A 72,089-nucleotide genomic window follows, 5' to 3' on the forward strand; every position below is an offset into this window, starting at 1 on the left:
TATAAATTTCCAAAGTACAGCTTATGGGTTACAATGGCTTCCCCCTCCCAAAATTTCCCTCCCACCCACAACCCTCCCCTTTCCCGCTCCCTCTCCCCTTCCTATCACATCATGATTCATTTTCAATTCTCTTTATATACAAAAGATCAATTTAGTATATATTAGGTAAAGATTTCAACAGTTTGCCCCCATATAGCAACACAAAGTGAAAAAAAAAAATACTGTTGGAGTACTAGTTATAGCATTAAATAAGAGTGTACAGTACATTAAAGACAGAGATCCTACATAATATTTTTTAAATTAATTAATTTTCTATGCCATTTCCAATTTAGCACCAGGTTTTTTTTTTCATTTCCAATTATCTTTATATACAGAAGATCGATTCAGTATATAATTAGTAAAGATCACATCAGTTTGTACCCACCCAGAAACACGAAGTGTAAAAATACTGTTTCAGAACTAGTTATAGCATCACTGCACATTAGATAACACATTAAGGACAGATCCCACATGGGATGTAAGTACAAGTGACTTCTGTTGCTGACTTAACAATTTGACACTCCTGTTCATGGCGTCAGTAATCTCCCTAGGCTCTAGTCATGAGTTGTCTAGGCTATGGAAGCCTTTAGAGTTCGCTGACTTTGATCTTATTCCGATAGTGTCATAGTCAAAGTGGAAGTTCTCTCCTCCCTTCAGAGAAAGGTACCTCCTTCTTTGATGGCCCGTTCCTTCCACTGGGATCTCACTCAGAAAGATTTTTCATTTAGAACTTCTTCTTCTTTTTCTTTTCCATGGTGTCTTGGCTTTCCATTCCTACAATACTCTCATGGGCTCTTCGGCCAGATCCGAAAGCCTTAAGGGCTGATTCTGAGGCCAGAGTGTTGTTTAGGATGTCTGCCATTTTATGAGTCTGCTGTGTATCCCATTTCCCATGTTGGATCCTTCTCTCCCTTTTTGATTCTATCAGTTAGTATTAGCAGACACTTGTCTTATTTGTGTGATCCCTTTGATTTTTCGACCTATCAGAGCCATCGGTTGTGAACTGAAATTAATCACTTGGACTAGGGAGACGGCATTGGTACATGCCACCTTGATGGGATTGTATTGGAATCCCCTGGCACATTTATAACTCCACCATTTGGGGCAAGTCTGATTGAGCATGTCCCAAATTGTACATCTCCTCCCTCTCTTTTTCCACTCTGAAATTTAACAGGGATCACTTTTCAGTTACAACTTAAACACCTAAGAATAATTGTGTGTTAATTACAGAGTTCAACCACTAGTACTAGAACAACACAACAACAACAACAAGTACTAAAAAGGATAAAGTATTACATTGTATAACTAGAGTCAGGACAAGTGCTGATCAGGTCATTGTTTCTTATAGTGTCCATTTCACTTCAACAGGTTTCCCCTTTGGTGCTCAGTTGTCGCCGATGAGGCAAAACAAATGAAATTTATCTCTTTGGGACTGGCTTAATTTACTCAGCATTATGTTTTCCAGATTCCTCCATCTTGTTGCAAATGACCAGGTTTCATTGTTTCTTACTGCTGTATAGTATTCTATGGAGTACATGTACCATAATTTTTTTATCCAGTCTACTGTTGATGGGCATTTGGGTTGGTTCCAGGTCTTAGCTATTGTGAATTGAGCTGCAATAAACATAAATGAGCAGATGGCTTTTTTATTTGCCAAATTAATTTCCTTTGGATAAATTCCAAGGAGTGGGATGGCTGGGTTGTATGGTAGGGTTATGTTCAGGTTTCTGAGGAATCTCCAGACAGACTTCCATAGTGGCTGAACCAATTTACATACCCACCAACAGTGGGTTAGTGTCCCTTTTTCCCCACATCCTTTCCAGCATCTGTTGTTGGTAGATTTCTGAATGTGAGCCATTCTCACCGGGGTGAGGTGAAACCTCATTGTGGTTTTGATTTGCATTTCTCTGATGGCTAGTGATCTTGAACATTTTTTCATGTGTCTGTTGGCCATTTGGATTTCCTCTTTTGAAAAATGTCTATTGAGGTCCTTGGACCATCTCTTAAGTGGGTTGTTTGTTCTGTGTTGTGGATTTTCTTGATTTCTTTGTAGATTCTGGTTATCAATCCTTTATCTGTAGTATAGTTTGCAAATATTTTTTCCCATTCTATCGGTTGCCTCTTCATTTTCCTGACTGTTTATTTTGAAGTACAGAAACTTCTCAATTTGATGCAATCCCAATAGTTAATTTTGGCTTTGACTGCCTGAGCCTGCTGGGTCTTTTCCAAGAAGTCTTTGCCTGTACCTATATCTTGCAGGGTTTCTTCAATGCTCTCTAATAATTTGATGGTTTCAGGTCGTAGATTTAAGTCTTTAATCTATGTTGAGTGAATTTTTGTGTAAGGTGAAAGGCAGGGGTCTTGCTTCAAGCTTCTGCACGTGGAAATCCAATTTTCCCAGCACCATTTATTGAATAGGCTGTCCTTATTCCAGAGATTAGTTTTGGATCTTTGATCAAATATAAGTTGGCTGTAGATGTTAGAATTGATTTCTGGTGTTTCTATTCTGTTCCATTGGCCTAATCATGTGTTTCGGTACCACTACTATGCTGTTTTGATAACAACTGCCCTGCAGTATGTCCTGAAATCTGGTATTGTGATGCCTCCGGCTTTGTTTTTGTTGTACAGGATTGTATTGGCTATTCGAGGTCTTCTGTGTCTCTATATGAATTTCAGCATCATTTTTTCCACATCTGAGAAGAATGTCTTCGGTATCATGATTGGTATTTCATTGAATGTATAAATTGCTTTTGGGAGAATAGACATTTTGATGATATTGATTCTTCCAATCCATGAGCATGGAAGATTCCTCCATTTTTTGGTATCCTCTTCTATTTCTTTCTGTAATGTTTTGTAATTTTCATCATAGAGATCTTTAACATCCTTGGTTAAGTTTATTCCAAGGTATTTGATTGTTTTTGTAGCTATTGTGAATGGGATTCATCTTAGAAGTTCTTCCTCAGCCGTGGCATTGCCTGTGTATACAAAGGCTGTTGATTTTTGTGCATTGATTTTATATCCTGCTACTTTGCCAAACTCTTCGAGGAGTGTCAGTAGTCTCTTAGTAGAGTTTTTTGAGTCTCCTAAATAAAGAATCATATCATCTGCAAAGAGGGATAATTTGAGTTCTTCCTTCCCAATGTGCATCCCTTTAATTTTTTTTCTTGCCTAATAGCTCTGGCTAGAACTTCCAGAACTATATTAAAGAGCAGTGGTGAGAGTGGGCATCCCTGTCTGGTACCAGATTTCAGCGGAAATGCTTCCAACTTTTCCCCCATTCAATAGGATGTTGGCCGTGGGCTTTTCATATATTGCTTTGATTGTATTGAGGAATGTTCCTTCCATACCCAGTTTGTTTAGAGTTTTCATCATGAAAGCGTGTTGTATTTTATCAAATGCTTTCTCTGCGTCTATTGAGAGAATCATATGGTTTTTCTTCTGCAGTCTGTTAATGTAGTGTATTACATTTATTGTTTTGCAAACTTTGAACCATCCCTGCATACCAAGGATAAATCCCACTTGGTCTGGGTGGATGATATTTCTTGATGTGTTGTTGCATTCTATTGGCCAGAATTTTATTGAGTATATTTGCATCTATGTTCATCAGGGATATTGGTCTGTAATTCTTTCAATGCTGCATCTTTTTCCAGCTTAGGAATTAAGGTGATGCTGGTTTCATAGAAAGAATTTGGGAGGATTCCCTCTTTTTCGATTGTTTTGAATGGTTTGAGAAGAATTGGAGTTAGTTCTTCTCTAAATGTCTGGTAGAACTCAGCAGTGAATCCATCTGGTCCTGGGCTTTTCTTTGTTGGGAGGGCCTTTATTACTGTTTCAATTTCTGTGTCAGTTATGGGTCTGTTTAGGTTTTCTATGTCTTCCTGGCTCAATTTAGGGAGGTTGTATGTGTCCAGGAATCTGTCCATGTCTGATAGATTTCCCTGTTTGCTGGCATACAGGTCCTTGCAGTAATTTCTGATGATTCTTTTTATTTCTGTGGTGTCTGTTGTTACGTTTCCCTTTTCATCTCTGGTCCTATTGATTTGCGTCTTTTCTCTTCTTTTTTTAGTTAGTTGGACCAATGGGGGTGTCAATTTTGTTTATTTTTTCTAAAGCCAGCTCCTCATTTGGCTGATTTTTTGTAATGTTTATTTGCATTCAATCCTGTTGATTTCTTCTTTGATTTTAATTATTTCTCTTCTCCCTCTGGGTTTGGGTTTGGTTTGCTGCAGATTTTCTAGATTCTTGAGATGACTTGAAAGCTCATCTATTGGTGCCTTTCCAATTTCTTGATGTAGGCACCTATTGATATAAACGTTCCTCTTAACACTGCTTTTGTTGTATCCCATATGTTTGGTATGATGTGGTGTTATCCTCATTTACTCCCAGAAAATTTTTGATTTCTCTTTTAATTTCTTCTATGACCCATTGTTCATTCAGGAGCATGTTATTCAATCTCCATGTGTTTGCACGTGCTCTAGGGATTCCTGAGTTGCTAATTTCCAATTTCATTCCTTTGTGGTCTGAGAAGCTGCATGGTGTGTTTCCAATATTTTTGAATTTGCTGAGACTTGCTTTATGGCCTAGTATGTGGTCAATCCTAGAGAAGGTTCCATGTACTGCTGAGAAGAATGTGAAGTCCTTAGATGTAGGATGAAATGTTCTGTAGATGTCTGTTAGATCCATTTGGGCTATAGTGTCATTTAAATCTACTGTCTCCTTGTTGATCTTCTGTCCTGTTGATCTGTCTATCTCTGAGAGTGGAGTATTAAAGTCCCCCAGTACTATTGTTTTGGGGTCTAAGTCTCCCTTTAAGTTCCTTAACAAGTCTTTTAAATAAACTGGTGCCCTGTAATTAGGTGCATATACATGGATAATCATTATATCTTCCTGTTGAATGGATCCCTTAATCATTATATAGCGCCCCTCTTTGTCTCTCCTAACAGTTTTTGTGGTAAAGTTCATGTTGTCCGATATTAAGATGGCTACGACCGCTCTTTTTTCATTTCTGTTGGCATGGTATGTCTTTTTCCAGCCTTTCACTTTCAGCCTGTATGCATCATTGTTGGAAAGATGTGTTTCTTGTAAGCAGCAAAAACATGGGTTTTGTTCCTCAACCCAATCAGCCAATCGATGTCTTTTAACTGGACAGTTCAAGCCATTAACATTCAATGTGACTATTGAGAAGGAGTAACTTTGCCCTGCCATTTGCCAAAGATATTTTCTAATATATGGTTTGAGACTCCTGTGATCTTTAGCTGTGAGGTTTCCTTCCTTTACCTTCTTTCATATTGGTGACCGTGTTTCTGTGTTTCTGTATGTAACACATCTTTAAGCATTTTTTTTGCATGGCTGGACGAGTGGGGACAAATTCTTTCAATTTCTGTTTGCTGTGAAAGGTCTTTATTTCACTTTCATTCACAAATGAGAGCTTTGCAGGATATAATATTCTGGGTTGGCAGTTTTTCTCTCTTAGTATCTGTGCTATATCTCGCCATTCTCTCATAGCTTGTAGGGTTTCTGATGAGAAGTCAGCTGTGAGTCTAATTGGAGATCCTCTGAGAGTAATCTGACGTTTCTCTCTTGCACATTTTAGGATCTTTTCTTTGTGTTTCACTGTGGTGAGTTTGATTACAACATGTCGTGGTGAGGATCTCTTTTGGTCATGTTTATTAGGGGTTCTATGAGCTTCCTGTACTTGGATGTCTCTGTCCTTCTCCAAACCTGGGAAATTTTCTGCTAGTATCTCACTAAAAAGTCCTTCTAATATTTTCTCCCTCTCCATGCCTTCAGGAACTCCTAGATCCTGAATGTTGGGTTTCTTAATAGTATCCTGTAGATTCCTGACAGTATTTTTTAGGTTTCTGATTTCTTCTTCTTTTCTTTGATTTGACTGTTTCCTTTCCTGCTCTCTGTCTTCTAAGTCTGATATTCTCTCTTCTGCTTCACCCGTTTTGTTTTTAAGGCTCTCTAATGTGTTTGTCATTTGCTCTATTGAATTCATCATTTCATTGTGGTTTTTTGTCACTATCACTGTTTCCTGTTCTACTAGTTGTTTCATTTCATTTTGATTCCTCCTTAATATTTCATTTTCGCATGACAGATATTCTATCTTGTCCATTAAGGATTTCAGTAGTTCAAGAATTTGTGTTTGAGACTTCTTAATGTTCTTATCAATTTTTGAGATGTGCTTCTTGCATTTCCTCTATCTGTTCATCTTCATAATCTTGGATTAGGGTGTCTTGTTCATTTGGAGGCATCATAGTGTCTTCCTTGCTCTTGTTACCTCGGCTTCTACGTTTGTTGTTTGGCATGTTGGAGATAATTTATGTTTTTTTGTTGGTTTTTTTTCGCTGTGGTGTTTTTTTCTCATTATACTATGCCTCTAAGTTGGCTGTCTGCTTTGATGGATCCTTAGGGGCTGTGATGGGTGTGGCCACGGAGCTATTCTTGATTCTTCAGGTTTAAGGCTGTGCAAAAAGCGACTCACCCTAATTGTTCACTCCCTTGCTCCTTGCTGGATATCTCTCTCTCTCTCTCTCACTCTCTCTCTCTCTCTCTCTCTCTCTCTCTCTCTCTCTCTCCCTCTCTCTTTTGACTCAGTTTGGAAGTAATCCCGAATGGCTTAGTGAAATTGAGGGTAGTTGAAATCTGGCCTCTGTGAGTATTCGTTTGATCTACCCCTGGGACCACACAAAGAGTTTATGCAGCCCTCAATGTGTTCTCAAGTTTTACCAAATTCCGAAGTTACTGAGTTTGTTCCTGCGCTTTAGATATGTAAAATGGCTCCCGATCTTTGTTTTGCTCTGTGAGTGAATAGAGTCTTCTGCTTTCCCCCCACAATGTCTCGGGTTTCTGCTGTCTTTGTCTTACCTCCCTACCGTTCCCGCGCTGGCAAGATTCTGCGTCTCTTCTCCCACGGCTGGGCTTCCTGCTCTTTGTTTTGCTTAGCTTTGTTAAGTGAGTGGAGAGAGAGGCTAGTGTCCGTGCTGGTTCCCCTGATCTATTCGTGGCTTTTTTTTTTCTCTCTCCTCCAGTCAGCCTGGTGATCTTTGCCCAGTGGGGCCTCAGGCCTCTGGCTTTCCCCACCAATATCTCGGGTTTCTAAGGTTTTTGTCTTACCTCCCATTCCCCCACCGGTGAAATTCTGCGGCTCAGCTCCCGCAGCTGGGCTTCCACGCGGTGGGCTCCCTGTAGGTCCTCTGTGTCACATCCACTACTTCTGGAGCTGTTTCCTCTGCAGTTTTTTTCTTGAGTCTTTTCTTGAGGCTGCAGTAATTCCACTTTTATTAAACTAAATTTTTCCAGACTATCCGTGCACGTCCTCACTATCCGCCATCTTAACTCCACCCCCTACACCTTACATCTTACACCAAAATCCACTCAAATTAGGTCAAAAGGCTAAATCTATGACCTGATACCATCAAATAACTAGAAAAAAATGGGGAAACATGCAAGACATTGGCATCGGCAAAGAGTTCTTGGAAAAGACTCCAAGGAACAAGCAATCAAAGCCAGAACTGACAAATGGGGTTACATCATTTGAGAAGCTTCTACACTGCAGTAGATACATCAGCAAAGTGAAGATGCAACTGACAGAATGGGGAAAATTATTTGCAAGCTATGAACTGATAAAAGATTAAAATCCCAAATCTTTAAAGAGAACAAGAAACTCAAGAACAAAACAAAAAACTCAATTAAGAAATGGGAATATGGCCTGAACAGACATTTTTCAAAAAGAAGAAATCCAAATGCCCAAGAGACACATCAAAAATTGGTCAGGATCACTAGACAACAAGTAAATGCAAATCAAAACCACATTGCCTCATCCCAGTTCATGTTGCTCTCATACAGAAATCAACAAACAACAAATGCTGGTGAGGCTGTGGGGGAAAAGGCACCCTAATCCAATGGTTGGTGGGGATGTAAATGGCACAGCCACTGTGGAACACAATATGGAGATACCTCAGAAATCTGAGTTTATATCTACAATATGACTCAACCATGCCGCTCCTGGGAGTTTATCCAAGAATAATGAAATCAGCATATGAATTAAACATATCCCTATGTTTATTGCAGCTCAGTTCACAATGGCTAAGGTATGGAATCAACCCAAATGTCCATCAACTGAAGAGTATATAAACAAATTATGAGACATATACATCAGGAAACACTCCACAGTGGTAAAGAACAAAATAAAACCCTATCATTTACAGCAAAATGGATGCAACTTGAAACCATTATACTTAGTCAAATTAGGCCAGTACCAAAATGACAAATTCTGTATGTTCTCGTTGATGTGTGGTAATTAGTAGACTACCAAAAAATAAATAAGTGAAGTTGGCACTTTGCAATGTGATGACACTGGTCTCGACTGTTGAGGAACAGACTTTTTTTTGTTTCATACTATTTGTTTTACACTTTCCTTACTGTACGGTGATTCTTATATATTAAATGTTAACTGAAAATAGACATTAGTAAAAAATAATGGGAAAGGGAGAGGGAAGAGGAAGAAGGGTGGAATGGTGGGCAGAGTGTGAATAATCACTGTGTTCCTAAATTTGTATTTAAGAAATGCATGAAGTTCATATACCTTAAACAAAAGTTAAGTCTCCTTAAAAGCTTATCACAAAAAATCAAGCCCACTGATTTCACTGATATGTATTGTTTTTTTCATTCTATCTGTCTATCTATCTACATATGAGCTATCTCAATCTGCCAGAAATATGTACTTTAGACCCATTTCATATTTGCAAAGAATATGCAGAAACCTATGGGATACTAATGAGGCTGATGGTGGCAAAGGTGCTGCAAATGTTGTTGATTACCAAAATTGATGCAGAAATATACTTTTTCTCCCTGAGGAGAGGGTTGGCCCTGAAGCTTAGTAGCCTTTAGTATGGAGACATGTTTTGCAGCTTGTATACCTGTGTCTATGTTGCCATCTACTGATGGCTTTTGTAAGGTTTTTGTTGTTGTTGTTGTTGTTTTTAGGATTCAAATCTCTTTGTTTAGGTAAAAATTTCTGTTATTATCCCATTTTCTCCCTTATATATGTGTGCTAAACTTTTAGATAATAAAAAAGCAAAACAAAAAAAAGAAAAAAAATGCCTCCGTGTATCAGTTGCGACTTGGTATAAATCTGCAAATCAGATTGTTATGCACTGTATGCAAATCAAAGCCAAAATTGGCAAATGGTATTACATCAACCTGAGAAGCTTCCGCAACACAAAATTAACACTCAGCAAAGTGAAGAGACAAGTGACAGAATGGGAGAAAATTTTCCAAACTATGCAACTGATAAAGGGTTAGCTTATAGAATTTATAAAGAGCTGAAGAAATTCAACACCACAAAGCAAGCAATCCAGTTAAGTAATGGACAAAGGACTTGAGCAGGCATTTTTCAAGAGAGAAGCTCAAATGGCCAAGTAACATTTGAGAAAATGCTCAGGATCACTACTATCAAGGAATGCAAATCAAAACCAGAAAGAGGCTTCACTTCACTCCAATTAAAATGACTCACAAACAGAAATCAATAAACAATAAGTGCTGTTGAAGATGTTGGGAAAAAGGTACCCTGGTCCATGATGGGTGCCAATTTAAACTGGTGCAGCCACTGTGGAAGACAATATTAAGATCCAGCTATCCCACTCCCGTGACTTTACCCAAACCAAAAGAAATCAGCGTATGAAACAGTTATTTGGACTCCCATGTTCATTGCACCACAATTGACAATAGAGAAGATACGGAATCAACCCAGATGTCCACCGAGACTTGGCTGGATAAAGAAATCATGGTATATATACACCATGGAGTACTACTCAGCTATAAAAGAAATGTAATTCCAGTCTTTTACAACAGAATGGAAGTGACTAGCAATCATACTTAGTGAAATGAGCCTGTTGTAAAAGGAATGATATCATGTTTTCCCTGATCTGAGGTAATTACTGAGTAACTGAAATGTAATATGTTGGAGAGAAACAGACAATTTGGGATTTGGTGATCGTCTACAATACTTGTCTCTTCTGTTGTGAAACTATGTATTTTTTTCTTGATTTTTTATACCATTTGTCAAAATATTTTACTTAGCGTAGGGTAAATTATAAAACTGAAAAGAGATCTTTGCAAAAATTAAGAGTGGGAATGTGAGAGAGAGAGGAGGAAGTAACGTTGGAATGGTGGTGGGAGGGAGGGAAGGAGGGGAAATGCCACTATGTTCCTAAATCTGTATATATGAACTACATGGACCTTGTGAAGTAAGCAGCATACAGGTTAAAACAGATTAGGATTGTAGCTTGGAGACCAGTCCTTCACCACACCCCTGTGTGTCCTCATGCTCTACCTGATACCTTCACCACACCCCAGTGTGAACTCCTGTCTCTACCTGGCCATACCTGGGTGCCCACTGGCCAATCAGGTCAATTAATCACTCCCCTTAGCAAGTGAGTTAAAAGCCTGGAACACAGTGTGTCCTTTCTCTTCTTTTCCCTGGCCTGTTGCCAGGAAGGGGGTTGCTGTAGACGTGGTGTGTAGCCTTCAGGCCACCTGACCTAGGCTTCCTTCTACCTGCCCTAGATGTTCCTCCATGTGGCTGGTTCCTGTTGCTTGGTATGAACCCAGATTTACCCTTTCTCCTGTAGATAAGGTTCTCACTCTCCTATGATTTCTCCCACTGAATAAAAGCCTAAAAGGCCTTGTTTATTTTGGTATTTAGAATTCTCCCTTGAATATTAGGCAAGAACCCTATTTATTTTTTAAGATTTTATTTAGTAAATATAAATTTCCAAAGTACAGTTTATGGATTATAATGGCTTCCCCCGCCCCATAACATCACTCCCACCCACAATCCTCCCATCTCCTGCTCCCTCTCCCATTCCTTTCACATCAAGATTCATTTTCAATTCTCTTTTTTTTAATTAAAATAGAGTTTATTAGCTTTTCTTTTAATATAAACACAAGAAAAATCACATGAGTTGTAGCATTCTTTTCAAAATAAAATTGCAATCAACACTTGAATCTCTAAGCTCTGAACTCCATAAACGATGTTTTTTCTTTGAGGTGGTAGATTGTAATATTTATATACCATTATTTATGTCTGTCCTTTAAAAATGATGGAACCTGTAACACTCAATATCATGTAAAGTGTTGCTATATTTAGAGAAAATATTCCTGGCCCAGAAATGCTTTGTTTACAGGTCAGATTCCTGGGATTATACTTGAGAATAGGAGAAACAGATTTCATATACTTGAGAACACGCATTTTTTTCCCCAATATTTCAAATCTAGGGTGGTATTGCTACCAATCCCCTAACATTATCTATTCCTTGTCCTTTAAAGCCTGGAAGGTTCCTAAGATTTACATAAGTTTCTGCTTAAATAGCAGGACTTTAAATGGGACGCTTCCAGCCAGGTGAACATGTGGGATTAAACAACTGTTTTGTATCACCTACAGCTATTTAGTGTCCAGTTCTTTGTTGTTGATCACATGTGCATTAACACTGCTCTTCATAATCTTCCTTTACCAGATCTAGAGGAAAGAAAGGTGATCCAAGCAGAGAGAGTACAGCTCTGCAAAGAACTACTTCAAGAAGGGAGGTACTTCTAGGTGACAACAAGGTATTCCAAAACTCTTGGTGCTGCTGTGAGCTTTGATAGCTGTAGAAGTATAAATGCCACAGAGTTACATACAACACATTATCAGAAAGCTCAGTTATTTCTTTTGGACTTACTTAGGTTTGCAAATTTGGAATATTAAACTTTAATTCTATTTGGGGAAGTCAATGTGTACAATCTAAAATTGTACTGAAATAAAACATTAAAATTAAAAGCTTAACATTCCAAATTTACAAAAAAAAAAACAAGTTTAAAAGAAATATAACTAAACTTTCACATGATGTTCTAAGTTTGTAACATGTCTACTTCTGTTGCAGTGCCCTGGAGGGCCCACAAACACACAAATGCTTAAAACTGCACTAACTTTCTGGACACCTTGTATTTTACTACCTGTTTGTTATTCCTGGACCACCATGTTGGCTGACATTAGGAAAGTAACTTTTAATACAGTTATTTGATAAATAAGGAAAATTATCAGAAGATGAAAAGCACCATTACAGTTCATGAGAAATACAGCATGGCCTCAACAGAAGTAGATCATCAACAACTGATACTTTCTCTTTATGACCCCAAATGTGCTAAAATGCTAGAACGTAGTGCTTGCAAAGAACAGGAATGACAAGTGTTATCCAGCAGCTTTTTGGTTTAAATTGATTGCCAATGATGATGAGGAGCTTCAATGATGCAGGAAATACCCTCAATTCCTAACAATGCTACAGTCTGCTCCTACGTGGCTTTGTGAGCTGGTAAGATTCCCATGTTTCAAGGATAATACTGCATTGATTCTAAAGGCATATGCAGCAATACTGGAAGAGGGTAAGAAAAATAAGAAAAAGATAAGTTATAGGGTCAGTGTCTGTAATGTCTAAAAATTTTAACTATTAATTAAAAAAAATCTCATGTAGTTCACAGCTATTGACCTACATAGTAAAGAAATATCTGTGTGTGGGTTGGGAGCTTTCCCTTTCTGAAGTGTTTTTTTTTAAACTCTGTTTACATTAAAAAGGACAGAAGGGTGTGTTGTTGCATTAACAAGGTCCCATTCTTTCCTTTGGAGTGCAATCCTCCTCATTGTCCACAAGTCTCTTGAATACCATGTCTTTGTTTTTGGTGAAAATACTAACTTTGCTGGTTTTTGAGCCAGAGAGGTGACAGTTCTCCAGTCCTTGTAGATGAGGGATTGAGGATGTTAGAACCCTCTCATTACTCCCTTTAAGAGAGGATAGCATTAGAGCGCTGAATGCCAATGAAATTATCAGCGCTGAAAAATCGTCTCATAGCAGCTCTACACAAGTCTTTGTATTTGTCTTCACACAATCTGGAAATGGCCTCTAGGTTCTGTGCTCTTTCCTTGCTGAGAGGAGCAAACAGAAAATTCAGATTGTTGTCATCTGCTAAGGAGCGAAGGTCAAAGTAGTATTTGGCATAAACACTGGCAGGAACATTAATATTAAACTGAAGTAGCTCCAAAAAATGCCGTTCCATCTCATTCATGTCCTCAACCGTGATGTCCTTGAGGATCTGGCAGTAGTCCAATTCCACACAGCCTGATCGTCCCAAACCTTGGAGGCGAGAAGAATGGCTCCCAAGACAATTCTTTTCCAGTTAGTGGGACAAATGTCGATCTCAGCATAAGTTAAAATTCTTTCTAAGTAAACCAAAGTGACTATTGCACATTCAGCTGTAAGCTGTGCAGCACTGAAAAGCGTACGGACAAATCTGTAAATAAATTTGTGTTCAGGATCATGCTTAAAGTACTCCTCTGGAACCTTTTCTCGTGTGAGTGGATGTGATCTCTCATCAAAAATATCCAGGGATCTATTTGCATCTCTGTTCTTTATGTGGTAATATATTGCTAAGGTCACACATTTTATTGTGGTTGTAAGATTAGAACTGACTGTGCTGTCATCTAGAAATATTGTTGAGCATGAGCTGTACTTTTTAGTAAGCTGCCCCGGCGGAGCCCGGGGCTGCCGCGCCAAGAGACACGGCCTCGCCCGCCACTCAACCACCCAGCTCCAGGGCAGGGTTCCGGCCTCAGCTGCACCCCCTCCGCCACGACACCGCGGCCTCCCTTGAGTCAACTCGTCTGCCCATTTTCAATTCTCTTTATATACAGAAGATCGATTTAGTGTATATTAAGTAAAGATTTCATCAGTTTGCACCCACACAGAAACACAAAGTATAAAAAACTATTTGAGTACTACTTATACCGTTATTTCACATAGTACAACACATTAAGGACAAAATCCTACATGAGGAGTACGTGCACAGTGACTCCTGTTGTTGATTTAACAATTGTACACTCTTATTATGGCGTCAGTAATCTCCCTAGGCTCTAGTCATGAGTTGCCAAGGCTATGGAAGCCTCTTGAGTTCACCGATTTGACCTTATTTGGACAGGGTCATAGTCAAAGTGGAAGTTCTCTCCTCCCTTCAGAGAAAGGTACCTCCTTCTTTGATGGCCCTGTTTTTTCCACTGGGATCTCACTTGCAGAGATCTTTCATTTAGGTCTTCTTCTTTTTTTTCTTTTCCATTGTATCTTGGCTTTCCATGCCTACAATACTCTCATGGGCTCTTCAGCCAGATCCGAATGCCTTAAGGGCTGATTCTGAGGCCAGAGTGTTGTTTAGGACATCTACATTTCTATGAGTCTGCTGTGTCTCTCCCTTCCTATGTTGGATCATTCTCTCCCTTTTTTATTCTATCAGTTGGTATTAGCAGACACTAGTCTTGTTTCTATGATCTCTTTGACTAAGACCTATCAATATGATCAGTTGTGAGCAAAACTGATCACTTGGAATAGTGAGATGGCATTGTTACATTCAACCTTGATGGGATTGTATTGGAATCCCCTGGCGCATTTCTAATTCCACCACTTGGGGCAAATCCAATTGAGCATGTCCCAAATTATATTTCTCCTCCCTCTCTTATCCCAATCTTATATTTAACAGGGACCACTTTTCAGTTAAATTTAAACACATAAGAATAATTGTGCATTAGGTACAGAGTTCAACCAATAGTATTAATTAGAACAAAAAAGTACTTAAAGGAATAAAGTATTAAATTGTTCATCAGCAGTCAGCACAAGGGCTGATAAGTCACTGTTTCTCATAGTGTCCCTTACACTTTCACAGGTTTCCTTTTTGGTGCTTGGTTAGTTGTAACCGATCAGGGAGAACATATGATATATGTCCCTTTGGGACTGGCTTAATTCACTAGGCATGCTGTTTTCCAGATTCCTCCATTTTGTTGCAAATGACTGGGTTTCATTGTTTCTTACTGCTGTATAGTATTCTATGGAGTACATGTCCATTACTTCTTTATCCAGTCTAGTGTTGATGGGCATTTCGGTTGGTTCCAGGTCTTAGCTATTGTGAATTGAGCTGCAATAAACATTAATGTGCAGATGGCTTTTTTATTAGCCAAATTAATTTCCTTTGGGTAAATTCCAAGGAGTGGGATGGCTGGGTTGTATGGTAGGGTTATGTTCAGGTTTCTGAGGAATCTCCAGACTGACTTCCATAGTGGCATAATCAGTTTGCATTCCCATCAACAGTGGGTTAGTGTCCCTTTTTCCCCACATCCTCTCCAGCATCTACTGTTGGTAGATTTCTGAATGTGAGCCATTCTCACTGGGGTGAGGTGAAACCTCATTATGGTTTTGATTTGCATTTCCCAGATTGCTAGTGATCTTGAATATTTTTTCATGTGCCTGTTGGCCATTTGGATTTCCTCTTTTGAAAAATGTCTCTTGAGGTCCTTGGCCCATCTCTTAAGTGGGTTGTTTGTTTTGATATTGTGGAGTTTCTTTTTTTATTAAACTTTTATTTAACGAATATAAATTTCCAAAGCACTGCCCATGGGTTACAATGGATTCCCCCTCCCAAAACTTCCCTCCCACCCACAATCCTATTCCCCCCCGCTCCCTCTCCCCTTCCAATCACATCATGATTTATTTTCAATTCTCTTTATATACAGAAGATCAGTTTAGTATATATTAGGTAACGATTTCAACAGTTTGCCCCCATATAGCAACACAAAGTGAAAAAATTACTGTTGGAGTACTAGTTATAGCATGAAATCACAGTGTACAGCACATTAAAGACAGAGATCCTACATAATATTTTTTTAAAAATTAATTAATTATCTATGCCATTTCCAATTTAACACCAGGTTTTTTTTTCATTTCCAATTATCTTTATATACAGAAGATCGATTCAGAACATAATTAGTAAAGATCTCTTTTTTTAATTTTTTTGTTTTTATTTATTTTTTATTTTTTACAGGCAGAGTGGACAGTGAGAGAGAGAGAGACAGAGAGAAAGGTCTTCCTTTTGCCGTTGGTTCACCCTCCAATGGCTGCCGCGGTAGGCGCGCTGCGGCCAGCGCACCGCGCTGATCCGATGGCAGGAGCCAGGTGCTTCTCCTGGTCTCCCATGGGGTGCAGGGCCCAAGCACTTGGGCCATCCTCCACTGCACTCCCTGGCCACAGCAGAGAGCTGGCCTGGAAGAGGGGCAACCAGGACAGGATCGGTGCCCCGACCGGGACTAGAACCTGGTGTGCCGGCGCCACAAGGCAGAGGATTAGCCTAGTGAGCCGCGGCGCCGGCTAATTAGTAAAGATCTCATCAATTTGCACCCATGCAGAAACACAAAGTGCAAAAAACTGTTTCAGTACAAGTCATAGCATCACTGCACATTAGACAACACATTAAGGACAGATCCCACATGGGATGTAATTACACAGTGACTTCTGTTGCTGACTTAACTATTTGACACTCCTGTTCATGGCGTCAGTAATCTCCCTAGGCTCTAGTCATGAATTGCCAAGGCTATGGAAGCCTCTTGAGTTCACCGATTTGACCTTATTTGGACAGGGTCATAGTCAAAGTGGAAGTTCTCTCCTCCCTTCAGAGAAAGGTACCTCCTTCTTTGATGGCCCTGTTTTTTCCACTGGGATCTCACTTCAGGGATCTTTCATTTAGGTCTTCTTCTTTTTTTCTTTTCCATGGTATCTTGGCTTTCCATGCCTGCAATACTCTCATGGGCTCTTCAGCCAGATCCGAATGCCTTAAGGACTGATTCTGAGGCCAGAGTGTTGTTTAGGACATCTGCCATTTTATTAGTCTGCTGTGTATCCCACTTCCCATGTTGGATCTTTCTCTCTCTTTTTGATTCTATCAGTATTAGCAGACACTTGTCTGGTTTGTGTGATCCCTTTGATTCTTAGACCTATCAGAGCCATCGATGGTGAACTGAAATTGATCACTTGGACTAGTAAGACGGCATTGGTACATGCCACCTTGATGGGATTGTATTGGAATCCCCTGGCACATTTATAACTCCACCATTTGGGGCAAGTCTGATTGAGCATGTCCCAAATTGTACATCTCCTCCCTCTCTTTTTCCACTCTGAAATTTAACAGGGATCACGTTTCAGTTACAATTTAAATACCTAACAACAATTATGTGTTAATTACAGATTTCAACCACTAGTACTAGAACAACAACAACAAAAACAACAACAAGTACTAAAAGGGATAAAGTATTACATTGTACATCTAGAGTCAGGACAAGAGCTGATCAGGTCATTGTTTCTTATAGTGTCCATTTCACTTCAACAGGTTTCCCCTTTGGTGCTCAGTTGTCGATGATCAGGGAGAATATAAGATATTTGTCTCATTGGGACTGCCTTAATTCACTCAGCATGATGTTTTCCAGATTGCTCCATCTTGTTGCAAATGACTGGGTTTCATTATTTCTTACCGCTGTATAGTATTCTATAGAGTTCATGTCCTATAATTTCTTTATCCAGTCTACTGTTGATGGGCATTTGGGTTGGTTCCAGGTCTTAGCTATTGTGAATTGAGCTGCAATAAACATTAATGTGCAGATGGCTTTTTTATTTGCCAAATTAATTTCCTTTGGGTAAATTCCAAGGAGTGGGATGGCTGGGTTGTATGGTAGGGTTATGTTCAGGTTTCTGAGGAATCTCCAGACAGACTTCCATAGTGGCTGAACCAGTTTGCATTCCCACCAACAGTGGGTTAGTGTCCCTTTTTCCCCACATCCTCTCCAGCATCTGTTGTTGGTAAATTTCTGAATGTGAGCCATTCTCACTGGGGTGAGGTGAAACCTCATTGTGGTTTTGATTTGCATTTCTCTGATTGCTAGTGATTTGAACATTTTTTCATGTGTCTGTTGGCAATTTTGAAATTCCTCTTTTGAAAAATGTCTCTTGAGGTCCTTGGCCCATCTCTTAAGTGGGTTGTTTGTTTTGATGTTGTGGCATTTCTTGATTTCTTTGTAGATTCTGGTTATCAACCCTTTATCTGTAGTATAGTTTGCAAATATTTTTCCCATTAGTCGGTTGCCTATTCACTATCCTGACTGTTTCTTTTGAAGTACAGAAACTTCTCAGTTTGATGCAATCCCAATAGTTAATTTTGGCTTTGAATGCCTGTGCTCCTGGGGTCTTTTCCAAGAAGTCTTTGCTGGTACCTTTATCTTGCAGGGTTTCTCCAATGCTCTCTAATAATTTGATGGTTTCGGGTCATAGATTTAAGTCTTTAATACAAGTTGAGTGAATTTTTGTGTAAGGTGAAAGGTATGGGTCTTGCTTCAAGCTTCTGCATGTGGAAATCCAATTTTCCCAGCACCATTTATTGAATTGGCTGTCCTTATTCCAGGGATTAGATTTGGATCTTTGGTCAAATATAAGTTGGCTGTAGATGTTTGGATTGATTTCTGGTGTTTCTATTCTGTTCCATTGGTCTATCCATCTGTTTCTGTACCAGTGCCATGCTGTTTTGATAACAACTGCCCTGTAGTATGTCCTGAAATCTGGTATTGTGATGCCTCCGGCTTTATTTTTGTTGTACAGGATTGCTTTGGTTATTCGAGGTTTCCTATGTCTCTAAATGAATTTCAGCATCATTTTTTCCTGATCTGAGAAGAATGTCTTCGGTATCTTGATTGGTATTGCATTGAATGTATAAATTGCTTTTGGGAGAATAGACATTTTGATGATATTGATTCTTCCAATCCATGAGCATGGAAGATTTCTCCATTTTTTGGTATCCTCTTCTATTTCTTTCTATAAGGTTTTGTAATTTTCATCGTAGAGATCTTTAACGTCTTTGGTTAAGTTTATTCCAAGGTATTTGATTGTTTTTGTAGCTATTGTGAATGGGTTCATCTTAGCAGTTCTTCCTCAGCTGTGACATTGCCTGTGTATACAAAGGCTGTTGATTTTTGTGCATTGATTTTATATCCTGCTACTTTGCCAAACTCTTTGAGGAGTGTCAGCAGTCTCTTAGTAGAGTTCTTTGGGTCCCCTAAATAAAGAATCATATCATCTGCAAAGAGGGATAGTTTGAGTTTTGCGAGCGTTGAACCATCCCTGCATACCGGGGATAAATCCCACTTGGTCTGGGTGGATGATATTTCTGATGTTTTGTTGCATTCTATTGGCCAGAATCTTATTGAGTATTTTTGCATCTATGTTCATCAGGGATATTGGTCTGTAATTCTCTTTCAATGCTGCATCTTTTTCAGGCTTAGGAATTAAGGTGATGCTGGCTTCATAGAAAGAATTTGGGAGGATTCCCTCTTTTTCGATTGCTCTGAATAGTTTGAGAAGAATTGGAGTTAGTTCTTCCATAAATGTCTGGTAGAACTCAGCAGTGAATCCATCTGGCCCTGGGCTTGTCTTTGTTGGGAGGGCCTTTATTACTGTTTCAATTTCTGTGTCAGTTATGGGTCTGTTTAGGTTTTCTATGTCTTCCTGGCTCAATTTAGGGAGGTTGTATGTGTCCAGGAATCTGTCCATTTCTGATAGATTTCCCTGTTTGCTGGCATACAGGTCCTTGTAGTAATTTCTGATGATTCTTTTTATTTCTGTGGTGTCTGTTGTTACGTTTCCCTTTTCATCTCTGATCCTATTGATTTGGATCTTTTCTCTTGTTTTTTTAGTTAGTTGGGCCAATGGGGGTGTCAATTTTGTTTATTTTTTCAAAAGCCAGCTCCTCATTTGGCTGATTTTTTGTAATGTTATTTGCATTCAATCCTGTTGATTTCTTCTTTGATTTTAATTATTTCTATTCTCCTACTGGGTTTGGGTTTGGTTTGCTGCAGATTTTCTAGATTCTTGAGATGACTTGAAAGCTCATCTATTTGGTGCCTTCCCAATTTCTTGATGTAGGCATCTATTGATATAAACGTTCCTCTTAACACTGCTTTTGTTGTATCCCATATGTTTTGGTATGTTTTGCTTTTATCCTCATTTACTTCCAGAAAATTTTTGATTTCTCTTTTAATTTTTTCTATGACCCATTGTTCATTCAGGAGCATGTTGTTCAATTCCATGTGTTTGGATGTGCTCTAGGGATTCCCGAGTTGCTAATTTCCAATTTCATTCCTTTGTGATCTGAGAAGCTGCATGGTATGATTCTAATTCTTTTGAATTTGCTGAGACTTACTTTATGGCCTAGTATGTGGTCAATCCTAGAGAAGGTTCCATGTACTGCTGAGAAGAATGTAAAGTCCTTAGATGTAGGATGAAATGTTCTGTAGATGTCTGTTAGATCCATTTGGGCTATAGTGTCATTTAAATCTACTGTCCCCTTGTTGACATTCTGTCCTATTGATCTGTCTATCTCTGAGACTGGAGTATTGAAGTCCCCCAGTACTATTGTATTGGGGTCTAAGTCTCCCTTTAAGTTCCTTAACAAGTCTTTTAAATAAACTGGTGCCCTGTAATTAGGTGCATATACATGGATAATCATTATATCTTCCTGTTGAATGGATCCCTTAATCATTGAATAGTGCCCCTCTTTGTCTCTCCTGACAGTTTTTGTGGTAAAGTTTATGTTGTCCAATATTAATATGGCTACGACCGCTCTTTTTTCATTTCTGTTGGCATGCTATGTCTTTTTCCAGCCTTTCACTTTCAGTGTGTATGCATCATGTTGGAAAAATGAGTTTCTTGTAAGCAGCAAAAAGATGGGTTTTGTTCCTTAACCCAATCAGCCAATCGGTGTATTTTAACTGGACAGTTCAGTCATTAGCATTCAATGTGACTATTGAGAAGGAGTAACTTTGCCCTGTCATTTGCCAAAGATATTTTCTAATATCTGGTTTGAGATTCCTGTGATCTTTTGCTCTGAGGTTTCCTTCCTTTATCTTCTTTCATATTGGTGACCATGTTTCTGTGTTTCTGTATGTAACACATCTTTAAGCATCTTTTGCAGGGCTGGACAGGTGGCAACAAATTCTTTCAATTTCTGTTTGCTGTGAAAGGTCTTAATTTCACCTTCATTCACAAATGAGAGCTTTGCAGGATATAATATTCTGGGTTGGCAGTTTTTCTCTCTTAGTACCTGGGGTATGTCTCGCCATTCTCTCCTAGCTTGTAGGGTTTCTGACAAGAAATCAGCTGTGAGTCTAATTGGAGATCCTCTGAGAGTAATCTCACATTTCTCTCTTGTACATTTTAGGATCTTTTCTTTATATTTCACTGTGGTGAGTTTGATTACGACGTGTCGTGGTGAGGATCTCTTTTGGTCATTTTTATTAGGGGTTCTATGAGCTTCCTGTACTAGGATGTCTCTGTCCTTCTCCAAACCTGGGAAATTTTCTGCTAGTATATCACTGAAAATGCCTTCTAATCCTTTCTCCCTCTCCATGCCTTCAGGAACTCCTAGATCCTGAATGTTGGGTTTCTTAATAGTATCCTGTAGATTCCTGACAGTATTTTTAGATTTCTGATTTCTTCTTCTTTTCTTTGGTTTGCCTGTTTCCTTTCCTGTTCTCTGTCTTCTAAGTCTGATATTCTCTCTTCTGCTTCACCCATTCTGTTTTTAAGGCTCTCTAATGTGTTTGTCATTTGATCTATTGAGTTCTTCATTTCATTGTGGTTTTTTGTCACTATCACAGTTTCATGTTCTACTAGTTGTTTCATTTCATTTTGATTCCGCCTTAATATTTCACTTTCACGAGAGAGATTTTCTATCTTGTCCATTAAGGATTTCTGTAGTTCAAGAATTTGTTTTTGAGAAGTTCTTAATGTTCTTATCAATTTTTTGAGATGTGCTTCTTGCATTTCCTCTATCTCTTCATCTTCATAATCTTGGATTGGGGTGTCTTTTTCATTTGGGGCATCATAGTGTCTTCCTTGCTCTTGTTACCTCGCTTTCTACGTTTGTTGTTTGGCATGTTGGAGATAATTTAGTTTTTTTTTTGTTGTTGTGGTGGTGGTGGTGGTTTTTTCTCGTTATACTATGCCTCTAAGTGGGCTGTCTGCTTTGATGGATCTTTAGAGGCTGTGATGGGTGTGGCCAGAGAGCTCCGCTTGATTCTTCAGGTTTAAGGCTGTGCAAAAAGTGACTCACCCACATTGTTCTCTCCCTTTCTCCTTGCTGGATCACTCTCTCTCTCTCTCTCTCTCTCTCTTTTTGACTCAGTTGGGAAGTAATTTGGCACAGGTGAGTGGAATTGCGGATAGTTGAAATATTCGTTTGATCTACCCCTGGGACCACACTAAGAGATTATGCAGCCCTCAATGTGTTCTCAAGTTTCACCAAAGTTCCAAAGTTACTGAGTTTGTGAACTTGTTGGTGGCGCTTTACATACGTAAAATGGCACCTGCTCATTGTTTTGCTTGGTGAGTGAAGAGAGATGCCTCTGCTTTTCACCCCCAATATCTCGGGTTTCTGATGTCTTTGTCTTACCTTCCGTCCATTCCTGTGCTGGCGAGATCTGCGGCTCAGCTCCCACGGTTGGGTTACCATGTGGTGGGCTCCCAGTAGGTCCTCTCTGTCACATCCACTAGATCCGGAAGCGTTTCCTCTGCAGTTTTTCTCTTGAGTCTTTTCCTGAGGCTACAGTAATTCCACTTTTATGAAACTTTATTTTCCCAAACTACGGTGCATGTCCTCACTATCCGCCATCTTGGTTCTGCCTGAGTTTCTTGATCCCTTTGTAGATTCTTTTTATTAACCCTTTATCCGTGGCATAGTTTGCAAATATTTTTTCCCATTCTGTCAGTTGCCTATTCACTTTCCTTACTGTGTCATTTGTAGTACAGAAACTTCTCAATTTGATGCAATCCCAAGTGTTAATTTTGGCTGACTGCCTGTGCTTCTGGGTTCTTTTCCAAGAAGTCTTTGCTGGTGCCAATATCTTGCAGGGTTTCTCCAATGTTCTCTAATAACTTGATGGTGTCTGGTCATAGATTTAAGTCTTTAATCCATATTGAGTGGATTTTTTGTAAGGTGTAAGTTGTAAGTTAAGGGACTTGCTTCACGTTTCTGCACGTGGAAATCCAGTTTTCCCAGCACCATTTCTGGAATGGACTGTCCTTACTCCAGGGATTGGTTTTAGATCCTTGAACAAATTCAAATTGGCTGCAGATGTTTGGATTGATTTCTGGTGTGTCTATTCTTTTCCATTAATCTATCCACTTGTTTCTGTACCGGAACCATGCTGTTTTGATAACAACTGCTCTGTACAGTGTCCTGAAGTCTGGTATTGTGATGGTTCTGGCTTTGTTTCTGTTGTACAAGTTTGCAATAGCTATTTGAGGTCTCCGTGTCTCCATATGAATTTCAGGATCATTTTTTCCAGATCTTTTGGGAGTATGGACATTTTCATTATATTGATTCTTCCAATCCATGGGCATGGAAGATTTTTCCATTTTTTGGTATCCTCTTCTATTTCTTTTTTTTTAAAGATTTTGTAATTCTCATCATAGAGATCTTTAACATCCTTGGTTAAGTTTATTCCAATGGATCGAGAGCGGCAAGATGGTGGAATAGGCAGGGAGCACACTATTAGTCCGGGGGGAGAGAAAGTTTAATATAAGTGGAGATACTGCAGGGTCAAGGAAGAGTAGGGGATGAAACAGCAGAGGAAACTCTTCCGGAACTAGTGATTCACAGTGGACCTGCGTGGAGAGCATGGGAGCCCAAGTTCGGGACACCAGCGGCAGACTCAACACACCAGCACTGGAACGCAAGGTGAGCCGAACCTCAATAGCCTGAGACACCAGCGGGCAAGCAGAAAGAGGAGGCTAGAGGGAACGAGGCTTGAAACTCCGTGGGGAAAAGTTCACCAGGCTAACTAGAAGAGAGAGAGGAAAAAAATAAAAAAAGTGACTGATACGGACACAAGTCTCTCTCTCTCCGCTCACCTCTCAAAGGCAAGCAAGACAGAGCAGGCGCCAATTTGGACGTACGTCATAAGCAGGGCGACCTCGGGTCTGCACCGGCCCTGAGCCTAGCAGAAAGACCTGACTCTAGGGGGAGGGGTGAAATAACAGGAGATTGGCATCTAACTTGGCAACCCAGTGGGAGACTGCAGGAGAATTGGAGCCCACACTGAGGGCAGCGCAGATTCCCTGTGTGGTCCTTGGGAAAGAGCTTCCGATCTCTGGCTCCTGTGGGTATATCATTTGCCTGCTAACTACCTCCAATTACGTTCAGCTGTGCGGAATTACTTCCCTTTTGAATCAAAAAAGAGAGAGATTTACCACACCTAACCTGGGAGTGTCATCTTTGACACACCCTCAACCCTAAGGAACCAAACACAGCTCTCAGTCCACACTCATCTCAAGCCTCTAAGGCTCCACTGAAAGCAGACAGTCCACTTAATATAGAGCCATAGTGTAACAAGAAAAAACACCACAGTGAAGAAACCAAATATCTCCAACATGCCAAACAACAAATGCAAAAACCAAGCTAACAAGAACAAGGAAGACACTATGACGCCCCCAAATGAAAAAGACACCCCAACTCAAGATTATGAAGATGATGAGATTGAAGAAATGCAAGAAGAGGATCTCAAAAAATTGATAAGAACATTAAGAACTTCTCAAAAACAAATTCTTGAACTACAGAAATCCTTAATGGACAAGATAGAAAATCTCTCGTGAAAGTGAAATATTAAGGAGGAATCAAAATGAAATGAAACAACTAGTGGAACAAGAAACTCTGATAGTGATGAGAAATCATAATGAAATGAAGAACTCAATAGATCAAATGACAAACACATTAGAGAGCCTTAAAAACAGAATGGGCGAAGCAGAAGAGAGAATATCATACTTAGAAGACAGAGAAAAGGAAATGAAACAGTCAAATCAAAGAAAAGAAAAGGAAATTAGAAATCTAAAAAATATTGTCGGGAATCTACAGGATACTATTAAAAAACCCAACATTCGGGTTCTAGGAGTTCCTGAAGGCATAGAGAGGGAGAAAGGATTAGAAGGCATTTTCAGTGAGATACTAGCAGAAAATTTCCCAGGTTTGGAGAAGGACAGAGACATCTTAGTACAGGAAGCTCATAGAACCCCTAATAAACATGACCAAAAGAGATCCTCACCACGACATGTTGTAATCAAACTCACCACAGTGAAACATAAAGAAAAGATCCTAAAATGTGCAAGAGAGAAACGTCAGATTACTCTTAGAGGATCTCCAATTAGACTCACAGCAGACTTCTCATCAGAAACCCTACAAGCTAGAAGGGAATGGTGAGACATAGCCCAGGTACTAAGAGAGAAAAACTGCCAGCCCAGAATACTATATCCGGCAAAGCTCTCATTTGTGAATGAAGGTGAAATTAAGACTTTTCATAGCAAACAGAAACTGAAAGAATTTGTTGCCACTCATCCTGCCCTGCAAAAGATGCTTAAAGATGTCTTACGCACAGAAACACAGAAACATGGTCACCAATATGAAAGAAGGTAAAGGAAGGAAACCTCACAGCCAAAGATCACAGGAAGCTCAATTTCTCTTTGACATAGAATTAAACTCTGATGCTCTGGTAAAGCAATATGTTAAAGTAATCTATTATGTTCTCTTGATGTCTGTTAAATTCTAATTGTTCAAAAACAGCTGAATTTTTATTAAGAGCTATGGGTTATTTAAATATGTGCTTATTTTCAAAAATTTGAATAATCACCTTGTAACAATGATCAAATTTGGACTATGTTATGTCATGATTTTAAGAAATCTTATTTCACCTTTTATTCAGTTTTTAGCCATACTAGAGAAAATGAAACTTGTTAAATTTTCCAGAGGCAACTTTTCTACACCAGAAGGTCATGACTCTCATAGAACAATTGGATTTTTCTTGCCTTCAAAATGTTTATCAAATCCTGTTTCTCACAGGTTTCTGAAATATGTAGAAAATAAGAAATATTCCAATGAATGAAACATACCAAATGTCAGTAATAAGCAAGACACATTCCGTTGGGGAAATGGCTATTTTAAAAAGGTGTTAATAGAGTTAATTTGTTTTGGTATGTGATCACAATACAATTCTGAAACACTGTTTCTACCACTAAAGCTTAAATTGTGAGATAGGTTTTAAATGTGTAATATGCATCTGATGAGCTTTTCTTGAACTGTTAGAATTTTTTTGAAGTAGAATTTTTTTTCATGTTTAATTTGTATTTGTAAAAAAAAATAGAAAACAAAAACAAAAAAGTCCTGAAATCCAAATAACAAAAAACCAGAGCAAAACTGTTGTGCCTTCTCTTTGATTCCAGTCTTGACAATTGTTTAAACAAAAATAAATAAAAACAAATTCTAGATTTGTTTTTACCAGGTTAAGAGTATGTGGGAAATTGTAGAATCCCCTTATCATCACCTTGTTTGTTTGTCATCTGTTAACATTTGTTATGCCTTATTCTAAAATAGAGTCTCAAACTGGAATGCGTTTGAGAAAAGATATTTCTATAGAGGTCCTTTGACCTAAATAGTTCTGCATTTGTATTAAGTTTTATTTTGATATCTAACCGGATTCCTAATCATAGCCCATAAGAATGAATGTGACTTTAATATTGGACTTCACTGATATACTCGAGTGTCTGCAATTTTTTTTTCCTTTAAATCATAGCCATATGGTAAATTTTCTATTTTGTTAAGGTTCTCTTTTATTGATGGGCATGCAGTGGGTATTTCTTGGAAATGGCCAAATTTTTATTAAAATATTTCAGGAAGAAAAGTAAAAAAAAAGAAATCTTATTTCAAGCAGATATTTTGGATTTTGAGCCTTCTTGGCATTCTTGACAGGCATTCAAAAAATCAAAGTTTCAAACAATCTGGTCTCTAAAATTTCCAGTAAATCCTGGACTTTGGTTTTTCCAGTTTGGGCCCAACTGAAAAAATCGAAGGACCTATGTCTCTCATCTTATAGAGACACCAACTAATCAGTCTATTTGGATGATATTAGAAGGACAGTCAAGATGTGATGTGGTACCAGACTTTAAGTTTCTATAATGGAAAATGCTATTAATACAAATGTTTGAGAATTAAAAAGTCTAATGATCTTGTGTTATTAGACATGATAGTTATCTTAATGAGAAAGCCCCAGAAGCCTAAAGGGTTAAATACTTGTAAAATCCTACAGGTGCTTTCAAAAATACTGTGAAGTAAGCAAGTGCCTCTTGTTGGTTGATAAGTTTATAATTTTAAACATGGCGACTTAAAGTCTTTTGTCATCCACAGTTATATATGATGTGCTGCTCATAAAACTAAAGCGTTGTTGGTTCTGTGTTTAGCTGTCCTCCTATAGGTTCCTATGGACTTTTTCCAGCCACTTTTATTGTATTCAGTACTTTGGGATGGCTCTGTAAACAGATGAAGCCAATATGTATTAACAGTACCAATTGAGAGAAAGTATGGTTAACTGAGGTTACTAAAAAGAAAAAGCAATTCAAATCAATTGGCAATCTACAAAAAGAGTTAAAGATTTTAAAAGCTATTATTAAAATTGCTATATTGGTCTATTATACTATATTATATGTGTGTACATATTTTATGTCCACATGGGGAAATTTTATTAAGAGTTTTATTTTAAATGGCTTATAGATAAGATTGTCCATAAATTTAAGCTGCTAAAATCAATCAAAGGTACATTTTAATTTGAGTGACCTGAATCTGTGTATCATATGTTTTAACCGTGTTGGTAGAAAGAAACTAAAAACATTTTAGATGGTTGTGCTTAAGTTTACTGGCTAAACAAACTACACCATGTTAGATATTTAAGAGGTGTTTTCAAATACATGATTCTTAAAATTTATAGAAGGCATTGGACCTTCTGGTAAATGTTTTCTTAAGTTGTTATCTAGTGGTTGAAACAGTTTGCTAAGTATTCATGTGATATTGCTATTGTCAGCAAGCGATCTAGGACTTGCTCCCTCATTTCTCTATTCTAAGCCCAACTTGTTCTTTCATTTCCCTATTCTCTTCAAGGTAGGAAACTAATTCTATTATGAAGGAATCTGTAGGATGCACAATTTAATCTTTAGACCTTATAAAAGAGATGGCTAACATTTTTCTGTAATAGCAGAGCCAAAATAAGAACTTAAATAATAATCTCATAGCTAGATTTACTTCGCCATCAGCGAAGTAAACAGTAAGTAGAAAACACCTCCCTTTCAGACCAAAGGGAAAGAAAGTTTTAAAGTGAGAATATAATTTTCCTCATGGGCATTGTCTACCTTAGAAAAACTACTACAGAACATGCCTGTGACTATAGACTTGTAGTTCAGGCCACCGAAGATTAGAGATGGGAAACGGGCACTCCCTTGACTTGCATCCTCTGGTCTGCTTTAACACAAACCAGGAGGAAAAGAAAGCTAGGCATCAGAAGCAATGGGTGGCAGGCCTATTACTGGCTGATCTGTACAGTGATCTGCCCTCAAGGAGACCCAACAGGCCAGTCCACTGCAGTGGCTTTCAAAGTGGTAAGCCTGGGCTTCAGCAGAAGTCAGCTTGTGAAGAGCCCTGGCAGCTCTGCCAAGAGTTGGATCACGGGAAATGGACCTGCCCTGGAGTCGAAGGATGCCCAGGTCAGAGCCACAGATCTTATTGGCTCTAAGCTGAAAAGCACTTCACTCAGCCCAACTTCCAAAGTGACCACTGCAGCTGAGGGGACAGCCAAGTAGGGTCAGCAACATTGCAGGCAGAACTGTAAATTTCTTGTTAGAGATACCCCTTGCCTTTACCTGGCCAGCTCTCCTCCCAGGCCAGCCAAGTAATGAAAGTCAACAGAGTGCCTTCCCCTAGGAGGTTCACACCTCCCTTAGGATATACCCCATGTGAAGAGATAGATAGGTCTGGGCCTCTGAATTTACAAGGCCTAAAGCCCACCAGATTATTATCAAGCCCCTTCTGTGAGGTTCTATTTGCCTCTCAATCAGAAAACTTAATTGTAGCTTAGACAGCACTTTTCTTAGCTCCTCTAATAATGACTCTGTCCTTTGTTCTAGACCCTGTCTAGCACACTTGGGCCTCATTCCTTTGTAATCATAACCTCTACTCTACCACCAATGGCTCTACTCCCAACCTGTGTGTACTGATGGTCCTCTTCCCCACTTAATGCTGTATAATTGTGCAAACCTGGTAAATGCCACTCTTAGGATCATTGGTTACTATCCTCACTCTGTCTTTTATGACCTTGTCTAAATATGATCAGAGTCGGTAAACTTGGAAGGCTTCCATAGCCTTGGCAACTCATGACGACAGCCTAGGATGGTTACTGGCGCCATAAACTAGAGTGTCAATTTGTTGGGTCAACAACAGGAGCCACTGTGCAGTTGCTCCTCATGTGGGATCTCTGTCCTTAATGTGCTGTACATTGTGATTTAATGCTATAACTAGTAGTCAAACAGTATGTTTCACTTTGTGTTTCTATGTGGGTGCAAACTGTTGAAATCTTTATACTAAATTGATCTTCTGTATATAAAGAGAATTGAAAATGAATTTTGATGCAAATGGAATGGGAGAGGGAGCGGGAGAGGGGAGGGTTGCGGGTGGGAGGGAAGTTATGGGAGGGGGAAGCCATTGTAATCCATAAGCTGTACACTGGAAATTTATATTCATTAAATAAAAGTTAAAAAAAAAGTTTATTCCAGGGTATTTGATTGTTTTTGTGGCTATTGTGAATGAGATTGAACTTAGAAGTTCTTCCTCAGCCATGGCATTGTCTGTGTATACGAAGACTGTTGAGTTTTGTCATTGACTTTATATCCTGCTACTTTGCCAAACTCTTCTATGTGTTCCAATAGTCTCTTAGTGGAGTTCTTTGGATCCCCTAAATAATCATATCATCTGCAAAGAGGGATAGTTTGTGTTCTTCCTTCCCAATTTGTATCCTTTTAATTTCTTTTTCTTGCCTGATAGCTCTGGCTAAAACTTCCAGAACTATGTTGTGAGAGTTTGCATCCCTGCCTGGTACCATATCTCAGTGGAAATTATTCCAACTTTTTCCTATTCAGTAGGATGTTGGCCGTGGGTTTTGCATAAATTGCCTTAATCATATTGAGGAATGTTTTTCTATACTCAGTTTGCGTAGAGTTTTCATCATGAAAGGGTGTTCTATTTTATCAAATGCTTTCTCTGCGTCTATTGAGAGAATCATATGGTTTTTCTTCTGCAGTCTGTTAATGTGGTGTATCACATTGATTGTTTTGCGAGCGTTGAACCATCCCTGCATACCAGGGATAAATCGCACTTGGTCTGGGTGGATGATCTTTCTGATGTGTTGTTGCATTCTATTGGCCAGAATTTTATTGAGGATTTTTGCATCTATGTTCATCAGGAATATTGGTCTGTAATTTTCTTTCAATGCTGCATCTTTTTCCGGCTTAGGAATGAAGGTGATGCTGGCTACATAGAAAAAGTTTGGGAGGATTCCCTCTTTTTTGATTGTTCTGAATAGTTTGAGAAGAATTGGAGTTAGTTCTTCTTTAATTGTCTGGTAGAACTCAGCAGTGAATCCATCTGGTCCTGGGCTTTTCTTTGTTGGGAGGGCCTTTATTACTTTTTCAATTTCTGTGTCAGTTATGGGTCTGTTTAGGTTTTCTATGTCTTCATGGTCCAATATAAGTAGGTTGAATGTATCCAGGAATCTATCCATTTCTGACAGATTTCCCTGTTTGCTGGCATAGAACTCTTTGTAGTAATTTCTGAGGATTCTTTTTATTTCTGTGGTGTCTGTTGTTACGTTAAGAACCCTCTTGTGGTTATCAATATTGGGGACTTATTAATAAGCATATGGTGATAATGTATGGCACCCAAAATTCCGGTAACATATATGGCACTCCAGATGGCACTTCTGGGTAATTTTAAGAGGCCACATTTTCGTACAAATTTTAAAGTGTTGTTTCCAATATCACTTGTAGAACAAAATTAAATTAAGAAAAGAAACAGAAAAAAGTTGTGAGTCATGGTCATTTACTCTATATGAAAGAAATTGACATCTTTTCATTTGACTATTATTTATATCCCTTCTATATATCCCAGCAGAACTCAGGTGTTTTCAGTGTTCACTGAATTCTTCATTTGGAGGTGTCTTTGGCAATAACAGAAATAAAAAAAAGTTATCTGGAGATCTAAGTTGAGTGACTGGAGAAAAACATGCTGATATTGACAACAGGAAGATACTAGATGAATAGGAGATGGACTGTATTCTGATGGGTCGTTGGAGATATTTTTCAATGGAAAGGCTATATAAAGAAGAGAGACTTTGTATAGCTGTGAAGACTGAACAATCACAAAGCAGCTAGCATGATGCCACAGTGCCTCCAATGGCTAATGAGATATCATCTTCTCAGACTGAGGTGAGGGAATCTGCACTACTGGTGATTTGGACAGAGGGAGAGCTGCATGGACAGCAATGACTTTGAGTCCAGCCTGAAGGATCTGGTAAGGGGCAGAATTTCACCTATCCCTGTGAAAGAAAGGCATGTTGATTTCTTCCTCTACCCCCAGCAAGGAACCAGTGACCAGTGGGGAGGAAATGAAGCATGTGAATGCTGCTGTAGTCCACACACTCCTGGTGGATTTTGTCTAATGAAGAAATCAGTGTTCCTCAATGACTTTGAGTCCAGGCTGGGAAGTGCAGGCTGGGGGTGGGGCAGGATGCCCGTTTGGTTCCATGAAGGGAGGGCATATTGTTCCCCTCTCCTCATATGCCAGTCTCTGTTGGGCGGGTGGCTGGCTCAGGAAGTGAAATGGCTCTTGTTATATGATGAGGGGATCAAGGAGAGGTGAGTGGATCCCTTGTGCCCTGTGGCTCTAGGAGCCTTGTACTCTGTGACTGTGGGAATCCTGTGACTGTACAATAGACAGTCTGGCAGAAGGGTATCAAATGTTGTTAGGTCTTTGCACAATACTGGGTCTGACTCCAGAAGCTCAGAGCTACTTGAATTGTTGTGGAGGAAAATTATGGGCATTTGTGTGTTCACACTATGGAGCACATTGATTTCTTTTTTTTTTTTTTGTATTTTTCACCCATTGGTGGGGTGCAAGGTTACCTAGGCTCACCCTGGGCAGTTGGTGAGAGGGTTTGGGGCTGTGAACACAGCAGTGTCATGGTCATATGCGCCTCCCCAGTGATAATAGAAGAGAGCTTCCTTGCCCACCTTATGTGCCTCTCCAGGCCCATGCCCCACAGCTGAGCTCTGGTCAGGGCTCTTTGCCCTCCCCAGCACACACCTGTGGATACCTGCTGAAGGAGCAGGCATTCCCCTAAGCTGTAGAATCACCTTTCGATAAATAAAGCCTTCAGTGGAGATACCAACAACTGTTTACCCAGGTGAAAACAAGCAAAGAAATATAGGAAGCAAGAGCAAGTATGATACCCAAAAAAGAACACAACAATACTACCACATTAGCCCGTGAAGATGATGAAACTGATGAAATAACTGAAAAGGAATCCAAAAGAATGATCATCAGATCACTCAAAACCCAGAGAAGCAAATACATGAGTTATAAAATTCTGCACATGACATGGATGAGAATTTCTCCAGCAGACAGAATTAAGGAAAATGCAAACTGAAATGGAGAAATCAATGTGTCAAAGAGAAAATAAATACAATAGAAAGCTTTAACAACAGACTTGATAAACCAGAAGAAAGAATATCTGAAATAGAGGACAAATCATTAAAAGCATCTCAGGGGCTGGCATTCTGGCATAGTGGCTAAAGCCATCGCCTGCAATGCCAGCATCCAATATGGGTGCCGGTTAGAGACCCAGCTGCTCAACTTCCAATCCAACTCTCTGCTATGGCCTGGGAAAGCAGTAAAAGATGGTCCAAGTCCTTGGGCCTCTGCATCTGCATGGGAGACCCAGAAGAAACTCCTGGCTCCTGCTTTCAGACTGATGCAGCTCTGGCCATTGTGGCCAATTGGGGAGTGAACCAGCAGATGGAAGACCTTTCTTTCTCTGTCTCTTTCTGTTTCAGTGTAACTCTTTCAAATAATAAATAAATCAATAAATTCTTAAAAAAGAAGTAACTAACTTAGACAGAAAAAGAATTGTTAGAAAAAATTGAAAACAGTGTTCAAGATACATGAGATACCATCAAAAGACCAGATAGATATGTGTCTTACACAATTCTGATGATATGGAAAAAATGAATGGTTTAGATTGGTGTCTTTTTCAGTGAAATAATAGCAGAAGATTCTCCTGATTAGGAGAAAGATATGGACATCCAAGTGCAGGACGTGTGTGGAACCTGAATAGATATGATTAGAAAAGGTCTCCATTATTGCACATTTCAATCTTTCAAAAAATAAAGCATAAGGAAAAGATTGTAAAATGTGCACAAGAGCAATACCAGATTACTTTTAAGGAACCCTAAATAATTTCACAGAAGATTTCTCATCAAAATTCCTATCAGCTAGGAGAGACATAGTCTAAGTACTCAAGGAAAAAGAGTTGACCCAGAATACTGTTCTCTGTGAAATCTATCTACAGAGGTGGAATGAAGACCTTCCAAAACAAACAGAAATTGAAAGTAGTTGTCAGCATTTGTTCAGCCTCAAAAATGATACTATTTGTTGTTGTTATTGTTCTTTTAGATTTATTTTTATTTATTTGAAAGGCAGACTTAGAGAGAGAGAAAGAGAGAGACAGAGACAGAGACACACAAAGAAGAAGATCTTCCATTTGCTGGTTCACTCCCCATATGGCCACAAAGGCAAGGGCTGAGGCTGGCCAAAAACAGGAGCCATGACCTTCCTTCCAGTCTCCCATGGGGCTGCAAGGGCCCAGGCACTTGGGCCATCCTCCACTATTTTCCCAAGCACAGTAACAGAGAGCTAGATCACAGCTGGGGCAGCCAGGACTCTAACTGGTGCCCACACTGGATGCCAGCATTGAAGTTGGTGGCTGAAGCTGCTGCACCTCAGCACTGCCCCACAAATGATACTTCAAGATCTGTGCTATCCACAGAAAAAGGGGAAAATAATTAGCATCACAGAAGACTGTAAATGCAGAAACCTTTCTAGTACAAGTGTAAAAGATATCAAAGAGAAATAATAGGAATATTTACCGAAAAATGGCAGGACCAAGTCACTACTTATGAATAATAACCTTAAGTGTAAATTCTCCAATGTAATGATACATTCTGGCTGACTGAATTGAGAAGCAAGGCTCATCTGTATACCGCCTACAAGAAACACATCTCACCAACAAAGATACATGCAGATTCATTTTCATGTAAATGAGCAGGAGTACTTATCTTCATATCAAGTAAAATAGACTTGAAGAAAAAAAACTGACTTAAAAAAGACATAGTAGGGCATTATGTAATGATGAAGGGGTCAATTAAACACGATGATATGACTATAGTTAATGTATGTACAACCAATTCTATAGCACCAGCTATTCAAGTCAAGTGTTAATGGTTCTAAAGGGTGACATGTGTTATGTTAACATATTAATGAGAGATTTTAATATCTCACATTCATCAGTGGAGGGGTCCACTAGACAAAGATCTATACAGAAACAACAGAGCTAATCTATACTATTGACCAAATGGACCCTGTTGCTATTTACAGGACATTTCATCTCACAGCTAGAGTGCATTCTCCATCAGTGCATGGACCATGTGGCAGCTCATAAAACAAATCTAGAAATATTAAAAAAAAACTTGGAATCATATCATGTCTCTTTTTGACCACAACGGAATCAAGCTATAAATCAACAAAATAAGAAACTCTAGAAAATACAAACAAGCTGCTCCTTAATGAAGAAGGCATCATAGAATAAAATCAGAAGGGAAATTGAAAGTTTCTTAGAAATGAAAGAAGATGACAACACAACGTATCAGAACTAATAGGATATAGCAAAAGCAACATTTATAGAAATTAATACCTACAGCAAGAAATTTGAAAGGTGTCAGATAAATGTCAAACAATGCATCTGAAGGACTTAGGAAAACAAGAACTCATCAACTCAAAAGTATAAAGAGGAAAGAAATAATACAATTATAGAATAAATTTTAAACAATGGAAATCAAGAAGCCCACTCAAAATATGAGTGAAATGCAGATCTAGGTTTTTGAACAAATTGATAAACCCTTGGCTACATTAGCCAAATAAAAGACAGAATTAACAAAAATCAGGGATGAAAAAGATATTTTTAAATAAAGACTTATTTTATTTATTTGAAAATTAGGGTTGCAGAGATACAAGCAGGGATGATATAGAGATAGTTTCCATCTGCTGGTTCACTCCCCAAAAGTCTGCAATAACTGGGGCTGGGCCCCCTGGAAGTTTCATCTGGCTCTCCCACATGAGTACAGGGATGTAAGAATCTTGGCCATCCTCTGCTGCTTTCCCAAGAAAAAGGGAGCTGGTTTAGAAATGGAGCTACTGAGACTTGAACTGGGGCCCACATGGGATGTTGGCATTGCAGCCAGACGGCTAACCTTCTGAGTCACAGCGCCAGCCCAAAAGAAGATGTCACAACTGATAGATACTTCATAAGTAAAAAGCACCACCAAGAATACTATAAACAGCTATGTGCCAACAAAATGGAAAATCTAGAAGAAGTGTATATATTTCTGAACACTATAATTTACCAAAATTGAGATATGAAAACATAGGAAGCCTCAATAGACCAATAACCAAGATGGAGATTGAATGCAGTGGTAACTTCTCAGGAATCTTTGGAAATGATAGGAATGGTACCAGTTTCCTTAGTCCAGGAGGCTGAATTCAAGGCTCTCATCTGTGCCTTATGCCTTTAGGAAGTAAGAAAGTAAATAACCAAACTGAATTTAAGTAAGGAATGAGAAGTGTTGATACCTTGGCTTCCCTTAGGATAGATAGGAAACGTGTTTTCTGCTTTCCTTGGCTCAAGGAAGATAAAAAAGATACAGAAATCTGCCAATTTCCAAACATGCCCCGAAGACAAACCTGGCATGTCTTCCATTGGTATCATGAATTGCTATCTTTCTCCTGGAAATAGCACTGGAGAGTGTCATTTTTCTCATTAGAAAACTGACATATATTGAACCGGTGTTAAAATGACAATGCTACACACTAAGCCTTATTGGCTGTCTTCTGGGTTTGATACTGAAAATATCCTGGGGGAGAAATTACTAATTTCTCTGGCTTTCATTATAAGTATAGGAGTGCTAGTAATATTATTGAGTTTATTGCTGATGTGGAATGGGGATATATCTGCAACATAAAGCTGAGCAGAGCCTAGCTGGGACAAAGTCTATTGCGATGTGGTATATTTCTGTACTTGAACTGGGGTTACGATAATTCTTGGCAATTTCCTCTCCCCTGATTCTGAAAGTGCTCCTCTTTGTCCCATAAATACCATCAAACAGTCAGAGTGCTTGTCATCCTCATTCCTTCAGAATTGAGGAGTAGCAAGAAATAGGGAGGACTGAAACCAAACTGCAGTAATGTGAAAGCAGGACCCAGCCTCTTGTCTGTCTCTTTTATCCTGGGATGACCTTGCCAGTCTTTTATCAAAGAGGAATTCACTGACTTGAGGGAGTGTGACAACTGGCCCTTTTAAATTTCCAAGCCCCAGACTCAAGGAGTCATTTGAGCTTCCATACCTAAGAACCCTGGTGGCTAGTACTGTCTGGCAGAGTTTGTGGAATGGAATTCCAGGTCCAGGAAGAATGTACTGGCCACCTACATGTAACTCCCAGAACAAACTCGAGCCCACTTGGAGTAAAAAATTCCCTCAAGAACTCAGCATTGCTGACAGATCAAAGGAAGTTCAAGAGCACCATTGACGAGTCAGGAACCTGGACATGAGCTGGCCTTGCATCTCTCAATTGATAAATATCTTTACTGCTAACACATCAGAGTGCCCAGAAACCAAGCAGTAGATCCTCAGCTCCTTGCTGTACAGTTTACCACAAACACATACTTTCTTCTACCACTCTGATGCCAGTGACTGACTTTGTGCATGTCAAATAGGCAGAGCTGGTTTTCAGATACTAGACCAGCACTGCAAACAAGTTTGGAATATTGTTTAGCATCTTGCTCTTCCCCACTTTGCAAACTACCAGGACAATTTTTAATCAAGAAAGAGGAGTTGTGAGGATCAGGGAAGACAATGGCTTCTGAAATTCAGAAAACCGTTTAAGTCACAAGACTTGCACAGTAGGTAAGTCACAAGCAGGTAGTTTGTTATTACCTACAATATGAAAAGAAGGGGTAGACAGATGAATTTGGTATGGTTATACCAGAAATAAATGTCTGCTAGCAACTCATATTTTTACCCTTTTTTCTTTTAACAAATATAATGAAGGTTATTGAAGATTTACTTATGTTACCTGAGCTGCTAGAAAGTTAGAAATAAATCATGTAAGTTACCCATCTAACACTGAGTAATAAAACCTTACAGGGCATTTTACCTAGTTTACATATAGGAAACCCTTTGTTGAGAGGATAAGAGGGAGGAGAGTGTTGTGGGCAAGGGAGGAGTCCAAATTCCTATTCCAGATCCTGGCATTTTACTGAGAGAAGCATTCAAAGAACAGGCACAAATATTGTGCACAATATGATAAGGCTTATTTAAATGGTAGAAAAACACACACACATATGTGCCTAGTGCAGGAATAGAGTGAGCTAGGCTGTGAAAACAATAGGGGAGGAAAGTACAGAGATGTTGATCTGTCTCATCCTTATCTGCAGAAAGAGAGAAAACCTCTATGAAAAGTTGGCTTCTTAAGAGGTTGGAAGGGGAGTGATTATATTGATCTCCTCTATGTCCCAGGTGAAGGAAGAAACATTCTGGAAAAAGGATTATTTGACTGACAGATAGGCAGATGGAATTACATAGGGTGAGTGAAGTGTGGCTTTCTGCTTGTGGTCCCAAACCATCTATCTGCTTTATCCCATATTATTCTCACCTCAGAGATTTTACTCTTAGTGGGTGCTGAAGGATGTCATCCACCGAGCCATCTGCATCTACTCCCTGTCTCTTGGAGGTGTAGACCTTATCTATCCTAGGTTTGGGAATCTCTTCCTTTTTCATTTAATGGATCTATATCACAAGCTGAAGAATTTTCATCAGTTACTGCCAAGAGCTATGACCTCCACATGGTCATCATTATGTTAGAAGGTGCCAAGTTCTGAAACAAACAAGTTTATCAGTCAGTATGAGCAAAATTGGAAAAAAAATTGCAAATGGAGTATCTTTTAAGAAAGGAAGACGTGGGTTGAGTCATGTATTTCCCTAACTATCTTCCACTGAGAGGCCTTGGGCCATAACCCTATGATCTAAATATGATCTTGTTGTTGGGCCCATTCTTTCTCAGGCTTAGTATAGTAAGGGTTTTCTGATATTGCTACAGGCTGAGGTAATAAAATTTCTAGGGGCTCCTTTTTCTGCTTATCTGTTAGTGCATTTTCCTTGCTAGCACAACTAACTGCTTTATGGCATCCTCTACAGTGCATGACTGCCAGTCCCAAAGCTTTCAGTACAGCCTGAAATAGAACCCAAAGTTTTTCCATATTTAGTTGGTGGGGGAATTCTTTGCAATCAATATGTCTTCCTTGGCAAATTGTTGCATGTGCCTATAACACAAGGAAAGTTTATTTATAATCTATAAATATAAATATTCACTTACTCATAAGTTATAAATTTTCACTCATTGACCTTTTTTTTCAAGGCTCTTTGACAATACCTGAGCTTCTATCACCTGGGTAAGATCCTCTGTGAAAGCAGAAAAATAGGCCACTGGTTGTGGAAGTGGATCCAGTCTTTGAGTCAGTACTCCAGAAGCTTACCCTTGTTTTTCTGCTACAGGGTGAATATTTTCCAGGTTAGGAATTCCTAGTGCTGGGGCTTCTGTTAATAGCTCTTTATCTCTTTGGAAGTCTTTCTGTTGCTCTCCTGTTTAGCAAAGTAGCTTTGTGTCAGTACTATTTAAAGTCTCATGTAAGGGACTGGCTATAATCCCAAATCCTGGAATCCATATTCTGTGAAATACTACCATTCCCAGAAAGGTCCTAGCCCATTTTTCATCTATGATGGCCCAATGCTTAGTATAGTTATTTTTCCCTTGGGTAAAAGAGCATGCCTTCCTGGTACCAGAATATATCACTGGTAGTTTCCTCTTGTTTAGAAATCTGAAATTTTCTTGGGAAACTCTGCATCACTGTTTTGCTAAAACGCTTAAGACTGGGATGGTATTTTCATCTGAGTCCTCCTTGGAGGGGCTGCAGATAAGAACAACATCTACATATTGTAGGATTTCTCAATTTTAATTGAAATCCCTTTGGCTCATCAAGCAAATGTGGACTATCCCTGAAAAACTGAAGGAAGATTTTCCACATATATTGCTGAGTTATATTTGAGAAAGAATCAATGCATATGAAGGTAAACATAAATTGAGATTCTGAAAGAAAAGGGTCACATTTCTCTCTCCCTGTCTGACCTATAACTGTGTCTGGAAACTGGCTGTGAGAGGCAAGGTACAATTTTGGACATAAATAAATAGAGGCTGCTTCAGCTCTTGTGAGCACACCCAGCAACAGGGGGTGAGTGCTGGGGGGAGGGTGGAATAGTTGCCATCTTGTAGGCAGAGGCAAACAAAACAATTCCTGTGGACAAATCCAGAAATGGGCAGGAAAAAGGAGCCATTCTGACAGGAGAACCAGCTGTGGAAACTCTCATACACAATTGTGAATTTCTTGGTGCTGCAGCCAGGGAGTATTATGCACATGTGTGATCCAGGGATTTTCCCACAGGAAAAAATCTACATTCCCCACTTTGAGTCTGGCTGGGAGGTTTTATGGGGCTGCACAATGACATATGACTGTAAGTGGCCCCAACATATCACAGGCTTTGGGGCTCCAGTACTCAAAATTGTGTCACCCTGGAGCACTGAAGAGAGCTCCCTGGCCACAAGCCAGTACACATATCTGGGTATTCATTGAAAGGGCAGACATTCCACTCAGCCACAGAGGCATAGTTCAAATATAAAAGCCATCTTGGAAAAAAGCAGCAAGCATCTACACGAAGGCCTGCAAATAAGTATAGAAATTCAGGAAACAACATTTGGAATACAACATGACCCACTCAAAAAGATTACAGCAACATTTCAATATTAAAATGTGAAGATGAACACTGATGAAATGCCTGAAATGAAATTCAAAGATTAATCAAAGGATTACTCAAAAGCAACGATGTGGTGGAATGAGAAGGCCATGCCAAGGTGGCCGCTGGCAAGTGAGCGTCAGTTACTCAGGAATGGCTTTGAAACCCACATGGCAAATGGAGCCTGCTTGGCAACAGGCTGTGATTGGATGGATTTGAAACCCACATGGCAAATGGAGCCTGCCTGGCAACAGGCTGTGATTGGGTCGCTTTGGAAACTGCCTGACAACAGGCTGTGATTGGTTGGGGCATAGACCACCCCTTGGCCGGATTGGCTCGTCTTGGCTACATAAGCTGTTGTACCAACTGAAATAAACGAGTCTGCGGGCTGTTTGCCTCAAGCCCGCTTTCACCCGACTCCCGGGGTCTGTGTGGGGACTCTGCACCTCTTTCCCTCACCACGCTCCTCCTCTCAGAAATGAATCCACTGCAACATTGTTGAGAAATCGACTGCAACACAACGAGAAGCAAATTCATCAACTAAAGAGATCCATCCATGGCATGAAGGAAAACAGTTCCCATGAATTTGATATTTGAAAGAAAAATCAAAATAAAATACTAGAAATGAAGAATTTAGTAGAATAAATAATAACTGGTGGAAAGCCTTAACAGACTTGGAGAGGCAGAAGAAAGAACGTGAGAGCTAGAAGGCCGATCTTTGAAAAATTTTCAGTCAGAGCAAAAAAAGAGAAGAAATTAGAAAATTAAAAACAGTGCTGTAGATGTATGGGATAGCATCAAATAACCCACAATACAGATCTTCAGGCTTTCTTGAAAAAGGGGAATATATTACAGGGACTATTTACTGAAATAATTAGAGAAACCTTCACCAATTTGAGAAAGAAAATGACAAGAAGCACAAAGGACTCCTATCAGACATGACCAGAAAAGATGTTCAACATGACATACTGCAGTCAAATTTTGGAACAGTAAAGTATAGGGGAAAGATTCTGAAAAATGAACAAGAGAAAAGCCAGATAACTTGATCACCAATTAGTCTAACAGCTGAGTTCTCTTTAGAAATTCTACAGGCTAGAAGAAAATGGAGGAAGGCTCCAAGATGGAGGAAGAGGGAGGGAGCTCGCTGACAGTCCAGGAAGATAGGTTAATAAGAGTGGATACTGTAGTCTCAGGGAAGAGTTAGGGAAAAAACTGCAGAGGAAGCTCTTCTGGAATTAGAGGGACATGGTGGACCTATGTGGAGGGCACAGGCGCCCACGGCTTGGGACCCCAGCTGCCGAGTCTACGCACCAGTGCTGGAAAGGGAGGTGAGACGAAACCTCAGTAGCCCAAGACACTGGCAGGGAAGTGGCAGGAAGAGCCTAGAGGGAACAAAGCTTGAAGCCCCATGGAGGAAAGTACACCAGCCTAACCAGAGGAGAGAAAAAAATAATATAAGGGACCAGTACAGACACGATTCTCTCTCTCCACTCACCCTACAAAGGTGAGCAAGAAAATAGAGCAGGTGCCATTTAGGACATATGTAACAGGTGCGCCAGCTCAGGGCTGCACACACCCTCAGCCAAGCAGAAAAACCTGACTCTGGTGGGGAGAAATAACAGAATACTAAGACCTAGTGAATGTGTGGAACTTATAAACTGAGACTGTGAAAAAAAAAGAAAAAACTGGGTGTGTGGCAGAACTCACAGGGTGGAGAGAACTTCCATTTTGACTATGGCCTTGTCTAAATAAGATCAGAGTTGGTGAACTCAAGAGGCTTCCATAGCCTTGGCAGCTCATGACAGGAGCCTCGGGTGATTACTGATGTCATCAATAAGAGTGTCAATTGTTAAATCAACAACAGGAGTCACTGTGCACTTACTCCCCATATAGGATCTCTGTCCTTAATGTGTTGTATTATGTGAATTGACGGTATAACTAGTATTCAAACATTACTTTATACATTGTGTTTCTGTGTGGTTGCAAACTGTAGAAATCTTTTCTTAGTATATACTCAATGGATCTTCTGTATATAAAGATAATTGAAAATGAATCTTGATGTGAATGTGATGGGAGAGGGAGTGGGAGATGGGATGGTTGCGGGTGGCAGGAAGGTTATGGGGGGAAAAAGCTGCTATAATCCAAAAGTTGTACTTTGGAAATTTACATTTATTAAATAAAAGTTAAAAAAAGAGAAAGAAGAGAATGGAAAGCCATATTCAAAGTCTTAAGAGGAATAGAAAACAACTATGAGCCCAGAATACTGGACCCTGCAAAGCTCTAATTTAGGAATGAAGGTTACATAAAGACCTTCCATAAAGAAAAGAGAAATTGAAAGAATTTGTCACTACCTAGCCAGCCTTACAAAAGATACTTAAGGATGTGCTACTCATACACACAGGAAGATAGACATCACTATGAAAGAATGTGCAGTGAAGGCAGAAAATCTCTAAGTAAATGTACAAAGAAATTCAAAGTAACAATACAAATGCTTATGGAAAAATGTCAGGGTCAGGGCAACTCTCCAATTATAAGATATAGATAGGCTGGCTGAATGGATTAAATTAAAAGACCCATCTATTTGCTGCCCACAAGAAACATACATCATCAACAAAGATACATGCAGACTGAAAATGAAAGAATGGAGAAAGGTATTCCAGGCTAATGCAAAGCAAAAAAGAGTCAGTGTAGCCATCTTAAGATCAGAAAAAAATCTACTTTAACACAAAAACTGTTAGAAGAGACAAAGAATGACACTATGTAATGATTAAAGAACCAATTCTTCAGGACGATGTGACTATCATAAATGTATATGCACCCAATCACAGGGTGCCTAAAAATAGTGTGAATGGATCTAAAGGGAGACATAGACTCTAATCCAATAGTAATGTGAAACAGAAATAGTAATGGGCAATAGAAAGTGTTCAACACAACACTTTCCTTTTTTTAACTTTTATTTAATAAATATAAATATCCAAAGTAAAATTTTGGATTACAGCAGCTTTTCCCCCCATAACCTCCCTCCCACCCACAACCATCCCATCCCTCATTCCCTCTCCCATCCCACTCTTCGTCAAGATTCATATTCAACTATCTTTATATATAGAAGATCAACTTGGGATATATGAACTAAAGATTTCAACAGACTGCACCCACACAGACAAAGTATAGTGTACTGCTGAAGTAGTAGTTTTACTATTAATTCACATAGTACAACACATTAAGGACAGAGATCCTACATGGGGAGTAGGTGCACAGTGACACCTGTTGTTGATTTAACAATTGACACCAGAGGCTCTTGTCATGAGCTGCCAAGACTATGGAAGCCTTGTGAGTTTGCTGACTTCAATCTTATTTAGACAAGGTCATAGTCAAAGTGGAAGTTCTCTCCTCCCTTCAGAGAAAGGTATCCCCTTCTTTGATGGCCCATTCTTTCTACTGGGATCTCACTCACAGAGATCTTTCATTTATGTCCTCTTTCTTTTTCTTTTTTTTGCCAGAGTGTTTTGGCTTTCCATGCCTGAGAAACTCCCATGGGCTTTTTAGCCAGATCCAAATTCCTTAGGGGCTTATTCTGAGGCCAGAGTGCTGTTTAGGACATCTGTCATTCTATGAGTCTGCTGTGTTTCCCACTTCTCATGTTGGATCGATCTCTCCTTTCTAATTCTATCAGTCAGCATTAGCAGACACTAGTCTTGTTTATGTGATCCCTTTGACACTTAACCCATCATTATGATCAATTATGAACTTATCCTGATCACTTTGACTAGTGAGATGGCATTGGTACATGCCACCTTGATGGGATTGAATTGGAATCCCCTGGCACATTTCTAGATCTACCATTAAGGGTAAGTACAATTGAGCATGTGCTGAACTGCACATCTCCTTCCTCTCTTATTCGCACTCTTATATTTAACAGGGATCATTTTTAAGTTAAATTGAAGTGCCTAAGAATAATTGTGGGTTAATTAAAGAGTTCAACCAATGGTATTTATTAGAACAACAAAAATACTAAAAGGAAGAAAGTATAAATTGATCCTCAACAGTCAGGACAAAGGCTGATCAAGTCATTGTTTCCCATAGTGTCCATTTCACTTCAATATGTTTCCTTTTAGGTGCCAAGGTAGTTGTCACAGGTCAGGAAGAACATATAATATTTGTCCCCTGGGAACTGGCTTACTTCACTCAGCATAATGTTTTCCAGATCCCTCCATTCTCAACACAACACTTTCATCAATGGACAGATAAGTAAAGAGAAAATCATCAAAGAAACAACAGAGCTAATCTACATTATGGCCCAAATGTATCTAACTCATATTTAAAGAACATTTCATTGAACAGTTGCAGGATACACATTCTTCACCAATGCACGGAAACTTTTCCTGACATAGACCTTAGGCTAGGTCATAAAGCAAGTCTTAGCAAATTCTAAATCATCAAAATCATACCAAGCATCTTCTGTGACCACAATGGAATGAAGATGGAAATCAATAACACAAGAATCTCTAGAACATATGCACACATGTGGAGACTGAAAAAACATGTTCCTTAATGAAGAGTGGGTTTTAGAAGAATTCAAAAACAGAAGCCCAAACATTTCTGAAAAAAAAAGATGACCATACAACATATCGACACTTATGCAAAAGCAGTGTAATGAGGGAAGTTTATAATAATTTGTGACTACATCAAGAAATTGGAAAGGTGACAAATAAATGAGCTCAATGCATCTTCAGAACCTAGAAACACAGCTACAAAACAAGCCCAAAATTAGTGGGATAAAAGAAATAATTAGAGAAGAATAAATGATGTGAGACAAAAATATAATTCAAAAGATCAGTGAAATAAAAGAGCTGGTTTTTTGAAACAATAAATTGATACTCCATTGACTGAACTAAAAAAGTTGGGGTGGAGGGGAGACCCAAATCAACAAAATCAGACATGAAATAAGAAATTTGACAGACAATATAGTGTTAAAAGGAGTCATCCTGAATTACTACAGAGGGCTGTATGCCTCTGTTTAGGAAACCTAGAAGAGATGGATACAAACAATCTACACAGTTTGTATTATGAAGACGTAGAATGCCTAAACAGACCAGTAACCAAGACAGAGATCGAATCAGTAATACGGACCCTCCCAACAAATAAAAGCCCAGGAATGGAAGTCGTCACTGCCGATTTCTACCAGACACTTAAAGAAAAACTAATTCTGCTTCTTCCCAAGCTATTTAAAACGATTGAAAGGGAGGGAATCCTCTTAAACTCTTTATATGGAGCTAGTATCACCTTAATTACTAAACCAGAAAGAGATACAACAATGAAAGAGTTCTAAAAACCAGTTTCCCTGATGAAAATAGATGGAAAAATCCTCAAAACCTATTAGCTAATTGAATCCAATGACATTTCAGAAATATTCACCCAGAGCAAGTGGGATTTATCCCTGGTATGCAGGGATTGTTCAATATAGCATATCAGTAAATGTGATACATCACAGTAACAAACTGAAGAACAACAACCATACGATTTTCTCAATAGATGCTGAGAAAGCATTTGATAAAATATAACATCCTTTCATGATGAAAACCTTAACCAAATTGGGTATAGAATCTGCATTCCTCAACAATGAAAGCGATTTATGACAAACTCATGGCTATCATCCTATTGAATGGTGTAAAGTTGGAAGCATTCCCACTTAGATACTGAACCAAACAAGGATGTCGATTCTCACCACTGCCATTCAATAAATTCTGGAAGTTTCAGCTAGAATCATTAGGCAATAAAAAGAAATCAAAGGGATATGAATCTTGATGTGAATGGAAGGGGAGAGGGAGTGGGAAAGGGGAGGGTTGCGGGTGGGAGGGAAAAAAACCAAATTGGATAGGAGAAAGTCAAACTATCCTTATTTGCAAATTTCATGATTTTGTATATAGGGGGTTCCAAAGACTCCACTAAGAGACTATTAGAACTCATAAGAGAGTTTGGGAATGTGGCATGATATAAAATTAACAGAGCAAAATGAATACATTTTGTATATATACAGATAATGTCATGAGAGAGAAAGAACTTTTAAGATCAATTCCATTCACTATGGCAACAAAAATAAATATGTTTGAATAAATTTAACTATGGAGGTCAAAATATGGAAATAATCTTCCATGTTCATGAATTGGAAAAATCAATAGCATTAAAATGTTCATACAATACAAACCAATTTACAGATCAATGTAGTCCCAACCAAAATCCCAAGGACAGTACTCTCAGATCTAGAAAAAATTGCTAAAATGCTAAAACTCATCTGTAAACACAAGTATTCTGAGGGTTAAGGCAATCTTATGCAATACACATGAAGTTGAAGGGCTCACAATACGAGAGTTCAGGATGTATTACAAGGCATTTATAATCAACACAGCCTGGTATTGGCACAGAAACAGATGCACAGACCAATGGGACTAATAATAGAAACTCCAGAAAGCAATTCAGACTTCTATGACTTAACTTTGACAAAATGGCTAAAAGCAATCCCTGGATCAAGGATATTCTCTTCAACAAATGGTGCTGGGAAAACTGGATCTCCATATGCCAAAATGGAAGAATACTTCTACTTTACACCTTACACAAAAATCCACTCAATATGGGTCAATGACCTAAATATGTAAACTGATACCATCAAATTAAAAGAGAGCACTGAGGAACCTCTGCAGGATTTGGCATAGGGAAGAGACTTTTGGAAAAGATCCCGGAAGCCAGAATTGACAAATGGTATTACGTCAAGCTGAGAAGCTGCTGCACTGCAAAAGAAGCACTCAGCAAAGTGTATAGGCTACTGAGAGAATAGGAGAAAGTATTTGCTAGCTATGCAACTAATAAAGGGTTAACATCCAGAATCTATAAAGAGCTCAAGAGAGTCAACAACAACAAAACCAACAATCCAGTAAATACATGGGCAAAGGACTTGAACTTGTTTCAAGAGAGAAAATTCAACTGGCCAACAGAAACATGAAAAACTGCTCACAATCGCTAGAAATCAGGGAAATACAAATCAAACCCACAATGAAGTTTCATCTCACCCTAGTTAGAAAGGTTTTCATACAAAATCAACAAACATTGAATCTGGTGAAATTGTGTGGGGAAATTACCCTAACCCACTGTAGGTGGGAATGGCTCAACTGATAAAGCCACTGTGGGAGGCGGTATGAAGATACCTCAGAAATCTGAATATAGATGTACCATATGATCCAGCTATCCCACTCTTGGGAATTAATCTAAAGGAAATTAAATCAAATTATGAAAGTGTGATCTGTACACTCAGGTTTATTACTGCACAATTCGCAATACCTTGGATATAGAATCAATATGATGTCCATGAGCTAATGACTGTATAAAGAAACTATGGTTTATACACTATGGAATGCTACACAGTGGTAAAGCAATGAAGTCCTGCCTTTTACAATACAATGGATGCATTGGAACAACTAACTAAAAAAAGAAGAGAAACAAAAATCAATACGAAGAGAAATGAAAAAGGAAACATACAACAGACACCACGGAAATAAAAAGAATCATCAGAAATAACTACAAAGAGTTCTATGCCAGCAAAAAGGGAAATCTATCAGAAATGGACAGATTCTTGGACACATACAACCTACCTAAATTGAGCCAGGAAGACATAGAAAACCTAAACAGACCCATAACTGACACAGAAATTGAAACAGTAATAAAGGCCATCCCAACAAAGAAAATCCCGGGACCAGATGGATTCATTGCTGAGTTCTACCAGACATTTAACTCCAATTTTCCACAAACAATTCAGAGCAATCGAAAAAGAGGGAATCCTCCCAAATTCTTTCTATGAAGCCAGCATCACCGTAATTCCTAAGCCAGAAAAAGGATGCAACAGTGAAAGAGAATTACAGACCAATATCCCTGATGAACATAGATGCAAAAATACTCAATAAAATTCTGGCCAATAGAATGCAACAACACATCACAAAGATCATCCAACCAGACCAAGTGTGATTTATCCCTGGTATGCAGGGATGGTTCAGTGTTTGCAAAACAATCAATGTGATACACCACATTAAGAGACTGCAGAAGAAAACCCATATGATTCTCTCAATAGATGCAGAGAAAGCATTTGATAAAATGCAACACTCTTTCATGATGAAAACCCTAAGCAAACTGGGTACGGAAGGAACATTACTCAATACAATCAAAGCAATTAATGAAAAACTGACAGCCAGTGTCCTATTGAAAGTTGAAAAGTTAGAAGCATTTCCACTGAGATGTGGTACTAGACAAGGATGCCCACTCTCACCACTGCTCTTCAATATAGTTCTGGAATCTTAGCCAGAGCTATTAGGCAAGAAAAAGGAATTAAAGGGATACAAATTGGGAAGGAAGAACTCAAACTATCCCTCTTTGCAGACAATATGATTCTTTATTTAGGGGACCAAAAGAACTCTCCTAAGAGACTACTGGAACTCATAGAAGAGTTTGGCAAAGTAGCAGGATATAAAAATCAATGCACAAAAATCAACAGCCTTTGTATACACAGCCAATGCCATGGCTGAGGAAGAATCCCTATGTTCAATTCCATTCTCAATAGCTACAGAAATAATCAAATAACTTGGAATAAACTTAACCAAGGACGTTAAAGATCTCTATGATGAAAACTACAAAACATTAAAAAGAAATAGAAGAGGATACCAAAAACTGGAGAAATCTTCCATGCTCATGGATTGGAAGAATCAACATAATCAAAATGTCCATTCTCCCAAAAGCGATTTACAAATTCGATGCAGTACCAATCAAAATAACAAAGGCATTCTTCTCAAATCTGGAAAAAAATGATGCTGAAATTCATATGGAGATAAGAGACCTCCAATAGTTATAGCGATCTTGTACAACAAAAACAAAGCTGGAGGCATCACAATACCAGATTTCAGGACATACTACAGGACAGTTGTTATCAAAAAGCATGGTACAGGTACAGAAACAGATGGATAGACCAATGGAACAGAATAGAAACACCAGAAATCAACCCAAACATCTACAGCCAACTCATATTTGATCAAGGATACAAAACCAATCCCTGGAATAAGGACAGTCTATTCAATAAATGGTGCTGGGAAAACTGTATTTCCATGAGCAAAATCATGAAGCAAGATCCCTACCATTCACCTTACACAAAAATTCACTCAACATGGATTAAAGACTTAAATCTATGACCCAAAAACATCAAATTCTTAGAGAGGATTGGAGAAACCCTGCAAGATATAGGTACTGGCAAAGACTTCTTGGCAAATACCCCTGGAGCACAGGCATTCAAAGCCAAAATTAACTATTGGGATTGCATCAAACTGAGGAGTGTCTGTACTTCAAAAGAAGCAGTCAGGAAAGTGAATAGGAAACCGATAGAATGGGAAAAAATATTTGCAAACTTTGTAACAGATAAAGGGTTGATAACCAGAATCTACAAAGAAATCAAGAAATGCCACAACAACAAAACAAACAACCCACTTAAGAGATGGGCCAAAGACCTCAACAGACATCTTTCCAAAGAGGAAATCCAAATGGCCAACAGACACATGAAAAAATGTTCAAGATCACTAGCAATCAGGGAAATGCAAATCAAAACCACAATGAGGTTTCACCTCACCCCAGTGAGAATGGCTCATATTCAGAAATCTACCAACAACAGATGCTGGAGAGGATGTGGGGAAAAAGGGACACTGACCCACTGTTGGTGGGAATGCAAACTGGTTCAGCCACTATGGAAGTCAGTCTGGAGATTCCTCAATAACCTGAACATAACCCTGCCATTCAACCCAGCCATCCCACTCCTTGGAATTTACACAAAGGAAATTAAATTGGCAAACCAAAAAGAGGTCTGCACCTTCATGTTTGTTGCAGCTCAGTTTACAATGGCTAAGACCTGGAATCAACCCAGATGCCCATCAACAGTAGACTGGATAAAGAAATTATGGGACATGTACTCTATAGAATACTATACAGCAGTCAAAAACAATGAAACCCAGTCATTTGCAACAAGATGGAGGAATCTGGAAAACATCATGCTGAGTGAATTAAGCCAGCCCCAAAGGAACAAATATCATATATTCTCCCTGATCTTTGACAACTATCTGAGCTCCAAATGGGAAACATGTTGAAGTGAAATGGACACTATGAGGAACAGTGACTTGGTCAGCTCTTGTGCTGACTGCTGATGTACAATATAAATTTCAAAGTACAGCTTATGGATTACAATGGCTCCCCCCCACACAACTTCCCCTCCACCTGCAACCCTCCAGTTTCCCACTCGCTCTCCCCTTCCATTCCCATCAAGATTCATTTTCAATTCTCTTTATATACAGAAAAATCAGTTTAGTATATATAAAGATTTCAACAGTTTGCCCTCACATAGCAACACAAAGTGAAAAAATACTGTAGATGTACAGTGTAATACTTTATCCATTTTAGTATTTTTTTGAACTCTGTAATTAACACACAATTATTCTTAGATGTCTAAATCTTAACTGAAAAGTGATCCCGGTTAAATATGAGAATGAGAAAAAGAGAGGGAGGAGATGTACAATTGGGGACATGCTCAATTGGACTTGCCCCAAATGATGGAGTTAGAAAAGTGCCAGGGGATTCCAATACAATCCCACCAAGGTGGCATGTACCAATGCCATCTCACCAGCCCAGGTGATCAATTACAGTTCACAACTGATCACAATGATAGATCTAAGAGTCAAAGGGATCACACAAACAAGACTAATGTCTGCTAATACTAACTGATAAAACCAAAAAAAAGGGAGAGAAGGATCCAACATGGGAAGGGGGAGCCACAGCAGACTCATAGAATGCCAGATATCCTAAATAGCACTCTGGCCTCAGAATCAGCCCTTAAGGCATTTGGATCTGGCTGAAGAGCCTATGAGAGTATTTTAGGCATGGAAAGCCATGCCTATGAAACAGATAAGGTTGATAACCAGAATCTACAAAGAAATCAAGAAATGCCACAACAACAAAACAAACAACCCACTTAAGAGATGGGCCAAAGACCTCAACAGACATCTTTCCAAAGAGGAAATCCAAATGGCCAACAGACACATGAAAAAATGTTCAAGATCACTAGCAATCAGGGAAATGCAAATCAAAACCACAATGAGGTTTCACCTCACCCCAGTGAGAATGGCTCACATTCAGAAATCTACCAACAACAGATGCTGGAGAGGATGTGGGGAAAAAGGGACACTGACCCACTGTTGGTGGGAATGCAAACTGGTTCAGCCACTATGGAAGTCAGTCTGGAGATTCCTCAAAAGCTGCATATAACCCTACCATATAACCCAACCATCCCACTCCTTGGAATTCACCAAAGGAAATTAATTTGTCAAAGAAAAAAACCATCTGCTCCTTAACGTTTGTTGCAGCTCAAGTCACAATGGCTAAGACCTGGAATCAACCCAAATGCCCATCAACAGTAGACTGGATAATGATACTATGGGACATGTACTCTATAGATTACTATACAGCAGTCAAAAACAATGAAACCCAGTCATTTGCAACAAGATGGAGGAATCTGGAAAACATCATGCTGAGTGAATTAAGCCAGTCCCAAAAAGACAAATGTCATTTGTTTTCCCTGATCTTTGACAACTAACTGAGCACCAAAGGTGAAACCTTTTAAGTGAAATGGACACTATGAGAAACAGTGCCTTGATCAGCTCTTGTGCTGACTGTTGTTATACAGTGTAATACTGTATCCATTTTAGTATTTTTTTTGTTCTAGTCCTAGTGGTTGAACTCTGTAATTAGCGCACAATTATTCTTAGGTGTTTAAATTGTAACTGAAAAGTGATCCCAGTTAAATATAAGAATGAGAAAAAGAGAGGGAGCAGATGTACAATTGGGGACATGCTCAATTGGACTTGTCCCAAATGATGGAGTTAGTAACGTGCCAGGGATTCCAATACAAGTCCATTAAGGTGGCATGTACCAATGCCATCTCATCAGTCCAGGTGATCAATTTCTGTTCAAAATTTATCACACTGATAGATCTAAGAGTCAAAGGGATCACACAAACAAGACAAGTGTCTGCTGATACTAACTGATAAAACCAAAAAAAGGGAGAGAAGGATCCAACATGGGAAGGGGGAGCCACAGCAGACTCATAGAATGCCAGATATCCTAAGTAGCACTCTGGCCTCAGAATCAGCCCTTAAGGCATTTGGATCTGGCTGAAGAACCTATGAGAGGATTTTAGGCATGGAAAGCCAAGACATGCTGGGAAAAAAAAGAAGAAGAAGAAGAAGACCTAAATGAAGGATCTCAGCGAGTGTTATCCCAGTGGAAAGCACAGGGCCATCAAGGAAGGAGGTACCTTTCTGTGAAGGGAGGAGAGAACTTACACTTTGACTATGACCCTGTTGGAATAAGATCGAAGTTGGCGAACCCTGAAGGCTTTCATAGCCTTGGCAACTCATGACTAGAGCCTAGGGAGATTACTGACACCATAAACAAGAGTGTCAAATTGTTAAATCAACAACAGGAGTCACTGTGTACTTATGTCTCATATGGGATCTGTCCTTAATGTGTTGTCCAATGTGAAGTAATGCTATAACTAGCACTGAAACTTTATTTTTACACTTTGTGTTTCTGTGTGGGTGCAAACTGGTGAAATCTTTACTTAGTATATACTGAATTGATCTTCTGTATATAAAGATAATTGAAAATGAGAAACAAAAACTTCGTGTTAAATTGGAAATTGCATAGAAAATTAAACAATTTTTTAAAATCTCTTTTTATTTATTTCTTTATTTATTTTTGACAGGCAGAGTGGACAGTGAGAGAGAGACAGAGAGAAAGGTCTTCCTTTGCCGTTGATTCACCTTCCAATGGCCTCCGCGGTTGGTGCGCTGTGGCTGGCGCACCGCACTGATCCGATGGCAGAAGCCAGGTGCTTCTCCTGGTCTCCCATGGGGTGCAGGGCCCAAGCACTTGGGCCATCCTCCACTGCACTCCCTGGCCACAGCAGAGAGCTGGCCTGGAAAAAATCAATCAGTTTTTTAAAAAAATATCATGTAGGATCTCTGTCCTTAATGTGCTGTACATTGTGATTTAATGCTATGAGTAGTACTCCAACAATATTTTTCACTTTGTGTTGCTATGTGGTTGCAAACTGTTAAAATCTTTACTTAATATATACTAAACTGATCTTCTGTATATAAAGAGAATTGCAAATGAATCTTGATGTGAATGGAAGGGAAGAGGGAGTGGGAAAGGGGAGGGTTGTGGGTGGGAGGGAATTTATGGGGGGTAGCCATTGTAATCTATAAGCTGTACTTTGGAAATTTATATTCATTAAATAAAAGATAAAAAAGCAAGCAATGATGCAACAGAAACCATTATACTTAGTGAAATAAACCTGTCTGCAAAAGACAAATACCATATGATCTCCCTGATTATGGTAACTAAAAGAGTACCTAGCAGTTAATCTATAGGACTGAATTTGGCACCTTGAGGTTCAAAGGTTTATTAAAAAAACTGCTAAAACTGTTGAGGAACAGTGTTTTTTATTTCTTTATATTATTTGTTGAACTCTTTACTGAATGTGGGTTTTATCTTAATGATTATAAAATTAACTAAAAATAGAGTGTCATAAAAATAAGAATTGTAATAGGATAAGGAGGAGGAAGAAGAAGTGTAGGAGCATGGTCAGGAAGGAGGTAGGGTGGAAAGTACCATTATATTGCTAAATCTGTACATATTAAATCCATAAAATAAAAAATAAAAACATTAAAATTGAGATTATGGGCTTAATGGGATGCAGAGGAAACCATCCTTTAGGTTTCAAGCTTTATAGAATGAATCACATTCAGGTACCTGTGTCAATATAAGCCTAAGGGTTTGGCACAATAGGATGAATTATAATGACTAGCTATAAATAACCTAGAGGTCCTGAACCATCCTATATACACCCATTTGTTTTGTAACAGGAAGAATAGGAGTGTTATGAGGAGGCTTGCATAGGACCAAGAGTCCATGCTTGAGAAAATCATCAATCAAAGTTGAAGTCCCCATCCATCCTCTGATTTTATGAGAAACAGATGCTGATGAAGATATGCATTCTTATCTTTTCTGAAAACCCTGGCAGGCAGGACATGTATGCACGACCCTTTGTGGTCAATACAGGGCCTCACTACGAGTAGCTCCAGTTGGCTATCCTCTGGTACAGGGGGACAGGAAGGTTTAAAAGGTAGAGGGTCTTCAGGGATAGAAGGGATACAGGAGTCAGGTATTGAAGACGAAGAAGATCAAGTATCCTTTTGAGATGAACCTGTCATTGGAACTAGTTGAGATTGGGATAATCGAGGACCACTTACTGATGGGTCATCTACCATATCTCTTGGTTGCTCCTTTTCCTCTTGGACAGTGGGGGCATGATATAGTCACACATTTTCAGGAGCAAAGTGCTGATGTAATGATATAAAGGCTTGAACGACAAGCAACTTATGATCATTTCTGTTGTTGTCTACAATATAAGTCAAGTGCTGAAATAGTATGGAATTAAAGAGTCCCACTTGTTGTCCATGTTTCTCCATTTTCCAACTTGTGTTTGGATAAACAGTATTATAGAGAGAAATCAGCTTCTTCTTAGTTATATCATCCAGTTTAAGAGTTTCCCAATTATTGAGCATACATCTTAGGGGTGTGTGTCCATGAGTATGGATGTGAAACTACACATGGCTTAGTCTCTCCATTACCTGGGAAGACACAATGTAGTCAGGGCTTGGTATGAGCCCAGGTAGGTCTAAACATGTGACTTAGAGATGGAATTTGGTTTCTTTTTGCATCCAATGTGGGCTCTCTGTTTTTACCAGGTTGTCTAGGGGCTCCCTGTCTTGACAAGCCTGCCATAGGACTTCCCTGTATCAACCAGCCAGCTATAGTGCTCCACTACCAGTTCAACCCAGGGTATTATCCTGTTGCCCCCATAAAAATTTTCTTACCACTGCACCTAGGACTACTGGTGTTAGGATGGTGTGCTACCATCATAAAAGTGTCAGTCCACTTGTAGTCATAACCATGCAAAATTGGGGATTTTCCACAGTGCTACAAATAAACTCAGAGGCTGTTACCACCATTGGAAGAAACATATCTAGGAGGCATCCTTTCACACCAGGAAGTTCCTGAGTGATAAATGCAGTGCATGGTTGAAATTGGTTGTCAGAAGTTTGAGTGAATTTCTTGACTTTTGTACCCTGAAAATTCTCAGAGAGCTTATACTGTAATGCCTGAGTCTTGTAACCTTAGGAGGCACTGCTGTCACTGACGTTCTGGTGACTCCATGGGAGGCAATTAACTGCCATCTAAGATTTACATCTCTCAAGGCTTTCTGGTATTCCTAATATGGAGAGCTCTTTTGCCACCATTGCCTGGAAATGTTATTCCCTGGAAACATCAGAATCCCGTGTCTGGGGTGCATTCTAGAGTGGTAAAAAATAGCATAAATATGAAAAAAAATTAGAGAAAAGCATGTTATTGCTGATGAGGGACACAGCTGGTGTCTAGTTATGTAGGTTACCATATTGGAGAAGGAATCTGCTGCCCGTCTCCTGGTAAGGGCAGAGGTCCCCATGGAGGCCCCCATATTGGCAGCCACAAGTCCCAAAAGGGCTCTCATCTTGGGCATGGAATCTGTTGATTGTCTACCAGTAGGGGCAGAAAGTGCCCATTGGGGCCACCATCTTGGTGACCACATGTTTCACTGGAGGCCTCTATATTGAAGGCAGAAGTGGCCCCTCACCACAGGATGTGGAACCTCCACTAAGTTGGATACCTGCATTCCTCCTCCCACCATGTGGTGTGGCTACTAGGTAACAGAACCCATCACGATAGCACATGAAAACTACACTCACTGACCTTAACAAGGGAAACACCACAATTCAAAAACTAGATGGAACCTTTTTTACCACTTGTAGCCAATCTGTGTTTGCTAAAATCTTAAATTCCAGCTTGCCCCATAATATAAATTATCCTCAAAAACACATTAAGAACAACCTGGAAACACCTATCAATCAGCAAACATTCACAAACTGCTCTCCCTCTTCCTTTGCTTCCTCTGCCCAAATCCCGTTATCTCAAGAAGTTTTAAATGGCCTTCCTTCCCCCAGAAGCTATCAAAATTAGAAACACCAGTGGCATTGGTGTTGGCATTTTAGCTGAACTTCTGGAGCCACAAGTTCTCAGAGAAGAGGGACAGGGGAACAGAAAGATTTTCAGGATGTAGTAGCTGCATTCTGCTGAGACAGAAACCAATTCAATTCCACTTGCCCTGCTACTTTTTCTGGAATTAATTTTCTCCTGGGTGGCTCTGCCAATATGTTGTAGTTGAGGTGGAGCTCTAAATTCCTATCCAGGTCCTTGCTTTTTACTGGGAATTTTACCTGTTTCACACACAGTAAACCCTGTATCCCAAGGAAGAAGGAAAAGGGTAAGAGAAATGGCTGGAAGATTGTACTCAGTCCATCGTAAGTCCCAGTCTTAATAAAGAATGCATGAAGGCCGATGCCATGGCTCAACAGGCTAATCCTCCACCTTGCAGCGCTGGCACACCGGGTTCTAGTCCCGGTTGGGGTGCCAGACTCTGTCCCGGTTTCCCCTCTTCCAGGCCAGCTCTCTGCTATGGTCAGGGAGTGCAGTGGAGGATGGCCCAAGTGCTTGGGTCCTGCACCCCATGGGAGACCAGAAGAAGCACCTGGCTCCTACCATTTGATCAGCGTGGTGCACCGGCCACGGCAGCCATTGGCAGGTGAACCAATGGCAAAGGAAGACCTTTCTCTCTGTCTCTCTCTCTCTCTCTCTCTCACTGTCTACTCTGCCTGTCAAAAAAAAAGAATGCATGAGCAGCTTTCAATGCTTCCCTGAGATGCCCACCTGACTTTTCAGCTGTATTCTCTCCATTAAACTGGACTGAGCTGCTCCCTAGACAGAATCTGAATGAGAGTCCTGATGGATGTCCTATGCCATTAGATCTTGATCCCTTGCTTACCACGCATCTCTGTCTCCTAATTTTTCTTCCAAGAAGACAAAAACCTCCATTCCACTCATTTCTACTCACAAAGAGGCATTTTTTGGGTAATATAACCTTTGAAGCATTATTTTAGGTCCATTTTATATTCAGTATATTGACTAGCTTTGGTATGGCAGCAAAAAGGAGCTTACATACACAGAACCTACCCCCTTGTTTCATAAAGCTACTTCAGAAAAGCAGGCTCATAACCCAGTGATGTATAAAGTGCCAAATCTTAGGGAGTACTGAGGCAAAGTAGAATTATAGTAAAACACCATCATTTTTTTTTCTTTTTTAGGCTTATAAATAAAATTTCTTAAATTTTCAAAATACACCTTAGCAGGCTATAAAAAACTGTTATCACCCATTCTATTATGACTGCATTTGTCATAAAGCATTTCTCAAGGCAATAATCTCTCTGGCCCCAGAAAGGAGGCCTCTATTTTGATATAAAGAAACCACCAAAACTGATGGGAAGAGTGTTTATAGAAAGCCCAAAGCTGGGTCCGCTTGCCCACATAAAGGTGAATGACTGATGCTGGGGTGGTAGATAAAGGAGGTACTTATTGTAGAGCACAGAGCAAGAAATAGACAGCTATTGTATAATTTTCAGGCTACTCAAAGAGTGAGGAATGAAAGTTCTCAGAGGTTGAAGTTAAGACTGAGATGTACCTGTTCAGTTTATGTACAAGTTCCTGGGTGACAAGCAATATTTGTGACTTTTCTTTGATTAGTTATAGGGGGTTTGTGATGGTCAGGTGGACTTTAGTCAGTCTGGGGGCTCTAGGCAACTTGTAGTTCCTCGTTGCTCAGAAACTGGCTTTCCTGGAAAAGGAATCCATTGTGACAAGGTCAACCATCAAGATGTTACCGTCATGGGCTCAGTGACTGAAACTTGATAGGTTGCTGGTATTACTCTGTCAAATCAGTGAGTTGAGTGGCTGATCTTCCATCACAAAAACAGGGAAATGACACATAAAGCTAGAGAAGCTAGAAGACAAGAAGGTTAGATTTTGGCATATATATTTGGGAACTTAGTGCCCATCAGAGGAATCAGGGAATATAGCATAAGGAGGGGCCAGAACTCTGGTTCCATGGGTTAAAGCACCGGTGTGCAGCACCGGCATCCCATATGGGTGCTGGTTCGGGCCCCAGCTGCTCCACTTTTGATCCAGCTCCCTGCTAAATGTGCCTGGAAGACAGTGGAACATGGCCCAGGTCCTTGGGCCCCTGCATCCACATGAGAGACCAGGAGGAAGCTCCTGGCTTCTGGCTTCAGATTGGCTCAGCTTCAGCCATTCCAGGCATTTGGGAGTGAACCAGCAATGGAAGACCTTTCTTTCTCTCTCTCTCTGTCTCTCTCTCTTTCTCTTCTCTCTCCTCTCTCTCTCTCTGCCTCTACCCCTCTCTGTAACTCAATGCTTCAAATAAATAAAAATAGCATCAAGAAGTACTGATGAAAACCAACAGAATTGCTTAGTAAGGACTTACAAGAGTAAATATATATGATCCTTTAGGTTGATTCTGGCAGGATTATCATTTAGACAATAGGGTGCAGCAGCTAGGTGAGAGGATGGGGAATGTTTTTCTCCCAAGAACCATTTAGATATTTATTATATCATTTTTTGGCCCACACAAAATTAGCAACTCAAAAATTAGCCTGCTATATTTGGCCTCACTCCAAATATGACATCTGGAACTGTGTGGGGAGCTACCCCCACATATAGCACTGTCATATGGAATTTTCCATACCTAGCCCTAACCTCGGGTTAAGGCGACCTGTTTACACCAAGACTTGCCTGAGATATGCAGGTGTTCTAGACCTCTAACTGCATAACAGGATGTTATTGATGTTATCAGTTGTTTGAATTTTATGTGACCTTTTGTTTGTTACGCTATACTGACTCTGTGTAACCATCTTTGAGCTTGTGGGGCTGTGGGTATATATACTCATTTCTTGCTGTGCTCAGGGCCGGTGGTTGAAGAGCCTCTCAAGAAGGCGGCCTCCGGTCCCTTGTAGCCAAGCTCCCTACCTTGGCTTGAAGGCTTCAAGGCATTAAACGCTGATGAACAGACCGAGTACTGTGTCTTCGCTTAGTTTGTCAAGTGGCCACTGACAGAACTGCTTCTTATTTGTTAAGAATGTGATATTAGCTGGTATTAGTGATGTTGCTATTTGCAGTTTCCTTTCGAAGTTTTTGTCTGTCAATCTGCAGTGCAGTCAACTCTTTATAATGGTAAGTTTTGAAAAGAAGTACTTGTGCTGGTAAGGTGTTCTGAACAGATGTGCATATTTTTATTTTTATTTGTAAAAGACTCATTTATTTATTTGAAAGTCAGAGGGAAAGAGGGAGGGTGGGAGGCAGGAATGAGAGAGAAAAAGAGAAAGGGAGGGAGAGGGAGAGAGGGGGAGAGAGAGAGAAAATGTTCCATTTTCTTCACTGTTCACTCCCCAGATGACAATGGCAACTGGGGCTAGGCCAAGCCAAAATCAGAAATTTGATATGGGTCTCCCACATGGAGGCAGTGATCCCAGGACGTGGACCACCTTCTGCTGCTTTTTTCCAGCCATTTGTGAGGAACTGGATCAAAAGTTGGGCAGGTGAGACTCAGTATGGTGCCCATAGAGGGTGCTTGCATTGCAGTTGGTGACTTTATCTGGCGCCCAAAATTGCCAGCCCTAACAGTTGTAAATTTCAATCCATGTCTCCTCTACTTGAGAAATTCATCAATGCTATGTAATATTTATAGAACTCAAGCAATGGGAGGTTGTTGTACTTAGTGTGTCACTCACCATCACTTTGCAGCTGAATGGTTTGACATGGTAGGGTATCAGGCACATCAGCTGGTCGCACATGGGAGAATGAAGCAAGCATGTTCAATTTTATTTACTTTTCACATGCTTGAACATTTCACTGAATGCCTCAATTCCTTTTGCACATTCAAGAGCATTTTAAGTGTCAAGGAAAGCTTTTGTACTTATACAGTGGGGAAACGCACCATTACTCTTTTCCATTTACACTTCTCATATTCTTAATTTTGTTTCAAATGACTTCACCATAGTATAAGACCCCTGCTAAAAGTAAATATTAAAATAATTTTAGCAAGGGTTAAAAAGTTTGGCTGCTGACAGTAGCCATTCCTTAAGATAACTGTGTCTCCACCTGCCTGCAGAATAACCTTGGGAAACTGCCTTGTGAAACTGCTCTGTGTAACTGTCTCACGCGATAACATTTGCAGGAGTCCGGAAAAGAGTTACAATAAGGTTCTGTACTGCCATCCTCATCCTTGCTTGCTTCAGCTGATAAGAAGAAACTGCCCATGACCCCCTTCCTAAGCCCCTTACCTAGCAACCATTAACTTACCCAATAAAATGCTAGTGTAACCTGTAGCTTGCCCAATAGAGTTGTAACACAATTAAGTATGCTAATACTGTGGTTTTTAGTTTTAAATACTCTGTAAAGCTATTGTTCGGGGCCGCTCTCTCTCTCTGCACCCTACCAGAGGGTGCTGCTGAGACGGCCCATTTGCAAATGAAATAAACTTTCCTCTTGCCTTTGCATCGAATGGAGTGGAGTCTGTGTTTCTGGGGTCTGGTTTGTGGGACGCCTGCTTAAGGGGTCTTACATTTCTTGGTGTGTTGGCCAGGAAATTGGCACCCCAGATCCACCCTCCATCTCCCAATCGGAGGTAAGTCTTTTCTGTTTTATATATATTTTTGTGTGTTCTATTGTTTGTCTGTACGGGTGCTAGGTGTCCAGGCACTAGGCGCCGAAAGAGTCGAGAGCCAGTAGTAGGAAGGGACAGATGTGTCCAGGACCCCTGGCTCAAGCCCTGGAGGATGCTCCAGCAGTGGTCTGGGAGAGGCTGGCTAGGCAGCCACTCCCACCTGGCTGGGAAGAAGGAAAGGACTTCGTCTTCCTCCTTCCCCGGGTGAGGCTGGCTAGGCAGCCGCTCCCATCTGGAGCTTTGGTTTCAGTTTTGTCTCGTTCCATTGTCGCGCGCAGTGTGTTCGTGTGTCTTCTGATTGTGTTCTGTGTTATAGTTTACTTGCCTTTTGTCGTTAACATGGGACAGGGACTAACTACACCTCTGAGCCTCACTTTAGATCATTGGAAGGAGGTCCGAGAGCGGGCCCAGAACTTGTCTGTGGAAGTGCGGAAGAAAAACTGGACGGTCTTCTGCACCACCGACTGGCTAGCCTTCAATATCGGGTGGCCACGGGATGGGACTTTTGACTCTCGTATTATCTTGCAGGTGAAGAGCCAGGTCTATAAAGAAGGAAAAGAAGGGCACCCGGAACAAGTGCCTTACATCTTTGTGTGGGAGGACCTGGCGCAGAACCCCCCAAAATGGGTGAAACTTTTTCTCTTTACTAACAGGATTGTGGCGGAGCCGAGCATCAAACCCGCGCCTCCATCCGTGACACCCCTGTTACCGAAGCCCGCGGATCTGGGCGGATCTCCGTCAGTGGCGGAGCCGAGCCCCAAACCCGCCCCTCCGTCCGTGACACCCCTGTTACCGAAACCCGCAGATCAGGGCGGATCTCCGTCAGTTGGCCCCACCTCGACCCTTTACCCATTGAAGGAGTTAAACTCCCTCAAAACCAAGAAACCCTCAGTCCCCCCGGGCGGGCAGGAGGATCTTTTGCTTTTTGACACCCCACCACCTTACGCACCCCTCCCGAGAAGGCCTACGGCACCTTCCCCGGATTCTACGCAGGGAGAAAGGGAGGAGGACCCCCCGGCTCGTTCGACCCCCATGAGTGCCAGGCTGCATCTGCGTCGGGGAGGGGGGAGTGAGGACGGCAAGTGGGAGGCTCAGGCTTTCCCACTTCACTCAGTGGGGGATCAGATGCAATACTGGCCATTCTCAGCCTCAGATTTGTACAATTGGAAAACCCATAACCCGCCTTTTTCTCAAGACCCACAGGCTTTGACAGGATTAATTGAATCTATTCTTTTAACCCACCAACCGACTTGGGATGACTGCCAGCAGCTCCTGCAGGCTCTCCTGACCACGGAGGAGAGACAGCGAGTTCTCACGGAGGCTCGGAAAAATGTTCCGGGGGACAACGGTCAACCCACCCAGCTGCCAAATGAGATTGATACAGCATTCCCGTTGACTAGACCAGATTGGGATTTCAGTACGGCAGCCGGTAGGGAATGACTTCGTCTCTATTGCCAGATTCTCCTGACAGGTCTCAGAGGGGCATGGAGATGCCCCACTAATTTGGCTAAGGTACGTGCCATAACCCAAGGTAATGAAGAAACCCCGGCGGGGTTTCTGGAGAGGTTAATGGAGGGATACCGAATGTACACCCCGTTTGACCCCCAGGCCCCTGACCGACAGTCGGATGTAATAATGTCTTTCATTGGCCAATCAGCCCCAGACATCCGAACGCGGCTGCAGAGGCTGAAGGGCCTACAGGGTTGTACATTGCAGGACCTCCTAAAAGAAGCAGAGAGAATTTTTAATAAGAGAGAAACTAAGGAGGAAAAAGAGGAAAGAATGCAGAAGGAACAAGATCAGAGAGATAAAAAGAAAAATAAGGAACTAGCTAAAATCTTGGTCACCGCAGTAAACAAATCAAATAGACAAGATAGGTCAGATTATGGTAGAGGTCAGACAGGGAAATACCCGGGAGACAATAATAGACCGCGGATAGGACGAGACCAGTGTGTGTATTGCAAGGAGAAAGGACACTGGGCCAGGGACTGTCCAAATAAAAATGCCACCAGAAGAAAAAAGGAGACAGACATTCCAGTCCTTCACCTGGAGGAGGACGATGACTAGGGGGGTCAGGGCCAGGAGCCTCCTCCTGAGCCCCGGGTAACCTTGAGAGTGGGAGGCAGGCCGGTCACATTCCTAGTGGACACCGGAGCTCAGCACTCTGTCTTAAACAAAAATATTGGCCCCCTTAGCTCAAAAACTTCATTTGTCCAGGGAGCGACTGGAGGAAAAATGTACCGATGGACCAGAGAACGCCAGGTAGACCTGGGCCACCGGCCGAGTCACCCACTCATTTCTCCTAGTACCAGACTGTCCATACCCCTTACTAGGAAGAGACCTACTATCCAAAGTGGGAGCCCAGATCCACTTCCAGAAGGAAGGGGCCTCATTAGCAGACCCTAGGGGGCGTCCCCTACAAGTATTGACTCTTCAATTGGAAGATGAACATCATCTATATGACAGAAAGGAAATAGAGGCCCCACTAGCCTCTAGTGGATAGAAAAATTTCCGGGTTCCTGGGCAGAGACCGGAGGAATAGGATTAGCAATTCAGCATCCACCCATAATAGTAAATGTAAAGCCTACGGCTAAACCAATATCTGTACGGCAGTACCCTATGACCAAGGAAGCAAAGGATGGGATTCGGCCCCACATTAAGAGACTGTTGGACTTGGGAATATTAAAGCCTTGCCAATCCCCCTGGAACACACCCTTACTGCCGGTACGGAAACCAGGCACCAATGACTTCCGACCTGTGCAGGACTTACGCGAGGTAAATCGTCGGGTTGAAGACATTCACCCGACAGTGCCAAATCCGTACAACTTGCTAAGTACCTTGCCCCCATCGCGCACCTGGTATATGGTGTTAGATTTGAAAGATGCTTTCTTTTGTCTGAGGTTGAGCCCCCAGAGCCAACCCTTGTTTGCCTTCGAGTGGAAGGACCCGGAGACTGGATTTTCAGGGCAATTGACTTGGACAAGACTTCCTCAAGGATTTAAAAATTCGCCCACACTATTTGATGAGGCCTTACATCATGACTTGGCAAGCTTCAGGGTGAGTAACCCTCAATGGACTCTCTTACAGTACGTGGATGACTTACTCCTGGCAGCAGAAACCGAAGCAGACTGTAAACAAGGTACGGAATCCCTGCTCCAAAGGCTAGGTGAGCTGGGATATCGCGCCTCTGATAAAAAGGCCCAACTATGTGCCCGACAGGTAGTCTACCTGGGCTATAAATTGGAAGGGGGCAGGAGGTGGCCAACGGAGGGGCGTAAACAGGCGGTGGCACTTATACCCCCACCCAAAAACCCACGCCAGTTGAGGGAATTTTTGGGAGCGGCCGGCTTCTGTCGCCTGTGGATTCCTGGGTTTGCAGAAATTGCGGCCTCCCTATATCCCCTCACGAGGGTCAATTCCCCCTACATATGGGGAGAAGAACAGCAACTGGCCTTTGATAGACTGAAAAAGGCCCTCTTGGAAGCCCCCGCACTGAGCCTGCCTGACCCCAACAAGCCATTTACCCTCTATATAGACGAAAGAGGGGGGATTGCAAAGGGAGTCCTGACCCAAAAATTGGGACCTTGGAAGAGGCCGGTGGCCTATTTCTCAAAGAAATTGGACAGTGTCACCTCTGGGTGGCCTCCATGTCTCTGCATGATAGCGGCAGTGGCCACGATTGTAAAAGACTCTGACAAACTGACATTGGGACAGCCGCTGACCGTAGTGACGTCTCATGCCATTGAGACGGTCATACGTCAGCCACCTGATCGATGGCTATCAAATGCCAGAGTTACCCACTACCAGGCGATGTTGCTCAACCCTGAGCGCATCCGGTTTGGAATGACGGCTTCTCTCAACCCCACCACTCTGCTGCCGGAACCAGGAGGCCAAACGCAGGTCAGCCATAACTGCCAACAGGTGTTGGCCGAAGTCCATGGGGCCCGTGAGGACTTGACAGATCAGCCCCTGCCAGATGCAGAGTACACCTGGTATACGGATGGCAGCAGCTTCCTCCATCAAGGTGAGAGGAGGGCAGGGGTGGTGGTGGTCGACGGGAAGGCTGTTGTTTGGGCCTCTGCCTTGCCACCAGGCACTTCAGCACAGAAAGCTGAGTTGATAGCGCTAACTCAGGCCCTAGAGCAGGCAAAAGGAAAGAGGGTAAACATTTATACGGACAGTCGGTACGCCTTTGCCACTGCACATGTGCATGGTGAAATATATAAGAGAAGGGGACTGCTGACTTCAGGAGGCAGAGAAATCAAAAATAAGCAGGAGATCCTAGACCTCCTACAAGCCCTCTTCCTGCCAAAGAAGGTGAGCATCATGCATTGCCCAGGCCACCAGAAAGGAGAGGACCCGGTGGCACAGGGTAATCAGATGGCAGATGAGGTGGCCAGGACCAGCGCCCTGGGTAGCAGTGTGTTAAACATTGACGCGCAGGATTCCCCCAGCCGGCAACAGGGATGGACTTATACGGAACAGGATGTGGCAGCCATACAAAAGTTAGGGGGAACATATGATGAGGCCACTAAAAATTGGAAAATACAGGACAAAATTGTGTTGCCAAAAAAAGAAACTAGGAGACTAGTGCAAGATCTACACAGATGGACACACCTAGGGTATAAGAAACTAAAAGCCTTGCTGGATAGGGAGGAGATTTCTCATTTTTTATTGGGACTGGATACAGTGGTAAAACAAACCATAGAGGCCTGCATCCCATGCGCCAAGGTGAATCCCAGATGTTCTAAAATACCTGAAGGAGTACGAATATGGGGAACTAGGCCTGGAGTCAATTGGGAGGTAGATTTCACCGAGGTCCGCCCAAGCAAATATGGAATTAAGTACCTTCTAGTGTTCATAGACACCTTTTCCGGTTGGCCTGAAGCATTCCCAGTGAAGAAGGAGATGGCACAAGTCGTGGTTAAGAAACTATTAGAAGAAATCTTCCCGCGGTTTGGCCTACCTAAGGTATTGGGGTCGGACAACGGGCCCACCTTCGTCTCCCGGGTAAGTCAGTTGGTGGCCAAGGTGCTGGGGATTGATTGGAAATTGCATTGTGCGTATAGACCCCAGAGTTCAGGCCAGGTAGAACGTATGAACAGGACAATTAAAGAGACCTTGACTAAATTAATAGTGGAGACTGGCACTAGAGACTGGGTCGAATTGCTGCCGATGGCCTTGTTTAGGGCCCGTAACACACCTTCTGTATGTGGACTAACACCCTATGAAATATTGTATGGAGGGCCTCCACCCACAGCAGATTTGTTGGGACCCAGTATTGACTCTTTTGCAACATCCCCTACTTTGCAGACTCGCTTCTGTGCCTTGCAGCTGATTCACAAGCATATAGGGAAGCAGCTGACTGCCATGTATCGGTCCAAGTGCCCCGTGTTCCCACACTCGTTCCAGATTGGGGACGCCATCTACATCCGCCGGCACCAGACTAAGACACTTGAGCTGCACTGGAAAGGACCTTTCCCGGTACTGCTGACCACACCAACGGCGATAAAGGTGGACGGGATCACCGCTTGGATTCACGTGTTGCACGTCAAGGAGGCGGTAGCCGAACAGAGTCAAGAGACTGACAGCCCTGCCAACGAGCCGGCACCAGAATGGAGACTACAGCACACTCAAAATCCCCTCAAGATAAGACTTTTAAAAACTGTTTAGTATTATTGTATATGACCCTACTACCTTGTAGCCTGGCTGTGCGAAACCCACATATTCCTCAAACCCTCACATGGCAGGTACTGTCAACTACCGGGAGGGAGGCGTGGAGCACAACCTCCATAGCGCCACTGGGCTCATGGTGGCCCTGCCTTTACCCGGATGTTTGTCAATTGGCTGTAGGACTAGACACTTGGGACATACCAGACTTGGGGGACTTAAAAAGCACCAACAACAACAGAGCACAGGGTATAGGGAGTAATCCATCGCTCATGTCAGATGCGGGGTGTGGGTGGAAAAGTAAAAGGTGCCGCTTACGGCAACATGAGTTTCATGTGTGCCCCAAGGATGGTAGAAGCCCGGAGCTTAGGTGGCGATGTGGTGGGCCAGAGTCCTTGTACTGTAAAGCTTGGGGATGTGAGACTACGGGTCATGCATATTGGAAACCCTCCTCTAGCTGGGATTGGATAACTGCACACCATAACTTCACCCCAAAGGGAGTACAAGGGTGTGATAAAAACCCTAATTTGTGTAGTAAGAGTCAACCCGAGTGTAATCCTCTTAACATCACCTTTACTAGTAGGGGCCGAGACCCAAACACCGTCACTGAGTGGATGAAGGGCAGGACCTGGGGTTAAGGTATTATGCTTCTGGCGGTGATTTCGGACTCTGGTTCACTGTAAAACTCCGGGCCACACCGACCAACTCGGTCACCCTGGGTCCAAATCAGAAGTTAGGGCCAGTGTTCAGACCAATAGCTAAACCACCGGTTGCTGATCGAGTCCCAGTGAGACTGCCAAATCCCTCTGTTGTCAGTGGGGAGAAAAGGGTATCCACCGAGACCCCGCAAATCGAGCAGAAAGGGACTAGTCGCCGTCCCCCAGTGTCTTCACCCTCTCCCTCTTTGACGCCTCAAGAGGGCAGGGCCAGTGCGGACCAGCCAGGACCATCTAGTTTTGAGAATCTGTACAGCCTAGTGGCAGGAGCATTATCTGCACTAAACAATACCAACCCTAACCTGACTAAGTCATGCTGGCTATGCATGGCCATCAGCTCCCCTTACTATGAAGGGTTTGCCACAAGTGCTACCTATTACCAGTCTAGTCTCCATGTCCAATGCACCCTCCAACCTGCTCTGACATTAACTGAGGTCTCGGGGGCTGGCACTTGCGTAGGACACCCACCCTCCTCCCACAGACACCTCTGCACCACCACTAATAATACTAAACTGAACTCGGACGAATACCTGATACCACCTGACGGTTTGTGGTGGGCGTGCTCACAGGGGCTCACCTCCTGCATGTCAGCTCATGTTTTGAGTCAGACCAATGATTTCTGTGTCCTAGTCCAAGTGCTCCCTAAAGTAACATACCACCCTCCCGGGGAAGTAGAGGGCCACTTTGATCCCACCCTAACTCGACATCATCGTGAGGTGGTGACAGCGGTAACATTGGGAATGTTGCTTGCTGCCGGGGTGGCGGCTGGAGTAGGTACGGGGACTACTGCACTCATTCAGGGAGATGCTAAACTGGTGGCTCTTCAAAAGGCTGTAGACCAAGACATTCGAGACGTACAAAAAAGTGTTTTAGACCTACAAGAGTCTCTTACTTCCCTGTCTGAGGTGGCCTTGCAAAACAGGAGGGGCTTAGAACTACTGTTTATGAAGGAAGGAGGCTTGTGTGCTGCTCTAGGGGAAGAGTGCTGTTTTTATGTTGATCATTCAGGCATGGTTAAAAACACCATGAAAAAGTTAGAGGAAAGGCTCAACCAACGGAAAAGGGAAGGAGATGCGGCCCAAGGATGGTTTGAAGGATGGTACAATAAGTCCCCTTGGCTAACTACTTCACTTTCCACTATTACAGGCCCCTTAATCATACTTCTCTTAATCCTAACCTTCGGGCCCTGCATTCTCAATAGGCTTCTTCAATTCATCTGAGATAGGTTATCTATCACTCAGGCACTAATACTAACCCAGCAATATCAGAGCCTAAAAACAGAAGATACCATGGAGACAGGTTACGGAAACACGAGTGTCCCCTAAAATTTTAAGATTAAAATTAGTACAAAAAGAAGAGGAGGGAATATAAAACCCCTGCTAAAAGTAAATATTAAAATAATTTTAGCAAGGGTTAAAAAGTTTGGCTGCTGACAGTAGCCATTCCTTAAGATAACTGTGTCTCCACCTGCCTGCAGAATAACCTTGGGAAACTGCCTTGTGAAACTGCTCTGTGTAACTGTCTCACGCGATAACATTTGCAGGAGTCCGGAAAAGAGTTACAATAAGGTTCTGTACTGCCATCCTCGTCCTTGCTTGCTTCAGCTGATAAGAAGAAACTGCCCACGACCCCCTTCCTAAGCCCCTTACCTAGCAACCATTAACTTACCCAATAAAATGCTAGTGTAACCTGTAGCTTGCCCAATAGAGTTGTAACACAATTAAGTATGCTAATACTGTGGTTTTTAGTTTTAAATACTCTGTAAAGCTATTGTTCGGGGCCGCTCTCTCTCTCTGCACCCTACCAGAGGGTGCTGCTGAGACGGCCCATTTGCAAATGAAATAAACTTTCCTCTTGCCTTTGCATCGATTGGAGTGGAGTCTGTGTTTCTGGGGTCCGGTTTGTGGGACGCCTGCTTAAGGGGTCTTACAATAGAAAGCGGGGAGCTGAGAAACTGGTTGGAGACTTGTAGCTCGATGTTCATTTCTGAGAAGTCCTTGGAAATGACCACAATGAATGTTAGGTCCACAGCCATTTTTTATCAGTGAGCTCTCTGACAAGTTTTCCTTATATCAGGCTTGAATTCAGTCCTTGAAACCTTAGGAACATGTTCCATGACTCAACCATCATGCTTCACAGTGATAAACAAGATCACTGTATTCAGAATCAAGACCATTAAGGAACTCATTAAACAGGCAGCAGCTGGTTTTTAACAAAATTTATGGCATTGGCCGTAGTAAGCCACAGCTTACTAGGCTAATCCTCCGCCTGCGGCACCAGCACCCCAGGTTCTAGTCCCGGTCGGGGCGCTGGATTTTGTCCCAGTTGCCCCTCTTCCAGTCCAGCTCTCTGCTGTGGCCCAGGAGTGCAGTGGGTCCTTGGGCCCTGCACCCCATGGGAGACCAGGAGAAGCACCTGGCTCCTGGCTTTGGATCAGCATGGTACACCAGCCTTAGTGGCCATTTCAGGGGCAAACCAATGGAGGGAGGACCTTTCTCTCTATCTCTCTCTCACACTGTCTAACTGCCTGTCAAAAAAATAAAATTTATGGCATCACATTGTTGAGGTACTGCAATTGCACACAGAGAATTTCTTGGTGCATGGTTTATTGGCAAATGATTAAATCACCCAAAGCAAGATACTGGCAATGCACCTTTCTTATTAATTTTTGCTTTGTTATTATTTTTAGATTTTAATAAATTTTTAACAGTCAGTATAGTTCATAGATGAAATCTAATAAAAGGATGAAATTTTACTTCTCCCTCCCTTCCTTCCCCTCTTTTCTCTTTCTTTTTTCTTTCTTTCCTTCCTTCCTTTTTCCTTCTTTCTTTTGTGGCTTTTGAGATAACGTATTTTTTCTTGGGCCTGTTCCTGTGGAATGCATGAAATCTCTTTTCTTTACAGTGATAAAAAACTAAAAACAAAGGTGTTTACATTTTAAAAAATTGCATTACAGCCATGGCTTAATGCTTCACCAAGGAACAACTTTAACCAGTAAAAGGCAAAAGACTAGTTCAGAGAGACTATAGGCAATGGTATAAATAATAATTGAATGGAAAACTGAGCAGTTCACCCATATACAGAAAATTTTGAAGCAATCACAGATCATTGAACCTATAGTAATATAACTTTCTTAACCACTAGTTTAAAAAAAAGCATAAAACAAGGTTTAATAAAAATATTTGCAGGGCTGGTGCTGTGGTATATTAGATAAAACTGTTATATATTAATGTTAACCATCACAAAATATGCCAAACACCAGAGTAAGGGAAAGGGTTTATTGGGGAACACCCAACAGACCGGAGTGAAGGGGTGGCAAAGGAAAAAGAGACTGCATGTCTGGGATGGGGGTCTAATATAGTTTTTCCAGGGGGTGGGCTGTGAGGTTGACTGTGGACAGGGGTTCTGATGTGGGTAGGGTGGCTGGGACCAGGTTATCTTGAGAGAGGAATAGTAAAAAGGGAGGCAAAGGTGAACTGGAGGACATGGCCATAGTCTGAAGGGTAAAAACCACCTGAGCACCAAAATGGTAGAGTGTGTCTCTCCCCAAGAGGGAGGTGGGGCAATGAGGTATAACAAGGAAAGAATGGGAGAAGGGTAACATATTAATTAGGCAGAGCAGTTTGGGAGTCTGTTAAGGTCTATAAGGCTTTTCTGTACTGCAGTCAAAAACAATGAAATCCAGTCATTTGCAACAAGATGGAGGAATCTGGAAAACATTATGCTGAGTGAATTAAGCCAGTCCCAAAGAAACAAATATCATATGTTCTCTCTGATCAGTGACAACTAACTGAGCACGAAAGGGGAAATCTGTTGAAGTGAAATGGAAACTATGAGAAACAGAGACTTGATTAGCTTTTGTCCTGACTGTTGATGTACAATGTAATATTTATCCATTTTAGTATTTTTTTTGTTCTAGTACTGGTGGTTGAACTCTGTAATAAACACACAATTATTCTTAGGTGTTTAAATTTTAACTGAAAAGTGATCCCTGTTAAATATACGAGTGGGAATAAGAGAGGAGGAGATGTACAATTCGGGACATGCTCAATTAGACTTGCCCCAAATGGTGGAGTTAGAAACGTGCCAGGGTATTCCAATACAACCCCATCAAGGTGGCATGTACCAATGCCATTTCACTAGTTCATGTGATCAATTTCAGTTCACAATTGATCACACTGATAGGTCTAAGAGTCAAAGGGATCACACAATCAAGACTAGTGTCTGCTAATACTAACTGCTAGAATCAAAAAGGGAGAGAACAATACATCATCAGAATTGGGAGACACAGTAGACTCATAGAATGGCAGATGTCCTAAATAGCACTCTGGCCTCAGAATCAGCCCTTAAGGCATTTGGATCTGCCTGTAGAGCCTATGAGAGCATTTTAGGCATATAAAAAAAGAAGACCTAAATGAAAGATCTCTGTGAGTGAGATCCCAGTGGAAAGAACGGGGCCATCAGAGAAGGAGGTACCTTTCTCTGAAGGGAGGAGAGGACTCCCACTTTGACTATGACCCTGTCAGAATAAGATCAAAGTCAGTGAACTCAAAAGGCCTCCATAGCCTTGGCAATTCATGACTAGAGCCTGGGAAGATTACTGACGCCATAAACAAGTGTGTCAAATTATTAAATCAACAATAGGAGTCACTGTGTACTAACTTCTGATGTGGGATTTGTCCTTAATGGGTTGTCCAATGTGTAGTGATGCTATAACTAGTACTGAAACAGTATTTTTACACTGTGTTTCTGTGTGGGTGCAAACTGATGAAATCTTTACTTAATATATACTAAATCGATCTGTATATAAAGATAATTGAAAATGAATCTTGATGTGAATGGACTGGAAGAGGGAGTGGGAGATGGGGGA

General features: G+C 40.9%; 1 protein-coding gene across 1 annotated transcript; it reads right to left on the reverse strand.

The window, feature by feature from the left end:
• Window positions 1–12,624: 12,624 nt before the first annotated feature.
• On the reverse strand, window positions 12,625–32,041 carry LOC133753974 (cyclin-Y-like protein 1). The gene is given in 3 exon segments (XM_062184612.1): window positions 12,625–13,184; window positions 13,187–13,738; window positions 31,987–32,041. Coding segments are annotated over 3 exon segments (930 nt in total). The 3' UTR covers window positions 12,625–12,861.
• Between the last annotated feature and the right edge of the window lie 40,048 nt (window positions 32,042–72,089).

This window comes from Lepus europaeus, chromosome Y (assembly GCF_033115175.1).
Source record: "Lepus europaeus isolate LE1 chromosome Y, mLepTim1.pri, whole genome shotgun sequence".
Classification (NCBI taxonomy): domain Eukaryota; kingdom Metazoa; phylum Chordata; class Mammalia; order Lagomorpha; family Leporidae; genus Lepus; species Lepus europaeus.